This window comes from Phaseolus vulgaris, chromosome 3 (assembly GCF_051622355.1).
Source record: "Phaseolus vulgaris cultivar YP4 chromosome 3, ASM5162235v1, whole genome shotgun sequence".
Lineage (NCBI taxonomy): Eukaryota > Viridiplantae > Streptophyta > Magnoliopsida > Fabales > Fabaceae > Phaseolus > Phaseolus vulgaris.
The window spans coordinates 51523160-51595248 of record NC_143500.1 but is presented as its reverse complement, the minus strand read 5'-3'; the positions used below and the strand labels follow the sequence as shown (position 1 = coordinate 51595248).

At 31.3% G+C, this 72089-nt stretch overlaps 7 protein-coding genes and 1 pseudogene across 8 annotated transcripts; 6 read left to right on the top strand and 2 right to left on the bottom strand.

The window, feature by feature from the left end:
- Window positions 1-2223: 2223 nt before the first annotated feature.
- Window positions 2224-2975, top strand: LOC150028905 (chaperone protein dnaJ 11, chloroplastic pseudogene; annotated as a pseudogene). Its single transcript, XR_016519555.1, has one exon. The product of XR_016519555.1 is annotated as a chaperone protein dnaJ 11, chloroplastic pseudogene (transcript).
- A 3158-nt stretch (window positions 2976-6133) lies between these two features.
- On the top strand, window positions 6134-8438 carry LOC137808455 (small ribosomal subunit protein eS4z). Its single transcript, XM_068609575.2, has 5 exons — window positions 6134-6270; window positions 6778-6855; window positions 6935-7115; window positions 7420-7517; window positions 7760-8438. The coding sequence occupies exons 1-5, from the start codon at window positions 6268-6270 to the stop codon at window positions 8192-8194; spliced, it is 795 nt and encodes a 264-aa protein (XP_068465676.1). The 5' UTR covers window positions 6134-6267; the 3' UTR covers window positions 8195-8438.
- Window positions 8439-19442: 11004 nt separating this feature from the next.
- LOC137808451 (uncharacterized) lies at window positions 19443-22109 on the top strand. Its single transcript, XM_068609571.2, has one exon. The coding sequence runs from the start codon at window positions 19960-19962 to the stop codon at window positions 21961-21963; it is 2004 nt and encodes a 667-aa protein (XP_068465672.1). The 5' UTR covers window positions 19443-19959; the 3' UTR covers window positions 21964-22109.
- Window positions 22110-29653: 7544 nt separating this feature from the next.
- Window positions 29654-31075, top strand: LOC137808450 (large ribosomal subunit protein uL2x). Its single transcript, XM_068609570.2, has 2 exons — window positions 29654-30149; window positions 30572-31075. Exons 1-2 carry the CDS (start codon window positions 29710-29712, stop codon window positions 30912-30914), a joined length of 783 nt encoding a protein of 260 aa, XP_068465671.1. The 5' UTR covers window positions 29654-29709; the 3' UTR covers window positions 30915-31075.
- A 1307-nt stretch (window positions 31076-32382) lies between these two features.
- MSRA5 (Peptide methionine sulfoxide reductase family protein) lies at window positions 32383-36928 on the top strand. The gene is made up of 4 exons (XM_068609569.2): window positions 32383-32920; window positions 34395-34507; window positions 34606-34750; window positions 36247-36928. Exons 1-4 carry the CDS (start codon window positions 32591-32593, stop codon window positions 36442-36444), a joined length of 786 nt encoding a protein of 261 aa, XP_068465670.1. The 5' UTR covers window positions 32383-32590; the 3' UTR covers window positions 36445-36928.
- Window positions 36929-41122: 4194 nt separating this feature from the next.
- On the bottom strand, window positions 41123-44409 carry PIN1AT (peptidylprolyl cis/trans isomerase, NIMA-interacting 1). Its single transcript, XM_068609574.2, has 2 exons — window positions 44025-44409; window positions 41123-41499 (listed from the first exon to the last, which is right to left on the bottom strand). The coding sequence occupies exons 1-2, from the start codon at window positions 44266-44268 to the stop codon at window positions 41375-41377; spliced, it is 369 nt and encodes a 122-aa protein (XP_068465675.1). The 5' UTR covers window positions 44269-44409; the 3' UTR covers window positions 41123-41374.
- A 3384-nt stretch (window positions 44410-47793) lies between these two features.
- On the bottom strand, window positions 47794-55571 carry LOC137808452 (zinc finger CCCH domain-containing protein 6). The gene is made up of 4 exons (XM_068609572.1): window positions 55099-55571; window positions 49757-49966; window positions 49488-49612; window positions 47794-49400 (listed from the first exon to the last, which is right to left on the bottom strand). Exons 1-4 carry the CDS (start codon window positions 55156-55158, stop codon window positions 48086-48088), a joined length of 1710 nt encoding a protein of 569 aa, XP_068465673.1. The 5' UTR covers window positions 55159-55571; the 3' UTR covers window positions 47794-48085.
- A 4115-nt stretch (window positions 55572-59686) lies between these two features.
- LOC137808448 (uncharacterized) lies at window positions 59687-69478 on the top strand. Its single transcript, XM_068609567.2, has 11 exons — window positions 59687-59992; window positions 60251-61581; window positions 61671-61760; window positions 61843-62307; window positions 67737-67851; window positions 67949-68116; window positions 68222-68463; window positions 68586-68676; window positions 68769-68821; window positions 68907-68988; window positions 69075-69478. The coding sequence occupies exons 1-10, from the start codon at window positions 59827-59829 to the stop codon at window positions 68973-68975; spliced, it is 2790 nt and encodes a 929-aa protein (XP_068465668.1). The 5' UTR covers window positions 59687-59826; the 3' UTR covers window positions 68976-68988; window positions 69075-69478.
- The last annotated feature ends 2611 nt before the right edge of the window (window positions 69479-72089 follow it).

Below are 72089 nucleotides of genomic sequence, written 5' to 3'. Positions count from 1 at the left end.
TTTAAATTTTTTAAATATTTAAACTATTTATTTTGATGTAATAATTTATAATTTTTACATATATAATCCTAATTACATTAAGTAAGTTGTATTTTTTTAAAATAATCATTCAACAATATTTTCTATAATAATTTACAGCAACTTAATTAACTAAAATCTACAAAAACAACATCATAATTCACTATTCAAATAAATAAATTTGTAAACTTGCCCTTTATAACTTAATTTTTTTTTTTTAATTCTCTCTCAATCAACCATCGTCTCTCCATAAACTTCAATCAATCATCTTCACGAATTTACTTTAACATTTTCAATACAAACAAGTTTATCTTTACACATTCATTCTTTCTCACCTCCACAAATCTTGTTTCCAATCTAAACGCAAGTATTGCATATATCCTTCAAAAATTTGTAGAAGATGTACACAATTTTTTCAGGCTGCGTTTGGCAAAAGAAACAACGTATACCAGAAATTAGATGCAAAGGAAAAGCTATAATGAAAATTATTTTGGAACGTGTTTTAATAAGTGCGTTTCTGGCCACGTCTTGCCAAGAGACCAAATATGATTTATACCTAAATTAGCTGAAAAAAAGGATTACGATGAAATCATTTTGAAAGGATCTGTTTGGCCGTGGTTAGGTTTTAAAACCTAAGTTTTTTTAAATAACAAATTAAATGCTTATCTACCCTAGAAAATGATAAGAGTTTGAGTCGTGATCATTTAATATATGTATTCTTTTCAATAGTTTTATTATAAAAAGTGGAAATAGAGTAAAACAATGTGTATCTGCATTTTCTATTTTATTATTTATATATAACTATGTTTAATATTAAATTTAAATAAAAGAGAGTATATATATATATATATTATTTAATAAGATTTATTAAAATAAAATATTTCAATTAAATATGCAAATGAAAAATAATATTTTAATAGTTTTAGTGTCATTAATAATGTTACATCAAACAAATACGGATTGTTTCATCTTTCAGTAATCATCTATTTTTTTTACATTAAATAGTAAATGAGAATAAATAAACACTCTTCCATAGCTTCCTCCTCTTGGGTCTTCTTTATCCTTAATGACTTCTACACCTTCATATTTAAAAACTCCGAAAACAAAACAAAAACATGTAAATAAGCTTAATAAAACATTTATCTTTTTTAGTTTTAAAGGCTTAAAAAATGATTTTTGAAGACAATAAAAAAGTAGTGAATGGTTAATGTTTATAAAACAATCATTTTAGTGCTCTTGGTAAGAAAAAAAAACATTTGAGTCTTTGATAAAAATAAATAAATAAAAAGGATTTAGGGAGAAAATAACGAAGAAATAAGCAACAAACGTCATGTGAATATCTTATTATAATTGTAGTGTTTTATGAAAGAAATAGAAACTGAAAAATTTACTCATTTGAGAGTGAAAGAAAAGAGTGAGTGATGGGAAGTGGAAAAGAGAGTCCGTTGAACGAAAAGTCATTTGTCTTAACTCAACCAATAACCAAACTTCATACGTTTGTATATAAAATTACGTACAACATTTTATATACAAAAACGCAATGCATGTAAAGAAGATGGAACAATTGGAACAAAACCAGAAAAAAAAATTAAGACGAGAGTAAGTAAGTATCTACAAAAAAAGAGAAAAGAAAAAAAGTGAAAATGGGTGTGTCTCCAAGAGAAAAGAGTAAAAGACTTAAGGGAAGAGACTGATTTTTAGATACATTAATATTGTAACTGATTACTCCCAATGAAAAGAGAGAGAAGTGAGAAGTTTTTGATAAATTAAAAATGAGAAGTTTTTTTTTATAGAAAGACTTATGTGAAGTTGTTAAGAAAGTTATATTATATATAATTAAAAAAATAGAGTATTTTTTTTAAAAATAACATAAATATAGAAGATAACAATAAAATGACAAAAAATCTCTTATTATATATTTTTAATATAATAAAATAAAATATTAATATAAGAATAAAATGAAAAAAGTAAATACGTACATAAAAGAATAGTTAGTAGGAGAATCTTCTTCATATATAAATATATAAATATAGAACATGAGATATTATTTTATATTAATAGTTTACTTATATTTATTATTATTATTATTATTTAAATATAATAACTTATTATTAAAAACAATTGTGAAGTAGATATATACTTGAAAAAGTGGGTCATGAAAGCATATTTGTCCTAAAAGTTTGTCCATTCATCCATTTTTTAGCTAATGAAGAGAGGTTTTAAAATGGAGTGAGTGAGCCCTTTGAGGCAATACACATTATCATCTTATTCTGTTTATATAAAAAATCAGTTCCTCCTCAAAATTCAAAACCCTCAACTTTTAAATTACAAACCCTATCACACAATTCATAACATGATCACAGCACCTTTTTCCACACCCACTGCTACTTTCTCCCCTCAAAGCGTCTCCTCACGGCAGCGCCACATCAAATTCCGCTCAACTGTATCCTTTGCCACCGCCACCTCCATCGATGTTCTGAGCCCTCAAAGCATGGCTTCCTGCACCACGCTTTACGAGGTTCTTGGAGTCCGTCCCGCCGCGTCGGAAGGAGAAATCAAAGCGGCGTACCGGCAACTGGTGAGGGTCTGTCACCCGGACGTGGCTCCGGTGGGGCAAAAGGAATCCTCTGCGGGCAAGTTCATGAAGATCCATAATGCGTATCGCACGCTTTTGAACCCCGAGAAGCGTGCCAAGTACGATAGAAGCTTGTTTCCACGTGGGCGAGTGGTCTCAACGGCGGCGTCTAGGGTTTCCAGCTACGGTGGTCGGAGATGGGAAATTGATCAGTGTTGGTAGAGATTGAGAACACGATAACTTCTTCTTCGTTAAAAATATTAGTTTATTATAGATATTATCGTAACTCAATTATCTCATATTTGTATATTAAATCACCTTCAGTGTATGTGACTATTAAGTATATAGTAAAGAGAGTAATTGAATTTTTTAAAAGGAAAAAGTTAAAATTATGCATTTAATTTGTTAGAAATAGCTTTTCTATATTTTATTTAAATATAGATAAAATCATACCAGAGTATAAATTAAGACAAGAAGAGAATACAAAAATGAAAAACACTATAACTCTTATTATCATGTTATTGTAAGAGTTATCATTATTATTTCCAAAGTCATTATTAATTGGTTATAAAAGGAGAAACATTCTTATTATTATTATTGTTGCTTTTTTAATGTTATTTATTATTAAATATTGTAATTAAAAAATATAAAAAATATTTTATCAATTTATTAAATATCTGAGAGATGTTTTCAATAAAATATTTATAAAAAAGTTATACGTGACTACACAATTCTTAATTCATTTTAGTAAGAGTTTGTTAGGATTAACCTCTAGTAAAACTAGTAAGACACAATAGACGATATTTTTAACCCCTCTTAAATTTCCACGGTTTCTTAATAAATTGCATGCAAAGTATTTTTTTTTTAATTTTAACATTAATATCTCTTAAAGAAAACTATTACCTGGATTTTTTTTACAAAACAACACACTTAGATGGTACACGTTATCATACATTTGTTTACAAATCACAAGTTCATCTTGTTTACAAAATGAGATTTTTCATTGTATATCATAATCTCCAATCTGATGTTCTCTCATCTTGTGTCTTAAATTATTTTTCAAATTTGATTTTTATTTTTCTACATTTTACACGACTTAGATCATTTTTATAACTATTGTATTGTTTGTTTTTGGGAACAAATTATTCTCTGATGCATTTTCGTTCTAAATTGTAATAATTATCGTTTAAAAAACTACCATGTATTTTGCGGGTTTGGTGACTCGAGTCTCTTGTTCGTCTCTTGTTTCGTTTTCTTTACTTTGTGTATTCTTAGACCTCAACACTTTATCTTGTTGGATTTATTCATTTATTTTTGGATTTTTACACTCGGAGAAACTTTATATTTATGTTTTGCTTTATTTTTTGATGATTTGTTTTTTATAGTTTGTAGAGCATGTTTGGAACACAAATAGTCTCAAAGACTGAGCAAATTTATTGAAAAATCAGTAACTTGATTTGACAATCCTTATAGTTATGTAAAACTTTTGATGTGATGGGTTTAAAAATAAATATACATTAAGTTTGGAATTAAATGATATAAAAAATATTAAAATAATAATATTGAGAGTTGCAATGTGATTGTATACAAAATGTGGATTGTCAATGTATCATTACCCTAATCTCAATTATCTCATACTAGCACGGTACCCGTGCACATGAAATTTCTTAAAAAATATCAATTATAATATTAACAAATAAAATAAAAAATAACAATGCAACACAATACTATTTTTTTTAAAGAATATTTGTAATTAATTGAAAATAAAAGTAAAAATTAAATGTAAAAATAATAATCACATTTAATAATATAAATTAGACTATTTTAATGTAGTTGACAAATTTTAAGTGTTTACCACGTGACAATATTCATTGTAAAAGCAAACTGAAAAAAAAAACATAATTATATTTATAGAGAAGTAAGTACCAAAATATAGATGTGTACATGAAACAACATTACTTTAAAGCACTATATTATTGAATCAATAAAATTTAAAATAAGCAACATGGGATCATTCGAAACAAAACATTATTAACGAATTTAAAAACTAATACATAAAGATATTAACAAAAACTTGCAATAAGTCACAAAATATAAGAGAGAAAAATCAATATAAGTGACAAAACATGTTAGAGTCGACAAAATAACAAATAATTTAGGATTTGTGTTTTTTACGATTTTGAATAATTTACATTTTTTATTTTATTTTATATCTTTATTAGCACATTATATAATTTAGAATTTGTATTTATTATGAATTTGTATAATTTATGATTTTTTTTATTTCAGATATTTTATTTGAGTATAACATTAAATAATTAAAGCTTTCTATTTGTGTAGAATTTTGAACCATTTAAAAATTGTATTTACTTCATATTTTTATTTAAGTATGACATTAAATAATTTATGATTTGTATTTATTTAATTTTTTTAATAATTTATAAATTTTATTTATTTAAATTTTTTATTTAATTAGAAAATTATAATTTATGATTTGTATTTATTTCAGATTTTGAATAATGTAGGAATTTTACTTATTTAAATTTTTTTATTCTAGTACATTAAATAAATTTAAGATTTGTATTTAGGTTTAATGAACATTTTGGTCTCAACGTTTTAAAAAAAAATGCAAATTCATTCCAGTTATTTAATTTTGTTTTATTTTGTATGATCCTAAAGTTTTATAAACAATTGACTACAAATTTTATTTTATTAAATTGTGTTATTGTAATAGATTTACTTCAACGTTTCCTCTGCATATTAAATTTAAATTATATGTGTTGTAATCAAATTGAATTATATTAAAATATTTCTGGGATCAAATATATATATTTTTTTTAAAGTGGATATGAGATTACATATTTCTAAAATGTAAATTAAATTTATAAAACTTTATAAATTTAAACATTTCTCTCCTTTACAAACGGGGAAACGAAATAAATGCATACATATATTTAAAAATAGATTATAATCTAATTATGATGACTAATTAGGTATTAATAAATTTAATTTTGTGTATGAACTTAAATATTTTAAAGATGAAAATTTTCACAAGTTTCTGTTCATTGTTCATGTTAATAATCTTTAAATACAGGAAAATCATAGTTAAAAAATATTTATTTTTAGAAAATAGTTTTATAAAATTTAATTACTCTGGAGTGTCCATTTTATTTTTTAAATATTTATTGTTATTTATAATTTCATATTTTTACCAATTTTTATTTATATGATTTTCTAAAAATTCATATATTTTAGAAGGAAATAAAGAAAATAACCAATATAATATAAGTACAGATCAACTTAAATATAATTTATTTTTTAACTTCAAAAATTGCTTTTCAGAATTATAATTTTAAATATTTTTTGAAAAGTGTTTAAACAAAAAGGATATTTGTGGAAAAAATGTTATAAAAAAGGAGGCAAATCAATAAAACTAGAAATAAAAAATAACAGATACGAAAATTTAAAGAGCTGGGCCAAGATGGGTAATTTGGGCCTGAGTTTTGGGCCTTTGTAAGTTGGTCCGGTGGAGTTGTCTCAGGGACCAAAAAATATAAAGAGAAATGAATGCATGAATTGCGATTAGGGTTTTAAAGAGACGCAACTCCTCTGCTCTGTTTCTTCAGTTCGGTGGTGCCGTAGCAGGGAGCTTCAGCGTATCTCTCAATTCCAGAATGGTTCGTTTTTCTTCTAACCTATCATTCTACTTTAGGGTTTTCATGTCTTTTGAATCTCGTTTTCATAATGGTTTTGATCTTAGTCCTTTTGGCATTTTACTTTATCTCTCTAATTTTCTTGAAATGGCTTGCTTTACTCTATTTTCTGTTGCATCTGAACTTATCGTTTTGTTCTTTGCGACAAGAGTGCTGTTATTTGTTTACAATTCAGATCCGTTTTTGAAATCATGGTGTTGGCATTCGATTAGAAATTGCTTCAAGCCTTTGAAGAGTTTAATGGGGTTTATCTAGGTTTCGCTTTGTATATGAAAGTGGAAGAATGTTGCGATTTGAATGTGATCTGTTCTGTGTGTGTTATATGTAAAGATAACTTCGAGGCGGATGAATCAGTATATTGTGGCCCGGGGTTTTATTTGTTTAACGTAGACTTGATGATGAAGTATTGTGTTTTTTTTTTTAAATTGATTTCTTGTTTGAGCTTTGGATTTGAATGCATGACTGTGACAGGCTAGAGGATTGAAGAAGCATTTGAAGAGGCTCAATGCCCCAAAGCATTGGATGCTTGACAAACTGGGTGGTGCATTTGTAAGTGAAAATTTCATCGTCTTTTGATCAGTTTTCAACGGAGAATTTCAGAGTCTGATGTGTGTTTTTCCGTGTTTAGGCTCCCAAGCCCTCATCTGGACCACACAAATCTAGGGAATGCCTACCACTGATTCTCATTTTGCGAAACCGGCTGAAGTATGCCCTGACATACCGTGAAGTCATTTCTATTCTGATGCAACGACATGTCCTCGTTGATGGCAAAGTCAGGACAGACAAGACATATCCTTCTGGTTTTATGGGTATGTATTAAGAATTACTTTTGGTGTGTTTGCTGAGTTGGGATTGTATGATATGCTATGATAATTCGTTGCTATCATTATTATTATTTGCTTCATGAGTTTTAGTCTTTATTTTTGGTGTGTTTGCTGAGTGGGGTATCATATGCTATGATTATTCGTTTTTATCATTATTATTATTTGCTTCGTGAGTTTTTGATGTATTTCCCTTTTTATGATGAAATGCAACTCCCGGCTAAACCTAGAATATAGAAGAGATTTTCTGCTCAATGTAATACTTTTTTGAATTATATTTATATCTTTACAGATGTTGTATCCATCCCTAAAACAAATGAGAACTTCCGCCTGCTGTATGACACTAAAGGCAGATTCCGTCTTCACTCAGTCAGGGACGAAGAAGCTAAGGTACTTTTGCTTGATTACGCGGAATAACTTTCGTTCTTAACTACTTTATGAGATTACACTACTCTACTATTATACAATAACAGACGTGGATTCATCGTGTTAAGTTCTTGTTTATATACTATTAACCTGGTGCAGAATGTTCACTCCACCGATCTAGGTTGTTTAGTTTTTTGAATTTTGCAGCTGCGACCTAGTTTTCACTTTAGTAATTATGTCCACTTGTTTTCCTTGTATGATGGCAGTTCAAGCTTTGCAAGGTTCGGTCAGTGCAGTTTGGGCAAAAGGGCATCCCATACCTGAACACCTATGACGGGCGCACTATCCGCTACCCAGACCCTCTCATCAAGGCTAATGACACCATCAAGTTGGACTTGGAGGAAAACAAGATTGTTGAGTTCATCAAATTTGATGTTGGGAATGTAGTCATGGTGACAGGTGGAAGGAATAGAGGGCGTGTTGGAGTGATCAAGAGCAGAGATAAGAACAAGGGAAGTTTTGAGACTATCCATGTCCAAGATGCTACTGGGCACGAATTTGCAACTCGTTTGGGCAATGTGTTTACCATCGGCAAGGGAACAAAACCTTGGGTATCTCTTCCCAAGGGTAAAGGTATCAAGCTTTCCATCATCGAGGAAGCTAGGAAGAGGATTTCCGCCCAACAATCTACTGCTGCTTAAATCATCATTAGGATATCAATAGACTTTTGAGTGCTTTTAGTTTTCATGCGATGCTTTTTGCTTCTAATTTTTATTATCTGGAGATTTTATCCGTTGAATTTTGTCTCTTCAATGCACTATAGAACTTTTATTGCTGCTGCTATATAGTCATGAAGGAATCCTTCCATTCCATAGTTTTTTTTAATGTTGTTTTAGCTGGAACAAGTCTCTTAAGCAAGTCCACTCAATGCATCTTTTTAAGAAACTACTCTTGCTTCTATTTCAGATTGTTTTTCCCTTCTAAAACGTTCTTTCGTAATAATTCAAACTGTGCGAGAGATAGTAGAGATTGATTTACTCTACTCTCGCGAAGGTATAAATAATTACACAACAAAAGTATACAAAATTCCTCTTAATCTAAGCCTTTTATTGAATTTTAAATTAATTAATTAACAATAATTAAGTGTATTATGTTTCTCTTTCATAAAATGAATAACATTTTGAGGTGATGTGTAAAGAGATATTATATGTTTTTCTCAATTCATGCTAAATGATATTCGTGCCTCTTCTAGTTTTCAAATTAACATCTGACTTTCTATTTTTAATAACATAATATATAAATCCTTTTATAATATTTAAAGTAAACATTCTGTTTCTTATAATTTTAATAAATTGATATTCACTTTCGTTATTTTATTTAAAAACTTATATTAACCAAATTTTAAAAAAATAAGATTTTAAAGTTTTAAAATATATTTTTTGGTTAAAGAACTAAACATTAATTTTTATAGATGAAATAAGAGTAGTGAGTGTGATGACTTAAAAATAGGTTTAGCCAATATATCAAGAAAAGTACCAAGGTTCATAAAACAGTTGTTTAGACGTTAAATTTCCATTAGTCCATGTTTAGAAATGTATATCTTATTTATCGTTATCATTCATATGAGAAAGAATACTGAGATCTATACTTGAAGTAGGCTTGAATACAAGAATTATAGGATAATTTGCACTTTGAACGTTTTTTAGAGTTTTATTACAATATTTTCAATTCCTGTTGATTTGTGAACCAATACACAAAATTGATAGGATTTCTAAGGTTTGGATTCACTGTGGTTATGGTATGATTGTGTTTTATTTTAGTTCTTAAATAACCCAAACTAGAGAATTCATCTAAAAAATTAAAATTTACTTTTAGTTCTTATTGTCATATGATATTTGTAATAGTGATACACCTACTTATGTATCTCGGATAGTTTTTTCATTAAATTTGAACTCAATTTGACATTAGGTCCATAGACAAATGCTTGAACCCAAATTGTTCATTACAAATGCAAGAAATCAGGCCACTTCAAACCAAAGTGTCCTGAGAAAGAGAAGAATAAAGACAAACAAAGATGTTTATTTGGCTTTGAGAAGGATGTCAATAAACATGGAAAACCTTGATGAATTAGAATCTAAAATAGAAGAAGCAAAGGAAGTTGAAAAATCTTTGTCTTATGTGCAATATATTATCTGATCCCTCATTGGAGGAATTTGATGAAGATGTAGATTTAATAGATCTTTATTTTATCACTGAAGCATATAATGAAATTTTATCTAGTTACTCTATTCTCTCCCAAGCTTATAAAAGCTCCAAAAAGATAAGTAAAGTTTTTGTCAAAACAAATCAAGTCTTTGAACAATAAGTCCACATTCTCATACAAGATCTTTCGCATAAACATGTTAATCTATCAGATGATTATAAATAATTAAACAGAGAACATCAAAACTTGAAACTAAGTTGTGACTGACAATCTACTCTTTAAAAATGAAACTTTGAGAAAAGACATATTCACAACTATAAAAGAAGACAATATACTTAATCTTCTAATAAAACCATCATGTAAATCTTATGACAAGCATGATTTAAGATTTGAGGAAGAACAATCTTCAAAGGTGAAAAACACGCAACATTTCTACTTGTTAAATGAGAAGTTGTTAAGCTCTTGATAATTATCAAGAAAGGATCCAAAGTCTATTTGGGTATCTAAAGATAAAATAATTTTTTTTGATTATTTACTTCACAACAAGAAGAAAAATATGTCATGATACTTGGAGAGTAGGTGTTAATGATACATGGTGAAATACAAATTTATATTTTGAGACTTTAAGAATAAAACCAGTAAAGAAGTCAAATTTAAAGAAATAAAAAAGGAATGATAATAATAATAGGAGTTGAATAAATAAGTATGGTTCATTCCTTATATATATTTATTTTAATTAGTATATGATAAAAAATATAATATTCTTATCAGAAGTTAATTATGTGATAGTAGATACAATGTTTTCTCTAATAAAGACCTATTTGTAATAGAAAATGATGACACAACAATAATATTTTCTACTAAAAACAAAGTAAGTTGTACAAAATAGATTTTAGTAAACTACCATATCAAAATTTATCTTTCTTTTCTTTGTATCTTTTAAAACAAAGATCGATGGTATGATATAGGAAGTGTGTGATTATTCTAGCTTGATGTTATTCTTAAAACTACAAAAACTCAATCTCGTGATAGGGTTACACATGTGAGGCATGTACAACTTACTAATATTTTAAAAGATTATATTTTTTAAAAGATTATATTTTAAAATATGATATTTTCTACCAAATATCATATATTTATTTTTTGCATGTTTGAGTTAATTAAACTTTCTAATATATAATATCCATAATTACTTATATTTTTTAATAAAAAATTAAAAAATATAATAAAAATAATTGTGTTAAATTGAAATAAATTTATTAAATATATTAAAATTTATGAAAATAATATTTATTATTATATATATTTGTTATTTTATATAATTATATATGTTTTGTTGAAATTATAATTTTATTTTATTATTTTCATTATTTATAATTACATGTTGTTATTAATAGTATAATTAGATGTTTTTTAAATTGTGAAATAAATTTATCTAATATTTAATTTGTATATTATATATTATATATATAATTATGTTTTGAAAATACATGTACAAATATATTTGGATAAAATACAATAAGAATAGGTGGAATCAATAATGTCAATTGTGAAAAAAATAATAAAAATGTTCTCACCTTCTCCCTCATCCACTTCCTTACTCTCAAAATCAGTGAAACAAACACAATAAACATCCTATGGCCACTCCTTCCTCATTGATGAAAACAAACACAAATGTGTAAGGAGAACAAAAATATTTTTTTTTATATATTTTTAACTAAAAGAGTCACAATCTTGAAAGATGAAAGAATGAAAATGTTCTCAATTGAAAATTGTTAATTTTAATCAATAGATACTCAAACCCAAAATTTGTTCCTTCACCATTTTCACTTTAAAAAGAAATTGAAGTCAAAGATAATTTTCATGAATAATTTTGTTAGATAAAAATGGGTATTTTTATTTTGCTTTTCTTAACCTGCCATCAAAATTTGCTCAATTTTGCTCAAAATTCAAAGACGACCCTTTTCTCTGTTGGAGATCCCACATGGATTAGAGATTAAGACATTTCATTGTATATAAGTAGGTGTAAACCTCATCTCATAAACCGATTTGATAATGTTGAGTTAGACATAAAGTTTACTTCTTAATATTCTCTCTTTCTCATCTTCTAATAGTTTTTTTATCAAACAAGTTATTTTGTTTCAACTTATTCTATAAAAAAATTATTCAAAATTGATTAATAAAACTATTTTTAACAACTAAATTAAATACGCAATAAATAATCCTCTTGTTATATTTTCTTTAAACAAAATTTATAAGAATTAAATCAAGATTAAATGAAGTTCGAATTCATCTTCAAAATTTATTAAGGTAAAGACTCATTATGAATAATAGAAATAAATAAAAATTTATAAGATATTAATTATTATGATTACTTGCATATTTATTATCCTGCTCACTAGAAGAGTTAAGAAATAAATACAATATAATGAAAGTCGTCTCAACTTTGTAAAAAAGGAAAAATACTATTACGAAAAAAATTATATAAAAAAAAGTTGAACGAACTATTTCGGCAAAGAAAAAATTTCAGACTTTTATGAATTTGAAATTAAAAATGTTTGGTTCTCAATATTGTATTTATATTTTAAAGACAACATCAACAAATTATGTTTTTTTAAAGTGTCTTTTATCCACGTTTTCCTTCAATATTGTTATCATGTGATAAATTTCAATTAGCTTTTTTTCGAGTTAAAAAAACAAAAACAGTTTAAAAATTTAGTTACTTACACAATGACTGATTTTTACATTCAACATAATTAATTGTCGCAATTTTTTTTCAAGATTTAAAATGAAAATTTCAAAATTTGAATATTAAAAATTATTTATTGTACATTGCTGGATTACACGGACCAAAACGTTAAAATCACGTAAAAATATGGCTCAAGTGAATAATTATAAACTTTTATTTTCTACACATGTTGTCTTTGCAACTTCATGTTCACGGCTACATATTATTAGTTTATTTGTTTGTATAAGGGGTTTCAATTTCCTTTCGAAGTGTGTAAATTTATATATGAAATCACTTTCATCACGTTTGGGTATCACAAACACATAACAAATAAAATAATAGATTAATTGTGCTATTTTATTGAGTTTAATATTTTGAGTACCATAAAAGTACCATGAAAGAGTTGAATGTGCATCACTAAAGTTTTGAACAAATTATTTGGAGTCCTCAAATCATAATGGTTTTGTAGAAGAAAAAGGTGAGAATGGGTGTGAAATTGTGCACATGAAACATGACAATGACAACTTACTTTTCCATGATAGTGTTTTCATGGATAGTCCAAAAGGGTGAAGCTTCCACGAATGAAGATTGTACCAACAAAAGTTAGAAAAAAAAAGGATTAGATTGGTTTGTTTGCATTGTTGGTGCCACAAAGTTGGTCTCATATTGACCCTTTGTCTGAGGTACATAGATTTTGCTGTACTAGATAAGTTGTGTACACACTTGTACAGTGCTTCACATCTACACGTCAATTAATGGTTTTGGAGACAATGATGTCAATTTAATTTAGTGTTCTTTGTCTAATAAGGACATTGTAGGACATAAATGCTTCAACTAAGATGTATCATACCATCAAATAGTGAATGTGATAAACAAATCAACATATCTCCCAATATGAAATTGTTCGTTTACAAATCCAAGAAGAGAAAACACAACATTTTTATTCTCAAAGAAAAATTGAAAGCAATTTGCACACGGTAATAACTCAAATGATCTTAACAGAATTCATGTTTCACAAAATTCGTGTTTCAAATTCAAAGCAAACATTTGAAAGATTGACTTTTTGTTATTTTTGAGGATCAGGGGTCAGAAATATGAAGATAAAAGATAATGCACAATTTAACATTAACCAATTTGAGGATTAAGGGTCAACTTAAAAGAGAGATATGAAGAGATTGAAGGAGCATAACAAAAGGCAAGTCAAGCAACAAAGTCATATTAGTAATCTTGCTCAGAATACAAAAGAGCTGTAGTGAGTGTCTAATCTAGCTATTAGAGTGTCTAGTCTATCGAGTTAAGTGTTGAACCATTGTAATTCTTTACATTGTGAAGTTATACCCGTATGAACTTTTTTGTGTTCTATTTGAAAGTGCTTTATTGTTCTTTGAAGAGTTCTTAATCTTTGGGGGAAGTTTTGTAACCTGAAGAGGTGTTAATACTCAATGTAACTTGGAGAAATAAAAATACTTGTTGAACCTGGAGAGGTGAAAATACTTATTGAATATGGAGAGGTGGTGATACTTGTTATAACCAGTTGGTTAGTGGGAGATATCTTAAGCAATTGCTTAAAAAGACTAGACATAGTCTGAGTTTGGGTGAAATATGATAAATCTTTTGTGTTGATATCTATTTACTTTTACTATTATTTTAATTTTCACTATTCGACGATTTACTAGACAATCTTACTAAACAATCTATTAGACGATCTTATTATATGTTTTTGTTAGATGGTCTAATAGACAAACTGATTATCTAACGCGAAAAAAGAGTTTAAAGACTTCGTTCAACCCCTCCCTTCTAGAGCCAATTGCACCTACATCAACAACATACAATGAAAGCTAAAAACTCTCAAAAAATCTTGAGAATCTTCATCTCCAGACATCATTATCAAAACATCTTCACTTGGGTCTTCTCTTCAATTCCAATTGTTTACACTATGGAATTGTCTTTTTCGATCTGATTTTAAACTTCCTATAATAAAAAAATCTACCAACCCGCAATTGTACTTATGACCCCTTAAACATTTTAAGGTTCTTCATGTCGAACTTGTATGTGTTGGTCTTGTTCTTTATTAGGAACCTATTTGTTCTTGTTTTTATTTTGTTGATTTTCATGTGTTGCTCACCTTTCTTTGCATTTTCGTTTTGAACAAAGTGAACAAGAGAACTCCCATCAAATACTCCCATCAAAATATTTAATTGGACATCGGTACATCAAATACTCCTATAAAAATGCTGACAAGTATTAGACGAGTTGTGAATTTTTGGATGATACTCCCATCAAAATGATGAGAGTTATAAGACGAGTTGTAAATTTTTAGATGGTGATTTTTTTATGATAGTATTCAAGTATCGAATATAAATCCACTAACCAAAAACTCTTTAATGCTTTAGTTAATAAAATTACAAAATAACATTAATATGATAATCAAGTTACTTTCTTTCTAATATGTTTGTATTTATAAATTTTTGAGTAAGAAAAAACTTTTTTTTTATTTGTGCTCTTTGTACTTTATTTAACTAATCACACACTAAATCTTGATTTAGGAAAAGCTTAATTTTTAACGTGAAAGAGACTTTATGTGTCGTGTTGTTATTGGAATCCCAACTCATATTGGACCCAAAGAATCTCACTTCCCATTTCCACTTTTCTTCACTAACCCTAAATCAACGTCCACGCCAAATTTCATGCTTCTAACATAATTCTTACTTTTTTTTTTTTTTTTTTTTTTTTATCATCACACACTAAATCTTAAATTTTAAACCCTAAATTCTAAACATATATCACATGTGCATTGATTGGTTTGTTGCAGTCAATAATAAAATCACAAAAACAAATTCACCATAAAACATATAGACAAAATATGATATTTAAGAAAATAATAATATGTTTAAATAGTTATTTTATTTTATTTTTCTTTTGTTTTACACACTTTAATAATAATAGGAAATAATTAGTATAAAAATAACGTTTTGACAAAAAAAAAATCACTCATTTTGTATCAAATTGAATTGAAAATAAGTTATTAGTTTTCTTTCATGGATTAAACATATGCAGAAAGAAAGAGTAACATGAAAAAACTATTTTTTCATTACAAGAAAATTATTAAATAAAAACCAATTTTATAGACAAAAATAATTAGTTGCTATAATGACTAAATTATATACTATTTTATATACTAAAAAAATTATTGATTTCTAAATTATTTTTTATTATTGATAAATAGTTTTTAAATTGATATCTAGTTAGCTACCAAGATTTTAACTACCAATTATTTAAATTCTAAGTTTGGTAACAAAAATCTTGATAAATAATTAAATACCAATTTAAAAATTATTTAAAAACTAATAATTTTTGTAGTCTTTAAAATAGTTTTTAATTTAGTCACTATAGCCGCTAATTATTTTTTGTCTATAAATTAATTGTTTTGGAATGATTTTTTTTTAATGTTTTTAATTCATGTGTAACGTAGATTTTTTGAGTGGTAAATTATATCATTAAATGAATGATTATTTATATTATTTTTTATTGGGATCATTAATATTTTATAACTGTTTCATCACTTATATTGAGTTATATCTTATAATAATGTATACGAATTTTTGTATTAGTGATTAAAAAAAGAAGTTTTTGGTTTCCTAGAATGAAGACTAGGTATACGTTATAGTGAAAAAAAAGTACTTTTTGGTGATAATAAATCTCTTTAACCTAACTTGCTCCATGATTTTCACGTTGTTAAATGCATTTATTTTTCTCACGTTGACGAATTAAAAGTGTGATGCACTTTTGTACAAACAATTCATTTAAGCTAAAAGTTTCGATCGATAACTATCCAATGTGCTTCTTCGAAACGGACTTAAATGTATTTTTATTCCATACATTTTTATTTTAAATTTTCAAAGTATTGACTTTACTTTTTATATATTTTTTAAATATTTTTTTTAAATTAGTATGACGTGATACATATCTAAATATATTATTATGTCTACAATCATGACAATCATCTAAAGTTACATATAACTTCAACACTTTTTTTTTTTCTGAATTTAAATATAAAAGAATTTTGTTAATTAGTGGAAAAAATACATTAAACCAATTCAGTTCTATTTAGTGTCGTTATTACTTAAAATACATTAAAATTATTCAAATGAAAATATCATCTTCAATAGATATAATCAAGGGTAATTTAAAAAAAATATATTTTATATCAAATTAAAAGTTAAATACTTATTTAATACCTATTAATGTAAAATTATATATGTTAAAGATTATATATAAGAATATTTTATAGCATATAGAAATGCAAAATTTTACTGTTGACAAAGAAAGAACAAAAAATAAGAGAATAAACACAGAAATTAAAAAGTCTTTTTTATTTCAAACTTTCTTAGCTTCTTATAAGAGATTTGCGAAGAAAGTTTTAAATATATATATATATATAATTAACTATTTATAATTTATTTTTTTTATTCTTTTCTATTTTAAACTCAAATATTTTTTATTCAAAATAAAATTACATAATTAAATATAATATAATAAACAAATAAAAACATTAAATGTTAAATATATTTATGTTATAAAAATATATAATAATTAATATTTAATAATTAATAGTTATTATAAAATTATAATTATAAATAATAATAATAAATAAAAATTTTATGATAAAAAATAAATATATATAATAATTATATTAATTATAAAAATAAAGATAAAATCAATAATGCTATTTAATATAAAAATAAGTTTTTATTAATTTTTTTTATCAAATTTTATATTATTTTTTATTTTTTCAAAGTTAGTTCTGATATATTACCAAAAGTAATATTTCAAAATCAAAGAAAATAATATTTTAATTAAAAATAATTATAATTTATATATAAATTAATCAAATTATATTTTTAATAATTTTTAAATATAAGGGTCATTTTGTAAACTTATATTTTATCAATTAAAAAAAATATAATTTTAATTTATTCGTCACATTACTTCCAAACTTTCATAAACTTTCCCTACACTTTTTATTTTATTTAGCTTAATCCAAACAACCTCACTTTCTTCACACTTTCTCTACAAATCATCTTAAATCCACTCCCTAATCCAAATAAAACATTAGAGTCTATTCTAGTGAGAGTGTGTTGTGCTATTTCGGTACCAGGAGTATGTGTTGGATATCCCACATTAATTACAGATAATAATACTTAATAATAAATAATCGATACAAATTTTATTTTATAAGTCAATTTTTAAAGTTGAGTTAAATTTTAAGTATATTTTTAATAAGATATATATTTTTTTATATTTAGTTGAAAGCTATTTTTAAAATTTAAAATTAGTACATGTACAATTTTATATAAAAAAAAACTAAATTTATGAACGATGATTGATACATGTTATGTTAGTGGCTGAGAATATCCACGTGTAAGGCATAACATATATGAAAAATAATTGCAAAATGAAAAAAGTGGACCAAATTAATGTCTATGTCATCCATCATAGGAATCATAGAAGTGTCTTATGGCACCAATTTATAAGTTTGTGGTATTGAATGCATTATTCTAAAATTGATCGAATCTTTTTCACTTATTTTCCACAAAGCAAGTTGCGTAGCCTGCAAAGGATTCTTTTATAATATGTGGAATCTTTGACATAGAAAATTACTTCTGAAAACAATTTCTCCAACAAAACAAGTGGTTTTGAATAATATTTTTTTTTTTGCTTGTAGAATCTTGTTTTGATAATTTTCAAACTCACCTTACAAGTGGTTTTGATAATCCATCAAAATAAAGAATTTGAGGTTTATTTTTCATATCTTTATTATATTTCAAAATGTGTATAATTAACATAAAAACAACAACAAAGTGTCCTTTGATTAATTTAAAAGGAACAAATATCAATGAAAAATAAACTTAAGGCAACGTAAATTTTATTTGTTTTAATTAATGTAAAGATAAAAAAAGTAAGATGAATGTTTTATCCTAATACAAGAATAAACATAATTGTTTTTGGGTTATATCAATTTTCTACATTGTTTAAAATTAAAAACACATATTCAATTTCATTATCATCATCTTCTAGGATGCTCATAATTGTCAAAGTTAGATGTTTAATATACAACTTGAGTTTCTTTTTTTTAGAGGTAGAACCACCAACCCTCATCAATGAATTCATCAAATCATTTTATATCTTCGAATGTATCTTAGTGTCCCTTCTCTCCTCTTTCAATTGGAGTTAAGGCGCAAAAGCTTTATTTTTTCTTAATAAATTAAATATATATGTCCAAAGGAAAATTTTCTTACTATGGGTAATAATAAGTGAAAGGCTTCCAACATATAGATTTTAAAAACAACCTTTTCAATAATAATAATAAGATGAAGATGAGTGATGAAAAAATTGAGTGTTAGAACCAAATCAAAGTACACACTTGCTAATGAAAAAATAGGATTTTAGGCATGTAAAAAAAAAATGAATTACGAGGGAAGATGAATAGAATTTAATACCAAACCAAGAAAGAACAAGTATAATTGGTATGAAATAAACTTTTTTTTTTAACAAATTGAATGATAAGATAAAATGGTACATAATAAGATAAACATAGTAGCTCAATTTACAATAAACAATGTATTTGACTTTACTCAAACCTTTACACTTGTATTTGAATTAGTCATAATTATGCTTGTAGTTACTACTAACGAACACATCAAACTCTCTTAAATGGAGATGAAAAGTGTATTTTTTTTTAAACTATGGTGATTGAGAAAGAAATATATGTTAAACAATGTTTAGTTTCCAAAGTATGGAGTTGACACAATGTTTTCAGATTTATAAAAAGTCTACATGATTTAAAACAAGCACTTCATGATCTATCAAGTTTTCAATCAAAGCACACATACATTTTATTACCAAAGAAAAAGTTTAAACACGAAAACAGAATTTCCAATTAATTGTTAATACTCAACTAACTCAATCCAAATGCTTTTAATAACATGGTCACACATTTATTTGTGAATCTATGGTGACCCAACATTATACAGCTCGGACCACTCTCTTTTTCATGCAAATTAATACCTTTCAAATCTCAAAACCTACCATTATTATATCTGTTTAAGATGTTTGTCTCTTCTAATTTGATTACTGAAGGTAAAAAAAAAAAGGGTTGATTATTCCTAAAGAGTTGAGATAAGCTATTATTAGAGTAGAGAGGGGAAAGAAAGCGCGTTGGATGTTGTAAGACCCGTCCACAGAAGCACTTTGACACAAATAAAAAGTTCCAAAATTTGTAGAAATCATGCCCTGAAGCCCGGCATAAAGAACATGGTCATCACTTCAAACATACACATATTTCACTCACAGACAATAGCCAGATCATAAGACACCCCATTCTCTTGGCACCTTTCAACAACTTCTCCGTTTTCCCTCTCCATCAAACCCCAGATTCCTGTTTCAACCCCTTTTTCGCTCATCACTCGTTCCTTCAATAAAGGCTCAAACTTTTGCAACTGGGGTTTTGGATCGGAGCGTTAAAGAAGAGAACCATGTCAGACATAGTGAAGCAACTGTTGGCAAAGCCGATCCAATTGGCTGACCAAGTCACCAAGGCGGCGGAAGAGGCCAGTTCCTCTTTCAAGCAAGAGTGCTTAGAACTCAAATCCAAGACAGAGAAACTCGCGGGGCTTCTTCGACAAGCAGCGCGTGCGAGCTCCGACCTGTACGAGCGTCCCACGCGGCGTATAATCGCCGACACCGAACTCGTGCTCGACAAGGCCCTGTCTTTGGTCCTGAAATGCCGCGCCAACGGCCTCATGAAGCGCGTGTTCAGCATCATTCCGACGGCGGCGTTTCGCAAGATGTCGTCCCAGCTCGAGAATTCCATCGGGGACGTGTCGTGGCTCCTCCGGGTTTCGGCTCCGGCGGAGGATCGCGGTGACGAGTATCTCGGCCTCCCTCCGATCGCCGCGAACGAGCCCATTTTGGGCCTCATTTGGGAGCAGGTGGCGACCCTCCACACGGGGTCTCTTGACGACCGATCTGACGCAGCCGCCTCGCTCGTGTCGCTGGCACGTGACAACGACCGGTACGGGAAGTTGATAATCGAGGAAGGTGGGGTTGGACCTTTGTTGAAGCTGATAAAGGAGGGTAAAAAAGAGGGTCAAGAGAACGCCGCCAGGGCTATTGGGCTTCTGGGTCGTGACCCTGAGAGCGTGGAGCTTATGATCCTTGCCGGGGTGTGCTCTGTGTTCGCCAAAGTCCTGAAAGAAGGTCCCATGAAAGTTCAAGCTGTGGTTGCCTGGGCCGTGTCTGAGTTGGCAGCTAAGTACCCAAAATGTCAAGATCTTTTTGCTCAGCATAATATCGTTCGCTTGCTTGTAAGTCATCTTGCTTTTGAAACCGTTCAGGAGCATAGTAAATACGCAATTGTTAGCAACAAACCCACATCAATCCATGCTGTTGTGATGGCTAGTAATAATTCTAATGGCAATACTTTGAAAAAGGAGAGTGAATATGAGGACAAGCTTATGCAAAGTCGCATGCAGCATCCCTTAGGTGATAAGTCCACAAATCAGATGCTTAAAGTGGTCACAAGTACCATGGCAATGCATGCTGCCAACAAGCAGCAGCAACAGTTAAGTCAAGACAATGAAGGGACACAGAACTCACAGGGTGCTCCGCCAAAGGCCAATGGGAATAGTAATGGCAAGCAGAGCCATCAGTCCCACCAGCAAAGCTATACCTACTCTGGAATTAACATGAAGGGAAGGGAACTGGAGGACCCTGAGAATAAGGCTTACATGAAAGCAATGGCAGCAAGAGCCCTCCGGCAGCTCGCCAAGGGCAACGTAGCCATTTGTCGGAGCATCACTGAATCGAGGGCTCTGTTGTGCTTTTCCATTCTTCTTGAGAAAGGGTCTGAAGATGTGAAGTACAATTCTGCCTTGGCAGTGAAGGAGATAACGGCAGTGGCAGAAAAAGACGCAGAATTGAGAAGATCAGCTTTCAAACCCAACTCTCCCGCTTGCAAGGCAGTTGTTGATCAAGTGCTTAAGATCATTGAGAAGGAAGATACAAAACTCCTGATTCCTTGCATAAAGGCTATAGGGAATTTGGCAAGGACATTCCGGGCAACGGAGACAAGGATAATTGGTCCCTTGGTCCGGCTTCTTGACGAAAGAGGGGCAGAGGTGTCAAGGGAAGCAGCAATCTCTCTCACAAAATTTGCCTGCACGGAAAACTACCTCTGCCTTGATCACTCCAAGGCAATTATAAGTGCTGGTGGTGCAAAGCACTTGGTCCAGCTTGTGTATTTTGGAGAACAGACAGTTCAGATTTCAGCACTAGTTCTGCTCTCCTACATTGCATTGCATGTGCCAGACAGTGAGGAACTTGCTAAGGCCGAGGTTCTTGGAGTGCTTGAATGGGCTTCCAAGCAACCTAACGTGACGCAGGATGAAACTATCGATGCTTTGTTGCAGGAATCCAAAGGTAGGCTGGAGCTTTATCAGTCTAGAGGTTCAAGAGGATTCCAAAAATTACATCAATAGGAACAATTAGTAATTCATTGGTGTGGTTGTGAGGTTTGTCAATCATTCGTGTCTAATCCATTGTTCTTGTGAGTGTATATACAATCAAATGCCTTATCCAATTGTTCAGATTTGTTTTCAACTATAAAGAGAATTGTTTGCCTAAACCATTTGTTCTAACTTTCCTTTCTACCTCTCAAGTTGACCCTCTCATAGAAATTGTAACCAATGAAAACAGTTATAAAGTTATACTTTGTAATCGTGCCTTCGTAAACACTCTACTGTTGCTCTTTTCTAATGGGAAAGTAAAATGTACAGCTGAACTGTTTTCCTGAGTTATTCAGCTACAATGGGTTGTAGTAGTAGCAAATTTTTGTTTTCCACAATGGCCATTAGACGTTAATTTTCATAACGAAGGACCTATTAGTCTAATTAAAGCACTGAGGTTGATACATGCATGTTCTAAAGATGTTCCATTTTCCAACTGTCAAGGAACTTATATAGATTTTAGATGCACAAAACACAGTGGCCGGATGCGTAGTTAATTCCAAAGCTTTCAGGGCAACCAATCGAAGTTGATAATTTCCCAAACCTTCAATTGCCAAAGCAATCTGTATAATTTCATCAGAGAAAGTTCAAAGAAAATAATAATGATTGGGGGCAGATGAACCCTCTGACACGATGATATTCGCCACTGAATTTTAGTGGCATGGGGGCCAATAGTAGATTATGATAATTTTTGGCATGCATATATTCATTTCAACTGGCCATATTATATTGTTTGTATACAAGTATCACATGTAGGCCATTTCATCATGGTGGATAAATTGCTATCATCTAGAAAAAGTGTTGCTAGTACCTCAAACAACGAGGAATCAGGGCAAAATACAGTAAAAGGAATGGCCATAATGATCTTGAAAAGATTCTATATTATCAATTAAGAAGCTCACTACTTAGGCATACGGAAAAACAGCTAAGAAAGTGACATGGTTTATTTTATGACAAGGAAATCTGTTAAGATATCAAAGGGAAGCAATACACTTTAATATCAAACAAGTGAAATCAGAGCCCGTTAATTATACAGAAAAAAGTCATCAAGCCAGAATTGGTGTCTTAACAACAGCATCCCATGAGAAATTGAAAGGTTTTATATTTCTTTTCTCATCTGTAATACTGACAATAATGATATTTTTACTTTCTAACTATCTTCTTCGTCAAGTCGGTTATCATTTTATTATAATTATCTTTCTTCTCCTCTATTATCATTCTTCACAATAGAAACTATTGTCCAATCTGACAACAGAAAAAACCCTCGTCACAGTGGGTAGTTCGGCTAAGTGCATCAATCTGTACCCTACACTACTCTTTCAAAACCAACATTTAGGAATGCTGAGGGCAGAGTTACAACTAATTCATACTCCTATTACCACACCACGCACAGTTTGGCCACTGGTGTATTCTTCACTTTCAACCAATAATGATAGAAAATTAAAAAGTAAGTAGGCAATTTGTCTTCAAAAGTATTCATTTGTGTCAATTTAGATTAGAAGTATGCAATTTCTGAATTTGTTTGTTAACTAGTAATAAATATTTGCAGTAAAGTTAAACTAACTTATCACAAATATAATGATTTAAAAGACTAAATTTTCAAAGACGACTAATTGAAGAATGAAATTCTATACAAACTATAATTTTAGAAGTATTAGGAAAATTGGTTAAAGTTCGAAAAGTTTCTTCAGGGTCGGATCGGATTTGTAACTATCTGTGTAATTAGTTTTTTGGGTGATCTTTGTGCATTGTGAGGATATCAGAGAAGAGAAAGAGATTTTGTATGATGAAACATACAAAACATATTGTATTAGAATAAGAGAGGGAGAAAGAATATATAGAAATAGAGTTTAGGGTTAATAGAAGATTGTTTTCCAATAATTAATTATTCACTTCAAGAATTCTCTACTCTATAAGTCAAGAATTTAATGGTGATCCTAAAGACACTTAAATTTTTAGCTTAATGTGAAATAGACTTTTAACTATAACAAAATCAAATCAATGAGAGACCACTACTTATTTATTCAAAGTTAATCTTTCTATTATCGAACACCACGCTCATTGCTCATCCTAATTCCTCCTAGTGATTGCCTACATGCATCACATTCATTTCCTTGCGTTCACGCAATGTTGATTAGAAACAGGATCACAAAAACACGGGAGAAACAACAATGAAAACAAAATCAAAAACCGAAATCAAAATCATATATTCTGATTTACAAATGAGAAGTTATTAAGGAATATATCACTAATTATTGATATTATTAATTATTATATAACTTAATTAGTTATTAAAGAAATTGTATATAAATTATTATATGATATATTTAGTTGATTAAATAGACATGATTATGTTTTATATTCCTTTTCTAAAGTTACAATTTTGTTTTAGTATATATATATACTACACTCCAAATTCATTCTATTTGAAACCAATATATTTATTCTGGTCATGGTATCGTAGCATGACCTTAGTGCTCTTGTTATCAAAATTTTCATGTATTCTAAAAACACCAATACTGCCATGGTAGACGATTCGAATGGTTTTGGATCAGATATCAAAACCACTGATCCCCCACTCCCGTTCTATATTCATCATTCAAATCAACCAGACCATCTCTTGATTCATATCAAACTAAATGACATCAACTATCAATCCACGAAAAACATGACAAAATCTCAGGAAGTATATCATTCAACTTCTTCTAGTGCAGTACAAAGATTCATCGTGGAGCACATCCAAAAATTGGCTCAAGCAATCAATGCATTAAATCAAAACAATTTTGGTAATGTTGACGCATACGCAAATTTCACAGGTTTGATTCCATTAACTCTTGTGTCGATTAATTCTAGTAGCGCAAGTTCTTGGATTTTGGATATCGATGCCATGAATCACATTGTTTCCCACATGTCTCTTTTAACTAAACCCAAATCTTCCATACAAGTGTCAATTTACCGAATTGTGCTACAACACAAGTCACACACACGGCCACCGTTATTTTTAATGTCAAACTCACACTTAAAAATGTCCTACGTGTCCCATCTTTTAACTTGAACTTGGTTTTAGCTAACAAACTCACAAAAGGCCTAAATTGTTGCATTTTATTCTTTCCTGAATTTTGTATTTTGCAGGACTTGGTTTCGAGAAGATGATTGACTTGGGTAGACAGTGTGGTGGTCTATACTACATGCATCCATCAAAGAATAAATCGACTATTTTCCATGTCTCTCAGTCGTCCAACTTATGGCATTTACGCTTGAGACATCCCTCTTTTTCTCGTTTTTAAGTAATGTGACATTTACTCCTTGATCATCCTAAAGAACTAGGAAATAGTTGTACAATTTTTCCAAAGGCTAAGTAGACACTCATGCCTTTTTCCAAAAGCTCAATAACCACAAAATTTCTTTTTTCACTTTTACATTGTGATGTCTGGGGTCCTCCTCATAAATTCCTACACACATTGGTTTGCGTTACTTTCTTACTATTGATGATTTTTCTCGTTGCACATGGATTGTTCTCATGCATCATAAATCAGAGACAATTTTTATTAACTAATTTCATACAATTCGTACGACCTAATTTTTTGCTCCGGCCAGTCTGTTAAGACCCATCCGTCACAGGGAATTATTAGATGAATTTTAGCATCATTCAGTTATCAAGTTCAACATGTTCTATGCTACTTTTATTAAATGTTGGGCTTGTGTCAGCCATACATATTATTTCCATAAAAGCTTATTAGTATTCCCAAGTCAAAGTTGAAGGAAACTTAAAAGCTCGGTCAACCATTATCGATTACATAGGCCTCATATTACTGCTTCAACCAAACTATTCCATTCTACTTGGCAACGACTATGTCGCCTATCTCAATGCTCGACAAAATTGCAAATTACATCAAGGCTCAGTCAGCCATTTCAAACCATCACCACAAAAGTTAAAGCTTTAAATTGAACAAGGCAATTGTTAAAGTGTTTTATGCTCACATCCTGGCCCAAGTTGATATGAATAAATTTACAAATGTTGAAATTACAAGGGTTCAAAGACCTCCAATAAGGAGGGTTCAACTTTTCAACGTTCATGAACATTGCTATTTATAGACAATCCAGAGGAAAGAGAAATAAGTGTGCGTTACTTAGCACCGTTGGATCATTCTTAATCCAAAGGCTCACCATACTCGATAATTGAAACAACACAAATTGCCAGCCGTTAGATCAAACAGTGCTCATCGAACGACATTTTGAGAAAAGGAATGTCACATCTCTGACAAACATTAAATGTGCTCAACAATCACATCTCGTCTCGGGGCACCCAACGGTCACATCTCAACTCCTCAGAAATTAATAATTTTCTCGAGCTTGAAGGGCAAGTGTATTGGTCAGTACCGGACAAGTCAATCTCGACCTCGGTGACCAACTAATCGTGTCAAAGAACATCTCAAGGTAGTTAATAAATGGAAGCAACAACAATTACCAAAGTATTTAATAGGTCATAATCACATCTCAGATTATGCGAGAACTATCTCTGAGAAATCAGCTAAATACTGATTAACTGAAAGATATTAAATATATTCTTTAGATATACCAACATATCTTCCTATAAGTCAGTGATCACGATATACATCAGTGCGCAACTGATATTCAACCCATTACAACTTGGACCCATGACCAACATTATAAATAAACCTTTCACAGAGGTGTAAGGTACACTTTATCAGTTTCCAAATATACATTTTTTACACAGAGTACTTGATTCTTGAAGTACCTTTTTTCATATTAACCTCGACCAAACACCAGCTTTGTGAGGCCTCAACATTATTAAATTTTTTTTTCTCAACATTGTTCCTTGTGAAGGTTTGCACTTAGAAAAGGTCCAATTGTCTTCTCTTCCATGTAATTTGCTAACTATCATAATTGAGAAGCAGTAATATACTAAATATAAAATAAGATAATAATAATAATGATTTAATATGACAACAAAAGTGATTACAATTATAACAATCATAGAAGTAATAATTTTTCACCAATCTCATTTTCATTAACAACAAAAAAAAAGGTCTCTTCTCTGTCCTTATTGAACTTGAAGTTGCCACATCAAGGCAATGCTCGTACCCTAAATATTTGTTTTACCTTGCATATACTGAAGAAAAAAAAAATCTGCCAAAACACATGAAAAAGCAAACAAACAAATCAATGTTACGTTAATAATTATTTTTCCCAAATTAAAGGGGGTGAAGATGAGAGAATATAGTAGAATGAGAAAAAGATGAATAAAAGTGAAACCTGCTCATGGAGGATTCAAGCAAGCGAGGTCAGAATTGACCTGGATACTTCTTCCGCCTCCAGTTGCTCTTCCAACAATTAAATAATCAAAATTATATAGGCCTTCTTTTGTGCTTCTTTTATACTCTTGTGAGAGAGCATTGAGAAAGAGTGGAGGCTGATGAAAAGGCGGAATGGATGTAGTGAACGTGGGACGGTTACTCTAAATTTTTATAATAGTTGGTTATATGCCCGCTCTCATTACTTGATTAATCTTTTGCTTTCGCCCCTCCAAGAAGTTGAGAAACTCCATTTGCTTTTGACACCATTCCTATCACACAACCTTAAATAATGAATACGCAGTAATAACCCAATTTCTTCAAAACACATAAAATTCATGATGGTGAAAACCCAATTAGAAAAATGAAAATTGATATAGTAGAAGTAAGATCGGAACGGAAAAACTCCGTTTGTTCATGAAGCGGTGAAGAAAGGAATTTGAAAGAGGGTGCTTTTTCTTGTGGGTAGATAAGTCCTCAATATGCATTTTGTAAGAAAAAAAAATATTTAGAAGTGAAATAAATAAATAAGAACTTGGAAATAAATACAACATTCACATTTAATTTAAACGACACATAAAAGAAAACATAGAAGCATAACAAATGAATTTTCGATGAGTGATGTTGGTGGGTGTTTCAAATTTAAGAGAATAAGTCGTCGGAGGTTCCTCGATTAGCCAACAAAATGAATGAATCCTCATTTTTTTTCCTTGTATGCAGGGTTTAAAAACAAAGAAACCACAATGTTAGCCAAAGATTCACAACTAAATCACAAAACAGGGGAACAAAGATTCACAACTAAATCACAAAATATAATTAACTCTAACATTAGAGAAAGAAAGGATCCAGGAACCGGGACGAAATGCAGAGGTGAAGACGATTAAAAATTGAAGTAAATCCTTAATTTACAATTTGTTTCAATTAAGAGTAAAGAGAGAGAAACAAATTCAGACAAATCAAAAGTTGGAAGTAACCGCTTACGTTTGGTCATTACTTACTCACGTCTCCTAATATCTTTCTTCTCAAACACTCCCTCCCTTTAAGCAACCGCTCCTCTCTTTATTCCAAATATTTTTAAAAAGAAGAAAATGATGCAATACCCAAAATAATGAAATAAAATTAAATATTAATCTAAGGATAAAATAGAAAAAATTTAAGAGCAGTTAAAGAGGGGAACAAATTTATATGTAGGTATAGATGATTAAAAATATAAAAATAATTGTTATCATAGTTATTAAAATATATTTTTTATTAAAATTTATAAAAAATATTATTATAAAAATAATTATAAAGTAAATAATTTTAATAATTTTGTCATGGGTAAATTTTATTATAAATAGTTAATTCAAGTTAAAAAACAATTAAAAATAATAAAATAAAATAATGATAAAATACATTAATAACGAATTATTTATACAAAACTCAGTTACAGAATAGTTATAAAAAAATCCTTATAAATATATAATATATAAATTTATATTAAATAAGTTTTATTCTTGTTACTATGAAATTGAAAGAATATTTTTAATTTAAATAAATTTATCTTATATATACTTTTATGATAATTTTAATAATATAAAAACATTTATGTAATTTTATTGATATATTATTTTTTGATAGCTCTTATAAAGAAATGGTTTTCACATTAGAACTTTAAACAAAATGTATTCTAAAAATATTTATCAAACATGTCTTATTCTTTTATATTCCTATGAAGACAGACCTGAAGTTAATGACTCTTTCTTCCTACACCTCCATACCTTCTTGGCATACTAAATATGAAAATACCATTTTATCCTCTTTTTTTCCATCCCTTAAATTTAAAATAATAAACCTATGGATTATGTAATCCGGATATATTTCGGATTACATAATCCGGAAGTCAATTTTATATTTAGAAAAAACTTTCAGATTATGTAATCCGGAAGCTAATAACACATATGAAAAAAAGACTTTCGGATTACATAATTCGAAAGCTAATCTTATGTATAGAAAAGACTTCCGGATTATGTAATCTGGAAGTTAATCACAAAAGACTTCTGGATTACATAATCCGGAAGCTAATTCTGAATCTAGAAAAAGACTTCTGGATTATGTAATCCGAAATATTGAAAAGGATATTTTTGGAATATGAAATTTTTTTGAGGGTGGCACAAGAAGGTATGGAGGTGCAGGAAGAAGCAGCCGAAGTTAATATATGAAATAGCAAACAAAAAAAATTATCAATGGAATTTAGTCATTAATTCCTACGTTATTTTCTTCAAGAAGTCTTATGGGTTTGGGCCGGTCCAAATTGACCTAAGCCCAGGAAGAGAAAACTTGGTATAGTCTAATGTAAGCCTCCGTTAACCTAGAATTCTCATTTCCATCTGAGAGGTAGGTTATCGAAGTTTGCAGAGCTGTAATGGGACGTGTGATCCGTGCGCAGCGTAAGGGTGCGGGCTCAGTCTTCAAGTCCCACACTCACCACCGCAAGGGTCCGGCTCGCTTCCGCAGTCTCGACTTTGGGGAGCGGAACGGCTACCTCAAGGGTGTCGTCACCGACGTCATCCACGACCCTGGCCGCGGTGCCCCACTTGCTAAGGTTACTTTCCGTCATCCCTTCAGATACAAGAAGCAAAATGAGCTCTTCGTTGCCGCCGAAGGCCTTTATACTGGTCAGTTCATCTACTGCGGCAAGAAGGCCACTCTCGTAGTTGGTAATGTTTTGCCCATTCGCTCTATCCCTGAAGGAGCTGTTATATGCAATGTTGAGCACCATGTCGGTGACCGTGGTGTCTTCGCTAGGGCTTCTGGCGACTATGCCATCGTTATCAGTCACAACCCTGATAATGACACATCTAGGTCTGTATCCACGTTTTTGTTGTTCTGTGATAATTACATATTTTTAGTTGCTCAACGTAATTTATAATTTACAGTTTCAGTATTTGGGTAGAATTGTTTAGGATTTTACAAGTGATCGTAGCATTTTAATCTGTCTTTGCAATTATTGAAATTGTAATTCTGGAGGGCTTACCACAATGTTTAATTCATTGTTGAGGAATGTTGGGAATTTGGGTGAATTGGATTACGAGTTTTAATTGATATGCTAGGTGCAATTCGATTGTTGTGGGCGAGCACGTCTCATTACAGTGCACATCATAATATACAATTTAGTGACGAGAATGGTTTAGGGTTTTGGTGAATTGATTTAAGGGTTTGTGGATTGTTATTGAAATGGTGGGGCATTTGAGTGTTGTTTAACTGTGGTTCCTGCTTTGATACAGGATTAAGCTTCCATCTGGTGCGAAGAAGATTGTCCCCAGTGACTGCAGGGCCATGATTGGGCAAGTTGCAGGTGGTGGAAGAACTGAGAAGCCTCTTCTTAAGGCTGGAAATGCTTACCACAAGTTTAGAGTGAAGAGGAATTGCTGGCCCAAGGTGCGTGGTGTTGCTATGAATCCTGTTGAGCATCCTCACGGAGGAGGTAACCACCAGCACATTGGTCACGCCAGTACTGTCAGGCGTGATGCTCCTCCTGGACAGAAGGTTGGTCTCATTGCTGCTAGGAGGACTGGTCGTCTTAGAGGACAAGCTGCTGCAACTGCTTCCAAGGCTGATAAGGTTTAAGGAGAGAGTGTTGTTAGGATTGGTATATTATTTCATTTCGTGTTTTCCATTTTTGTTTTTCTTACTAGATTGTTATGTTAATCTGTTTATCCTCTGTTTTGAGAACCATTTTCTCCCCAGAACATGGAGTTTTTAATAGACGGTCATTTATATCTTTTTAAGTTACATGTCCTACCTATTGCTGAATGATGGCACTGTTATTGTTATGGTGACATTGGTGATTTGTTTTTGGATTCTTTGTAGCTTTTCGGAGTTGCAGTGGTTAATAACTAATACTTCAAGTTCTTTTTTATTCTCTTTGATTAACTCGTTCGTATAACTTAACCGTGATATAAATTTACATTATTTTTAATAGAATCCAATATATAATCATAAAAGATTGAACACAGCGTAAAAGCTCTAGCAATTCTGTATGAGTTTTGATTTTGATTGAAAAGTATATTACCAAACACATTATTTTACATTGTTTATTGTATAAATTCACTCAGGCGGCGTTGATGATTATTAAATACCTTTGTGGAGGTGTTTTTGTGTCTTTGCATTTTGAATGACAGTATTACTAAATTAGTGTATTTAACGTTTTGTCTAGATGAGAGTGCAACAAATAGTTATTATCATCATTTGTGACTGGCAATCTTTGGATGATGAAATATCTGGCTTCTTTTGGATCCAGCTATTAAGGCTTTTTCATGATGTAGGTTGTGTATAGATTGAAGAGATGATTGATGATAAAATTTTACCACTTCAATTGTACACGGATTCTGCAACACAATAGCAAATTTCATGAATGAGACATGTATCTCTCTTAGTGAAAGATAAAATCAGTATTTATTTTCTAATAGTAATTAATTTTGTGGCATCCTTCTTGTTCTACCTTTGGTGGTAAGGAAGGAAATGAAAGAAAATGTGGGACAGAGATATGAATAAAGTGAAAAAATACGATGAACAAAACGTGAAGAAGGAAAACTTGTCCCTTTAAAAAATAATAAATAAATTAGAATCAAATAACTATATAATTATTATAATTACGTAATTATAAAGTTACTGATACATTTGTTATGGAATAAGACTATCACTTTCTTCAATAACTTTTTTTCTCATTCAAAATATCTACTTAAATATATCGATCTCGATTTTATTTGGCAAATTTTTATTAATACACAATTTTTCAGTCTTAAACTAACGTGACGAAACTTAAATTTAAATATCCGATCTATAATTACCATTTTTTTCTTTCAGTTTTTGTCATATAAATCATCTCACATTTTTTCAATTTCTCTTTCCTTCCTTTTAATTTATTTTTTATAAAAAAAGCACTCATAAAAGTAAATAAACTTAGATAAAGAAGATTAATACTCTCTCATACTGTGTTTTATAAACGTCGAGAAAACTAACGGTGATCTGATAAAAAGAAGAATATTAATAATGATTTAACTTTTAAAAATATATCGCACGTAATAATGTAGGTAAATTTAAATACGAAAATTATTCCCTGTGTGTGTGAAACGCCACAGTCCTCCATCGCATTGGTGTCGTATGATAGAGAGAAATGAACAAAACGACATACAGGTGGAAGGTGGGAGGCGCGTAGGGGCATTTTGTGAGGTTCACCTCCCTAAAACGACAACCAAAACTCGTTCCCAGAGACAAAACGCAACACCTGGGCGAGTGGGAAAATGGCAGTTCCAGAGAGGAACCATAACCGTTTTTATCATCTTCATCATCATCATCAACATCAAGTTTTCTCAGTGTTAATCGTTCTATTCCTCATCCACGTGGACAATGCTCTCTGCATCAGATTTCCCGATCGGGTCGCCCCACCCGCCCTCCACCAATCCGACCAACAGCGCTTGCAGGTGGCTGTCTTCGCCCTCGGGAGCTTCTGGCGATCCGAAGCCGTCTTCGGCTGCTTGCCCGGCGTTGTTCACACTACCGTTGGCTACGCCGGCGGATCCAAGTCCAACCCCGAATACCGAAGCTTGGGTGACCATGCGGAATGCGTCAAGGTTCCAAGTTTCTCTAATTTCCCACTCAATTGCCTCTTATTCTTACTAAAAGATAAAATGAACTTACTATCACTAATTGGTTGAAATTGTGACGTCCGTATTCGTGACAAACTGTGAAGTGTTCAAATTTAATAGGTTCATTTTTTAATCAATTGTTTATAGGATGAATCTCATTTTAATTACTAGAGCTTGGAATGGATGAGTAACTGTGATGTCGGTTTGAAATGACTATGTTAATCGTTCTTGTTGAAACTACTCTGATGATATTAGAGTTCAGTTCATTTCCCCGAGTAAAGTTTCTCTATATTGATGTTTGGAATTGGGATTATTGCATTTCATCAAATGATTGGTGAATGAGATTTGTCCAACCAGCAATTAGACTGTGGTGTTTGCTTATTGTTACAACCTTACCCACATTTTCTATGTATTTCCTAGTAGCAGTTCAGGGAATAAGTTTTCTGGCTCGCCATTGTCTTCTTTTCAATAGACGTGTTTTCAGTGGAAACAAGAACATTCTATTCGTCTAGACATTGTTGTGGTGTTGCCCACCTTGCTGAGTTTTATGTCCTTTAGTGATACAGAGTGCTTTAGACTCAAGAAAAGTAAAAGTTTAAAACAATAAAATCATCTCGATATTTTGGTCAACTTTTGAATTTGGCGCTGGTTGACTTATTCCAAACACCCAACCATCTCATAATGATGCCCGGTTGTTAGGATTGGTAAGTAGTTGTTCTGTGTTTTTTTAATTTTTGCCCCTGGTGTATTGCAGTATGTTTCTTGTTCCTAGATTGTCATCGTAACTGAGTTACCTTGCTAGAGTTGAAAACATGAAACATCTAAAGAATCCAACAAAATCCAATAACAGCTCAAGGCTTCTATTTCCAAAGAAATGCTATGTCCTCACATGTGGCAAAGGTTGCATAAAGAGTGCTAATGGTTAGTATGTGTCAAACCAATGTACCAATAACTGAGTGAAATTTTGCGTTCTTTTATGTCTGTAAACTCCAAAGCCCATAGGCGGACTAATGTCTTCCATCACTTTGTTTGATCTGTATATATATCCTTATTATTCTATAAATCATGAAATTGTCAAGCTATGGAGGAACTCGTGAACATTTGACTTTAAGTTGTGGATGGCAGGGACTGTGATATGTGTTGAATAATTTGGAGTCATATGTCCATTGTTCATGAAAGAAAAACTTTTATTTGTGGATCTGGCAAAGAGAGTATTATTGCATGCTTTATCATGTCATGGTTGTCTTGATTCTTGAATCCGTGAAGACTAGTATATATTGATAATATTTTGTAATATTGAACAAATAAGAGAATTTTTTTTATTTTTTGTGAAGAAACTAAATTCATCAATCCATGCTACATCTTAATATTCAGATATAACTGCTTGAATTTATTATTATGAGTTGATGTTGGTCGATCTTAATTAAATTAGCCATCATGGGTTGCTATTACAATGCAGGTTGAGTATGATCCACAGCAGAATAGTTTTAGGGATCTACTGGATGTCTTTTGGTCTAACCATGATCCTAGGCAAGTGTATGGCCAAGGTCCTGATGTGGGTAAACAATACAGGTAGGAGGAGTACTATCGCAACCACCACTTTTGAGATCCTCCCCATATTCAGCCTCACGCTTAGTGTTATGTACTGAACAATGCCTGTATTCTGGCAGATCTATTATTTTTGTCAATGGAACTGAAGAATCAAGAATGGCTTCTGTCAGCAAAGAGCAGGAACAAACCAGGTCAAGAAGCAGCATCGTGACTACTCAAATTCTACAACTTGGAACATTTTACCCTGCAGAGCCTGATCACCAGGTTTCGTTTCCAAAATCGTTTTGATGTTTGACAACACTAATTTGAGTGAATGGTAGTAAAAATCAAATTACGTCTTTTTAAGTTTGTTTGGGAAATAATGTTTGTCTGACTGATATGATTCATGGTCTAATACTTCTAATTTTTTTAAGACGTGGAACCAAAAAGTTTTAATTTTGACAAACTTGGATGACTCAGCAGATCATGAACAAGCTTAGGAGACAAAACAACAGGGCAAAATTCAAATGACTGTATTTCACAATAGTAGAGGCCCCGAGACTCATGTATTCTTCCAATTATCTAAGTCATACCATGTTCCTGAATGACAAAAGAATCATCATTAGATGTTATTGAGCAATTAAAGGATTGTCAAATTTTACTCAAAGTGATTAGTTTGAAAGGATAGTTAAGGATAAATAAAACAGAACTTAGATTATATGAGGGATAAAGAGAAACTTAACCAAAGTTTTGGGAAGCAATTCTATTCCTATATCTGCCAAGGTAATTAGGCAGGTAATTAGGTGAGGAAATTTAAGGGGTGACATGGAAGAAATTAAAGAAGCATTACCAACTATGTGATCAGAAGCACCTGAAGATCATGATAACCTTGACCTAAGAACCAAAGTTCCACAAAGGAAGCCCATGATAGAAAATTGTTGTCCTTTAGTTTCTTTGTTGTAATAGTGGGAGTTTGAGAGATAGACAATATGTGGAAGCCGTTTTGTGAAAAGGGAGAAGAAAGCACTTTTTTTTTCAGACGAAGGCTAGATTTACTCCTTTTTAGTAGAGGCAAAATGGAGGTGAGGCTAGATAAGGAACTAGACTGCACCAACAAACATTTCTGGGCAGATGCAATGATGTTCCAACAACCGAATGGCTGTGTGTGGCTTCACATATCAAACCGGGCACCTGAAGAAGGGGGCGCATGAGGGAGTGTGGCTGTGATTCTGGCCGCATGACTAGTTGGGTTAGGTTGTGCTCATCGAGGCACACAAGACCCTAATCTCATTGGTGATATCCTGATAGCAGACGGAACAGATGGTGGTGAATGGAAGAGACAGCAGGATTGTACCTTCTCTGATGTCAACTTTGAGATTTTAGAGAGCCTGCGAGTTTCTTGCCACTCATTGGTCTATATTGTGTTTGTATTAAAAAAAAGGTAGTGTACAAGAGAAAGAAGAAAAGGGAATAGGGGGCAACCACCCTTCTAGATAAATAAAAAAACCAGCTTTATAAAAGCCTTAACGACAAATAAAAGGATTGTTTTATCGTCTGTACATTGCAATAGTTATTTATTTGTTGGAGTTGTTATTCTGGGAAAAAAATACTACTGGAAATTGCCAGGATACCTGTTTGAAAGGGCATTGAATGGAAGTTGTTCACATTTCAATGGTCATACATGCATAGTCTTGGATTGATGTTACATTGGATGAAACATTAGACAATTTTCTGTAACAGGTGAAAACTAAAATATTGCCTGTTTTGTTCTTAATATGCAGAAATTTGAACTCAAGCAAAATACCATTCTTCTTCAATTAATTGGCAACCTTCCTGCCGAGGAGCTTGAGAGGTCTAGCCTGGCAACGAAATTGAATGGATATGTAGCAGAGCTTTGCCCTCCTAATATCCAAAAGCGTATTGATGCCAAGATCAATGATATTATCAAAAGGGGTTGGCCAATTTTGAGGGAGTTGTAGTTGGCCTCGTGGGAAGTTGCTCAGATTGTCAACGTTTCATTATTCACCTAACTCGCTCGCTTCAGTATTACCTATAGGTTTGTTCAATAGCTTGTATCAGTTGCAGGGCTAGACGTAAAAAATATAGTGCTTGCTGATTAAACCACTGTGTTTTGATTATTGTACGTGTAAAGTCTTTACTCTCCCTCATCTTTAAAAAGAACTTTGTATTTTTTGTTCTCTTTTATTATGAGGACAAGAGAGAAACTAGTAAATTTCAGCTTGGTATCAGTCAAGGGGAAGAGTAACTGATTATGTTGGTGCCTATTTTAGAATCTTATCATTTTTCATAAGCTCCTACATTGTTTAATGGGCTTCTCAGTGAAAATCATAATATTCTTGGAAAAAATATTTTTTGAATTCTTCCCTATATTTGTTGTAATCAAGTAATTATTATGTATGCACTAATAAATCTGTCCACAGGTTTGGATGGTTGCTTTATTTATTTAGTTGTGTTGCCACTACTATTTGTTCTTCTCCCTTGTGGTGCATAGGAGGGGGAGGGATTTTTAGGACTTTCACTGAAGTATATAGTTAAATTATCTTTGAATGTACACTTCAAAATGTGTTTTACATTATTTCATTTTTTTTTTGTATTCTAAACAATGTGGTTGATGGAAGGAAATTTCTCTACAAGCATGAGCTAATTTTAGAAAATATTTTTTCTTCCGGAAATGTTTATAAAGGAATTTCCTAACAATTCTTTTAATGTTTAAATTTTTGTAATTTTATTTTCACGTCTAACCCAAGTTTTTCTACGTTCTTTAAACCAACACATATCTTTTTGAGCAAGAATATCCTGTAGGATTTTTCTTATATGCCAATTCATTATTATCAATATAATCCAATTTCTAATAATCCCAATTCATTATTATTAGTATAATGCAATTTCATATGAATACCTTTTACGTGAACCTCCAGAATAAGTTAATTTATTCCAGTTTAACTAGTGAATAAGTCAAACTATTCCGGTTTGCCTAGTTAATTGATTATATAAATGAATAAAATGTAAACTTTAAAAAATTAATACTATGTTTTGTAATTTTTGTTTTATGTCTATAGAATTTTTTTATCAATGCCACTAATCTTTTTAGTAATAATTCTTATATTTAATATTTTTGTATTCGGCGGTGAAATATTTTATTTAAATAATAAAATTAAAAATCAATAAATTAAATTTTCTTATCAAAACAAAATATTTAAAAGATTCAAAATCTTAAAATGAAAACAATTAAACTATTTTTTTTTCTCACCATATAACTATTAATGTTAATTACTCATTTCTTTTAGTTAAATAAGCAAACTCAAGCCATAAAGTAAACACACACTAAACATTTGTCAATCAAACTCCCATATTCAAGTTGTGACTTCAGCACAAGCATGGGAAAAGACAAATCCTCTAATCACGTATCCAACCTCTTACAAACATGAATCTCATAACCTTAGTTCCTAGGTCCACCACTCTACGTGAACCAACCATTTGCCCAACAAAGAAAATGGTTCAAGTTCCCAAACATCGTTAGTATTTAGCACTTATTCACAAAATATGAAACTGTATATGTTTTCTGTCAAAAAAGTCCAACGTCTTTACATTTAAGCATGCTTTATAGAAGGTAGTTTTTCAATTTTTTCCCAACTAAACTAACTGTCTAATTATCAGTTATTTAACAGCAATAGAGTTTTAATTTATTACAATACATCCTATTAGTTAAAATTCTTAAAGGAAATCAATCCTTACTTGTGTCTTACTTCAATGAACTTGATACTCTTTAAAGGAAGGCTTGGTTTGTGTCTGTTTGTTGATTCTCAAAATTAAGTTTAAACTTATATTTGCTTATTTGATCTTTTAAGAATTGAAGCTTTAATTTTATATGTTTGTTCTTTCCATATGCAATTCGATGCTCTTTCATCATAGTCTCAAGCCAAGTTGATTCACATGCTGATGTAGCTAGGGTGTTTTTTCTGTCTCCTCTATCTTAACACCAATCTGAGTTACTATAATCATGAACCTCTTCTTCTGCATTCTTCTCATTTGAGGATAGAAAACTCTCAAATCTAAAGTACCCTTTAAGTACCTTAGAATTCTCTTTGTTGCTTGAAAATGAGAAGTCTGAGGTTCCTTATAAACATGTTTGTCAACCCTACATTGTATGCAATGTATGATCTGGTATTCCATAGATACCTTAGTGATGCATGAATGAACATCCCTTTGCTTGTCTTAATAAATTCAATGCCTATGAATATGATAACTCTCCTAAATTTGTCATTTCAAATTCTTGCATGATGTTTTTTTAAACTTAATTATATCATTCAGGTTACTTTTCGTTATCAAAAGATAATATACAGAGAGATAAATATCAATAAATTGTTTTTATGATTTCTAATACAAATGCCTTGCTGAATAGTGCATTTACTGAATTTCTGTTGAATAAATAAAGTCATCAATCTCAAATTCCAAGCTCTTAGAACTTATTTATGATCACGTAGAGCCTTCTTTAATTTATGTACTTTTTCTTCTTGTCCACTTACTACATATCTTGGTGGTTGTGTGGTATAAACATCCTCTAGCAGAGGACCATCAAGGAATATTGACAGTGCTTTGCTGCTACTAGAGTAAAAACTACATTATAATCTTGACCACACTTCTGTAAAATCCTCTTTTAAGAAGCCTAACCTTATATAGACCACTCCAATTGGCATCATTTTAGTGTGAAAAACCCATTTTATATGAAGTTTCTTATTTCCATTTCCTAAGTCTTGTTTTTTTAATGGACTTCTATAATTTATGTAGTGAATACTTTGAGATGTTTCTTCTTGACCAATGGTTTTGATTCAACAAGAAAGGCAAAAGGCAGTGCACTAATTCTCCCTCTACATTGAATGATGTATCAAAGTAAACTTCGTAGTCTTTAAATGATTTGAGACCTTTTTGTTGGTGGTCAAGTGATTCAGTAATGTACTGAATATCACTTAGATCCTCAAAGATGCATAAGAATATTTTTGTAAAATATTATATTAGATCGATCCATCTTTCTGATTCATCAATAAAAACTTCTCTATTGATGTGAACTTTCTTACTTTTAGGATTGTACAACTACAACTATAAGCAAATGTTGGATGACAACCAATGAGAATCATTATTTTTCCCATGTCATTAATGTGAAAATAATTCAAAACACAAGAAGAAATGATGAATTTTGCAAGTCCTCATATGATGAATGTGAAGAGACAAAATATATACTTGATTGACGCATTATCAAGGAGTTTTTTTTAAAAGTTTAGTGAGATAAGAAATGTACACAATTTTAATTGACAAACGAACGGTCTAAATTTTTTTTCAAAACTTGTTTTCACAAATATCTTCTTCTAAGATTAGTTAGATTTAAATAATATGTAATACAAAAATATTAAAAAAAGAAAATATTTAGTCTAAATATTTTTATACTAATTCTTCCGTAAAAAAAACTATAAGAAATATCACACAATTTTAATTGACAAACGAAACTCTCTAAAAATCTTTTCAAAACTTGTTTTCACAAATATCTTCTAAGATTAGTTAGATTTAAATAATATGCAATACAAAAATATTAAAGAGAGAAAAGATTTAGTCTAAATATTTTTATACTAGTTCGTCTGAAAAAAAAAACTATATCTAATTCTCAATAAACTAATTAAATTTCATTAAGCAGACTAATATTGCAAGAATACAAACGAGTATGATTTGGAATGTAATCACTTTTCACTAAAAACACAAATATTATTTAAACAACAACCACTATTGACTAAAACTCTTAAGTAGTATTTGGACCGCATGTACTCCTAATTAAAACACTAAGTATTATATTTTTGACTAATTTACCAAGTATTGTTTAAAATATAGTCATACTTGACTATAATCGAAAGGTTTACAAAGAAAGTAATTTAAAAAATTATTAGATTGGTAACTAAAAGAGGGATATGTCTTGCAAGATTTGGTTCACTCTCTTGTTGTTTCTCACAACTACAAAGTTCACAACTACAAAGGTTAAGGGACCTCTTGAACTTGATCTAACAATCAAGCTTCTTTTTAAGTTGACTCACACTTGGCTATACTTCTTGAGGGGTATATACAATTAATTTCTTTGTAGGAATTATGTAAAATGGATTAAGTACCTAAACCAAAGAATTGAATTTTTCTTTTTCACTTCTAGACTCCATGCCACTCCTTGAGCTCCTCAAATCTAGGGGACCAGTGTATAGAATGGACCAAGTACACTGGACTAAAAACATGAATATTCTTTTGTACCTTTAGGCTCTTCATCGCTCCTTAAGTTCCTTAAGCTTAAGGGGTCAGTGTAGAAACGAATTAAATAACCCTTAGTTAACCAAGAATTGAACTCTAATCCTCCTAAGTCAAAAGCTTAAAAAGTATTAGCAAACTCAAACTCTACTGATATTACTTTTCTTGCATAAGCACTTTAAAAGAAAAGAGAAAAAAAAATAGTTTAAAACCTTTTTATAAAAAACAAATACATAAACTATTTTTTGACTTATAATATTAATTTAACATTTACTTTTCACTAATAAGCGCATTGCTAATTGTTTACCAAACACACATTCTTTCCAACAAACAAATAGCTTACAGTTGAAATATAAGAATTTTGGGGAAGGGAGGAGTATTATCAAAATTATGATATCAAACTGTAGGGTCTCATATGTTTCAGCCACATTCACATGTCATTCAAACTTCTAAATGTCATTAAAAATTACAAGCATAACACACGATTTTAATTGTCATGAAAGCAATATATGATCCAATCTAAAACCTGATATATTTATATCAGCAGATCTTGACCTCAACAAGAATCCTGGATATCTTCTACAGATGTTAAAAGGAGATAACTCCGTGTAATCATTTCGTCCTCTTAATAATGTGGACTCCACTGTCGGTATCCACAATGTCACTAAGTTCACCAACTTTAAGAGCAAGGGTTGCATCTTCAAAAGGCTTCTGCATCTGCCCACGACCAAAAGGACCTGCACCCACGAAAGTTATTTCAGTTTAATTGCTAAAATAAGGGATGAAAAATGTATGCTTGTGTGTCACTTAACATATGCATATCATGACTGAAAGTAGATCCCCAATCCATTATGACGAAGGATGAGTTTGGTTTTGGTTGTGCATCTAAAGCTTTACTTACGTTTTTTTGCAAGATTAACATCAAAATTTACAAAAAACTAGTGAGCAACTGTTAGTTACTTCAAAAGTGAGTGACACGTCCACTGCTAAGTACACTCAACAAGTAAAAATGAATTAACTTACAAGTTTGTTGTTAGAAGGAACTGCATTCATGAAGACACTACCTTCACAACCACACAATAGATCATACCAGACAGTTACAAAGATTGAAAGATTCGTTGTTTTAAAAGATTGAGCATAGTAGCCCTTTAAATGACATTCAAGCAACTATTTGATCCGTTTACAGTAAGGCTGGCAGATGCCGATTGCCATAGAAACATCAAGAGGGCAACAAATATATACCATCACCATCAAATCAAAAGCTTTTTTTTCGATACTGACTTGGAACTTATAAAGTGCTTCTCAGTTCTCAAACAAGTAGCAGCCTTTTTCAGGTCTTCCAATTTATATTAAACACAATGACATGAAATGAGTACTATTTTAGATACTGTTTGTGGTACTGAGGAACTAAAATATATGGTTTTGGATACAAAACAATTAAGTTTTTATAGTTTTATTTTGGTAAAATGATAACAAAAACTCAAGGGATACTTTGGAAACATCTGGGATTAATGAACACCAGAAGATGAAACCAAATTACTTTGAAAACTGGTAGAAGTCGCATCAACTTCATACTTGATGCAAGAACAGGTATCTTCTTTTTAGTCTCTCGCATGCTTCTTTGGTGACAATCTTGTTCGAGGTACAATCGAACACTAAAAGTAGATATCTAAACTCGATTTGCTACATCGTAGAAAACTAATTCCCCATGGCAACACATATATAATCTAATACACGTGATAAGAATCTGGTACATTAAAATAATATGGAGGAAATTCCACATAAAAAGATGAAAGAAAACACAAACGTGATGTTTATGTAAAAGCTCACGAAAGTGTGGAAGATGACATAAAAAGTGAGCATTGGTGAAATATGGGAATTCTTATGATACACAATAAGAAATGTTAATGAAAGTTCAGATGATGTTCTCTTAATAAGAAACACAAGAGAAACAAGTGGCATCAGCAGATTTGGTGCCACTAATTGGGGCAGGCATGTAAAGTGAGATAGTAAAAGAGCATACACAGCTAGTTTGAATAATACATAATGCATGTAAACCTACCCAACTTCTGACATTTAATGAAAACTTTTATTATACGGATTACCAGAGTAAAACTCAAATTCTGATTTAGAAATACGGCCAAAACACCTATGTGGGACTACATCTAAGTTTTTCTCATATAATTAAGCTCATAAATCTTGTTCTGTTTTGTTACATTGCAATAAACTAACAAGAAGTCCTCGAATAACTAAACACAGCTCCATACGTCAAGCTACCTGAGCAATACTTGGGACTATGAAGCCTGGACACCTACTACGACATGGGATACAAGACGACCAAGAATATGGGAACAAGACAAAATTTTAAAATTTAAGATATGAAAAGTTATGGATGCGTCAACAAAAATTTATGAAATATTTTATATAGATTCAGAATATTGGCAAAGAAAGAGACAATTATTCTTTCTCAATAATTGATAACTATAATGATCACAATTTACAAAAAAGATATTTGTGATCAAAACAAAAACATGATAAGTCATGGGTAATAAAAACATATTTTGTAGACCTCAAAACAGCCTCAAATGCACAAGCATTGTTGCTAAATAACTATTTAATTCTTATAATATCACTATCCTCGCCTTCATTACCATCATCCGGGGAACGCATAGCTTCTAAGTTTGATTAATCAAGAGAGAATTCTACCAATTCAAGAAGCTCAACATCATTATCACATGAATATATCTCCACTAAAGTCCCACAAACCTTGCCTCTCCTTTTTTATAGAATACATATCTTTCACCTTTTCTAGACATAAATATTCAATCTTTTTAAAATCAATTTTGATCCTCTTCAAAACAATGAAAGAAGAAGTATGTACTCTAATTCCACACCTAGCATGAAGAACAATATAAATGCTCAAGAAGCTTTAAGGATAGTATTTCGGAAAATATTCCGGAGTATCAAAGCCATAAAGTCACTTCAAGACAAGTTGATTGTGATCCTGCACTGAGATTTAATAGTAACCAATCTTACGATTCACACTGCACAATTGACCCAAAATTCGGATCACCACTACCGACACCTCAGAAGCATAAATTTTAACTACTAACACGATTTTCAATTATCAAAAATGGTCATCAGAATACTGAACGCTCAAAAACATACACAATAAATCCAAATGCACTTTAATCTTTTTATCCTTATTTAAAAATATTATTATTATTATTATTATTATGGAAATAGTTATCTCAGAACTGACCGAGATCGCCACCCCGCTTGGAGGAGTTGCAATCGGAGAAGCGAGATGCGACGTCCTCGAAGGTTGCCTTGCCCGAAACGATGTCATCGCGAAGGGCCTTGAGCTGAGAAACGGCAGCTTCTCTTGTGGTGCTCTTGATTATGCGTCCTTCTGGATCCTTCCACGACGCCTTCCTTCTAGAACCTTCGTGCTTTATCAGTATGTGCGAAGCCCTAATCTCACCGCCAACTTTTGACGACGACATCTTCACCTTCTTCTTCCGGTTCTCCTTCTCCGATCGATCCGCCGCCGAGGTGGACGCCTTCTTCCTCTTCCGATCCGACTCAATCTTCGCCGCTCCGGTCACCCTAACTCCCGAGACAGAACCAAACTATGCGAAACTGAACGCTTTACGCTTCACGCTCCGGTATTTATAGAGTGGTCCTAAAACAAGGGTCACTCGTGTTTGTGGATATCTGAGACGTCCGTTTGAGATCCATCGTGCGGGTCAGATTCATTATCGCTTCTTTGTTGATCAAAAACCAATACCCTAACACTGTTTGCGCCGCGTGTCTTCATCTTATTGGTCTTTGCTACTGTTTAATGGTGATTATGCTCTTTTTCTCAGTGGGCATGAATACAAGTAAGTGCAATGGGCAATTCCAACGTCATCTACAACTATTCCCATCTATTTGTACTCACAAATCAATTGTGAAGTGCAGAGCAGTTTCCTCCTGTTATTTTATTTATTTATTTTGCAACAAAAAAACAAAACTTATTTATTATTCTATATATTATATATTATATATTATAACATTTATGACTGTACTTGTTTAAATAAAAAATAATATCTTAACATACTAGTTATATTTCTAGATCATTCATTATGCTGGTGGTAATCACTTAAAATCTTGTTGCTATTAAATAAGTGTTTGTTAGAAATAGTTAGTTACAAAAATAAGTTTCTATGAAATGTGTAAATATGCAAATGTATACCTTTTTTTTATATATGAAGTAAATATAATTTTGTTTAGTTTTATTCAGTTTTCTTTTTTCTTAACAATTGTTCTTCTATGCTAATAATTAGCATTATGAGCTTTTGTTTTGAAAAGAATGATTCATTTTAAAGAATGAAAAAAATGATATTAATATAAAATTTACTATTTTTTTCCTTATTTTTAATGGGAGGAACTATGATAAATGATGTGTTTAATAGAAGGATATTTCTTATTTTAAAGATGTGACTTGTATTATCTATTATGAAAGGAGAGAATGAATTCATTAGATCCACAGGGTACAGGGTGAATTGATTTTAATATATTTTTTTTAAAAAAAAACCTTAATTAAGATTGATTCAAAAATTGGATGCATTAAGAAATAAAATAAAGTGTAAAAAAAGTTATATTGGTTCAGTTCAATCAATCCTACATGAATTTCAATTATTCAACTTTAAAATTGTTGATTCCACTAACTTTCACAGAGTTATAAGTTATACAAAGAATCAATTCATCAACAAAATCAAGAAAATATTGATAAAAAAAATATTAACTCTTATCAACTCTAACAATCTAATAAATGTATAACTTATCACCAATTACAACAAAAACAATGAAATAATATAATATCAAATAAATATGTTACCATTTACACAACAAAAACAGTCACAAGATTAACACCACTACAAAATCTTATTTCAAATCCTTATAGCACAAAATTGAGTATAAGAAAATGATTAGAATTCTTAAAAAAAAAAAACTTTTTGAATACTTGATCATTCTTATTTGAAAGAGATTCAAGTGCTGTATTTATAAATTTGAAAATCACTCCCATCTTACACAGTTAACCAATTATGTTAAATATTGATCAATTATTCTTTGCAAATCGACTAAAGATGATTTGTATTCTAATTGATTACAATATGTGCTAATTGATTAATTTAACTCTAATATTTAATTTTAAAACTCATTTAATAAATTATGTAATCAATTATTATACTAAGAATTATGAAAACACAAAAATTGGTTGAATGGTTTAATTGATTATTGATGAAATAATTGATTATCAAAAGTCATTAATCAATTAAATACAAATTTATTTAATTTATTTTTTTCTAAAAATCTTTTTAAAATATTTTTTCTCTTTTTAAAAACATTTTTAATTTATTTTAAATTTGTTGTGTGTTGGTATTATTAATAGTTTTTTTGAAAGACTCACATAATAATTAAAAAAAAAAATAGACACAGCTAAAGCATCTTCATCTTCATTCTTCATATCAACACACCATTTATTGGAGATAATCTTCAGGTCTAACATTATCAAGACTGAAAATAGCAATGTTTAATATTAAGAGATATAATTAGTAATTAAAATTTGCAAAGACCAATAACATGGAATCATAATTCTTTTAGGGAAGAAGATTTTATTTTATAATTTGATCTTAGATTATTTTGTAATTCATAACTCAATATATTAGGATTTTTTTACTTATGCCGCTTACTTTTTACTTAAAAATGTTATTGTTTTATTCATCTTGTATTTTACAAAGAAAAACATATTATTCTATTGATTTTGTATCATACAATGCATAAATGATTCAATTTATAATTCGTAAAATAGCCCTTTTAGTATTTGAAAGCTATTGAATCAATTATATTTATTTCCAAAATATAAAAAAAAATAAAAAATTGTAAGCTACTTTTGACAGTCACGTTAATTTATAATTAAATAGTATTTAGTCTAGGATAAATGTTTATTTTGATTTTATATAACTAAAATTTAAAATACTTTTTTAAATTATAAATAAACAACATTGAAACCAAATCTAATTAATATCAGTTATATGAATTATTGTAAAAAGTGAATGAAACTCAAATTTTCTATTATACTAAAAACTACTCTTGTTTGTTTTCATTTCCTTTTTTATTTTCGAAATTCATAAAAATGAAACATTTATCATTTTATATATACCCTATTTACTCATTCCAACCAATTAATATTCAATAGCTTCTAACACTTTATTTTCAATAAAATTATAAAAAAAAATCACAGGTAGAAGTTTGATTGAACTCAACCACCACCTTGAGTTAACCATATCAAACTAAAAATGTATATTTAATTCGGATTCAAAATTTAAAGGCATATTTATTTGCATCCATTCAAAGTTTATGCAAGAAGGCATATTATAATAACTTTGAAAGAATTATGTTAAAAAACAAAAAATATAGTCAGTATAATTTATATGAACATCTTTTATTATATAATAATTTTTTTTAACTTGTTTTTCACTTTCTTTCACTTAATCTAGAAAAAAAAATTCACCCCTTCCTTTGTTTTCATCACACTATCCAAATAAATAAAATAGTATGGTGGACTCTGGTTAATCCAATAAGTCAAATCTAATTCATTTCATTTATATCTTAAATTATTTGGTGGACTTAACTATGAGTGATTAACAACTTGTCATGTATTCAAACAGCCTAAAATCAACCATATATTTAAACAGGCCAAACTTACTTAATATGGTCCTTGAATCAACTACCATATTCGTAAAAATAATGTGCTACGTGGAGCATTTTTCAAAAGCATTATCATTGATTATATCACTCATGCACATGCTTCATTATTTGGTCATTATCTTATTTTATCTTTCTCATGAGTTAAAATCTTGGTATTATTTTATTGTGTCTTTCATGATTTCTTATTATGCAGTGAATTAATTATTTATGGCTAGGTGACATCCGCCAAAGAACTCCACGGATGGCCACAACTTCACTGTGACTGCACAAATCTCTCCAACCTGCAAAATCGAAAATACCATTTTGACCAAAACACTAATTTCGACAATAAAACCCCTTCAAAGAACCATAAAACCCTCCACCTAATTGTTTGAAAGTTCCTGCAGGCCCAAAATTTAAGTAAAATGGCCACCAAAACACTCCCAGAAAACTTCGTAAACTAATCAAATCAATGTCCCACTTTTTACTCTCTCCCCCTCTCTGTATGTGCAAGTTCTTTACGGTTAAACAAAAGAAGCCTTATCATTTTTACCGTTAAAATATGCCGCTTAAGATTTAGTTCTAAAACTAAGGTCCTGATTTCAATCTTTTTGCACTCTGTGACCCTAAGATGTTACCAGCTCCCCACTGAGCTGAAACATCATGCTGATAGGGGCAATTGAAACCATTTCGGCACCCTTTTGAGCTTTTAAAGTATATGCATGGTTTCTGGATTTTGTGTTTCACTTCTCCTTCTTTAAAGTTATGTACCGGTTTCATATCTTGAAGGTTACTATGACGAATACCTATGTGTGGGTCCTGCATATCTTGCTTATCTGCACCATGTTGCCTGATGAGGTTTTTATAGTAGTTGGCATCCTTTACAGCAAATGCTGATGAACCTGTGCTTAGTTTATAAGGCAATGTACTAGCAGTGGATTGCACCGGATTCACAACAGCATGCAAGTTCCTCGTAAGAGATGGCAATGGACCAGTGCTTAAAGTGCTTAATTCACCAGAACATACGGACGCCACTGCGGCGGCTCGCTTTGGCCCAGATGCCAGAGCTGTATCTTGTTGATACTGAGTATTTAAAACAGGGGAAATCCCACTTGACACATGGTGAATTTGATTGCTAGCAGACCTGGGTATATGAGATGCAGGTGTATTTGTGAGCAATGAAACTGAGGGTGTTACTCGCTTACCAGATACAGGCCTAGACATTGGAACTGATGCAGTAACAGGATTATCATGAGCCGAAGACAACAGTGAAACTGATGGAATTGCAGGCACTGATAGAGTGGCTGGCTTGTCAGGTGTAGGACTCAATGCTGCAACTGATGAATTTGCAGTTTTCACCCCAAAAGGCAATGAACCTACTGCACTTGTATGTGTAGCCCCAGAAGCTTTCACATCAGCAGATGTAGACAACAGAACTGGAATGGCAGGCTTTACACCAGGAGTGGTATCCACAGTACTTGAGGAAGCACTTATGGTGGTAGCTGCAGTTCTATGTTCATTAATCAACTTGTCGAGTATTTTTGGATCATTAAATATTTTAACCAGTAAATCCATATCAATCGGGGACCCTTGCTCAGAACTCCTCATAATGGTTGCAACAACCGAAGCTGCCAAATCAGCTTCCAAACCAAAAGATACTCCACCCAAGGGGATCCCTGTACAGGGATCTGAGGAATCAGTATAAAAGGAGTTAGAGGGTGAACGAATGGAAGTTTCAGCAGATATATACTGCAGAGGGTTATCCAAGGGGAAAGGGTTCCCAGCTACTGCCACTTCAGGTAAAATATCCATAGATTCTTCCTCTTCAATGGGAATGATAGGGATGAGGGGAGTTACGTCATCATCATAATCTTCCTCTTCTACGTCCAAAGAGACAGAAGGGCTAAACACCCAATCGCAACTCAACAATGTTAGTACGGAATAAAAAGAAGTACCACAAAAATTTGTACACTAAGGTGAGACATTTTACCAAGGAGGAATGGCTGAAAGACGGGGATAAACAGCTTCAAGCACCCTATTTTCTCTCAGTTTCTGATTCTCTTTCTCCCTACTTTCTTCACCCGCTACAACACACCATTTAGGACTGACAACAAACTGTAATATAAAAATAAAGAAATTGATATAGTAATTGAAGAATGATAACAAACCAGTTGGAGATAATGGCTTAAAAAACAATAAATATTTAACAAGGTTAGTCACTTGCAAAAGGAGATTCTAAATAACATGCGACAAAATTACCGGCAGAGGGCATTCCCATTTTATCGGGGAAATGCTGGAGAAATCAACCTTTGTTTGTTTTAGGAAATGACTGCTTTCAAACCCAGGGGGCAAATCACTAGGATCAATTATAGTGGAATTTGAATTTAGCATCGATGTCTTTACTTGAAGATGATCTTGAGAATGTTGGCCTACTTTTGAGGGGAAATCGTCAGACAAAAACAATTTTACCTGTTCGGCCACAATTATTAATGTTACAAAAGAGGGGTTGATGTGAAGTTATATCAGTACATAATTAAAAAACACTATAAATAAGCAATCACAAAAATACTGATATGTTGGAGCCTCATGAGAAGAATACATCTACAAATCGAAGATAACAAATTCACTAATAACAACATCATACAGTTTAAAAAGAATAGATTATGAGAACTACAAAATCCCATTCAAAGCACAAAATAAAGAATAATATCAGCTGTTGCAACCAGTTAGGTAAGCAGTTAGTTACTGAGAGATCAAAATGAAAATAGACTCTAATCAATCCACTGTCACCCGCTTCCTGAAAAGTTTCGGTTTTAGGTCATTAATCAAACCAGAAGCCAAATTTACATTTCAAACAAATAAGAATACTTAAATTCCAGTAATGAGTTCTATTTATCTCACTTCTATCTGAGAATTGATTAATAAACTGCGATGAGAACAATTTTTCAAGGCTAGGACACATTAAAACGTATTCTTTAGCTGAAAAGAATTCAATACAACCAGTAATAAAACAGAAATATCCAATCTAGTCCTATTCAATGCAAACGTCAAAAAATAGAAGAACAGAACAAAATAACCAAATTCTTCCAATTCCAATGTTGAAATCAACCACAAATCTAACCAAACCAAATCAAACTTACAAACATATAATTACTAATGTTTTATGAAAGTACAATAATATCCATACTAATATATCTATTTTCTTATCCTTACTGAGACCCGAGCATAAAGTTTCACAAAGGGATAAAAAAAATAGAAAATTATATATACACAATGTATTATGTATTATACAGACACACATGTATGCGCTGAAACTTAAAGTTGCATAACCAAGTCAGCAAGTCAAAGTGTCAATTACTGAATTACACAATAAAGGAAACCATCAAATCAAAAACAAGTTTAAGCCTCTGGGGCTTAAAGACTAAGAACAGCTACTAAACATTAAAATCATTCAATTATCATCAACATCATCATCTTAAACCCTCTAGGGCTGGCCGTGAACCCATCATGGCTGAGCAGAAAACACGCAATTTTGTGTTTACCAACTGAGTCTCCCCTGTTTCAGTGGTATTTTTGCCCTTTGACTAAAAAAACTAAGCAGCAGGAAATCTGCTTTTGAGTGCAATTTCAGCCACTATTCTGGGGCAACAGCCTCTACTTACCAAGCATGATGCAATGACATCTTAAAAGAAAGGGTGTCTACTCCCCATCTTCACAGTTGTGGGCAATTAAGTAAATAACAAAAGCCTTATTCTACTAAGTGAGATTGGTTACATGAATCACCCTATATCTTCGGATAATTTGACTGTAATAGTATTTCCAACCAAAGACAGAATGTCATTTTACTGTTTCAAGTAGGAAAAGTGCCCACACTCCTTATCTCAACAATTGTGTCAGATTTAATAATAGGCAGTAAACAACAAAAGCCATACTGAACTAGATGAGGATGGCTACATGAATCACACAATGTCATTGGACAACTTGATTTGGTGAGATTTCCAACCAAGGAGGAAATGTCATTTCTGTCTCACATGGACACAACTTCTATAAATTTAGTCCCTTAGTAATTAAATTTATAGATGCAATCCGTACTATAATCAATGCACACCTACACTTTGTTTAGAGTAAAGAAGGATTGACATGATAAAAAATGGATTGCAAAGGAAAATAACAATCAAAGGGATTTTTTCCATGGGCCCACCAAAATTAATTTCCATCAAACCAAAACTTGTTGCACTCTTATATAAATTTTGATCTCTGTAATCCCCGAAGCACCCAATTCCTCAACTGTGAAAAATTAAAACACTCCACCATCAGCCACTAATTCAGTCACTACCACCTCACCAGCTACTCACAGGACCACACCACTTTTAGTCAAAGGGGAACAAACCAGTCTGAATCACAGCTCACACTCATTACTTCTCTGGTTTAACAGTAAAATACCAATTTAAATCTGTTCATTCACATGTTGAATCTAATAAGTGGCTTAGACCAATAATACTGCCAATTCTCAGTCCATCTATTTGAAACAACCAGTCCGAACCAGTTTATAAAACACTAACACTAGCTTCAACACTTTGACATGGCTAATGTAAAAATTATAAATCACACTACACATTAAAAGTTAAATCTACATAACATAGAACATACAACAAACAAGATTAGTATACTCACCTTCCTATGAAGGTGTCCTAGCAAATCTTTCAAACCATAAGGACACTACTAAAACACTTTGGTATATAGTTCGGACACTATCTATTCTTATTATCATTCTTGTTATACAATTTTGTTAGGACAAATGATATACAAGACAGGTGTAATGTTTGTTATGGCTTCTGAAATTAGCATTACTTAGTAAGACAATTTTTTTGGTTTGTGACCATGACAAGATTGCATCTGTTTCTAGTAATACAACATCAAAATTCATGGTTCAATATTTGGTCAAACTACAATAAATTGTATGATATCTTAATTTAATTACATGTCTTGAACATCACTAACAAATTTATTCCATTACCAACATGATATTTTACTTACTATATACTCTTTTGCAGCGGCGGATTATGAAATTCATCTAAAACAATTACTTCAATTACATCTGGGTAGTAAATTATTATGCACAGATTCGCCCAGATTCCCGCAGTCAAGATCTCACATATCAGTGAAAATATTTTTTATTGTTTTCTGTTTTCACTATTTTCTATACCAGAAAACAAAGTTATTTTTGGTAATTAAAAGTGAAAACAGAAACAAATAAATAAAAAGTTTTCTCAGACTAAACAAACTCTAGGTTCTACAAAAAATACTATACTTTCTGACTAAGTTAATTGTTTTAGAAAAAGTGGGTCAAGGAAGGGCTGAAGCACATCTTCTAAGGAGCCACTTTGTTCTTCATGAACTGCTGGACATGAGCAGTGTCAACAGTGTGGTCGTTGGGGCAACAACAGAGATCCACTGAGGAAATGACTGTGTATCACAGTATTAGCAGCAGAGCATGATGACAATGAGAATAATGATGGGGTTTAGGCTGTACAAATGCAGCCATTATGTTTGTGAATTCATATCAGGGACAAAGACAACATGCATGCATCTACCACTTTCTCAACATGCATAAAAGTTGAAAGCAGCAAATAGTGCCACTATATTAACAGCACAGAATGCTGCAGCAACCAACGGAGATTACACACAAGGTTTTGCAGTGTGCTCTTATGCTGCCATTTTACACCTCTATTTAAAATCATTTATCAGTTCTGTTTCAGAGCACTTATCAAGGCTAGTTGTTCTGTTTCATTGCACTTTTCATTATCATTTTCTTATTATTATCAGTTATTCCTTGACTGTTAACTATGTCTTTAAGCTATGATTTTTTTAGTACAGATAAATTTATCTTAAATCTTGAGTACTTTTCAAGTTTAAGGATAAGTCATTATATAAATTAATTGCACTTTCTTTATCTTTAGTGAAACATTTTTGGGGTGGTCAAGTGCCTCTACTTGCATTCCAAGATTTAACATTTGTCATCAATAAATTGTGACAAACTGAGATGAAATCCTAAGATATGGCTAGCAGTACAAAAAATATTAGTTGTAAACATCCATGCAAAGTTTGAATTAACAAAGTTTAAGGAAATGTTTACTTTGAGAAAATATTTTACTTCTTGTATTCACAATTAATTACAAATGCAAATTACATTACTTTTACTTTGTTTCTACTTTCAAATACTTCTATCAAAAACAATGTAGAGTCTTCTTTTTATGTTAAACAGCATATAAGCCTTTATTTGGTATTAAACAATTTATAAGTCTTTGCAAACAATAAACCTTTATTTGGTGTTAAACAATACGGCCATTTTCTAATACCTATGAAAATAAAATATGAAAGTGAAAAATCCTTTTATCAAACCAAACAAACCCTTGTTTACTAAGGAAATAGAAGTACTACACCCAAGGTTATCAAATAAAGGACAAAGACACTTCATGGATTTTAATCTGTATAAACATTTTAAAGTTTAGGATTATGTCACCAACTTCTGCAAGTTTCATATTAACTGCAACACTCATAAACTCTTTAATATATTGTCATCATCAACTCCCAAGTTGTAATGCACATTACATCTTCACCAACTAATAAAGTTTTATTTTGAAACATTAGTTTCTTATATTACAAGTATCAGTAAGATTTATTGTTTACTTTTGATTGAATTTTTTTTCCGTTTGCGAAATTTAACAATTTTCTGTAATCTAGCACTGATAAAGAACTTACACACTTAATGAATCTTGTAAAACGTAGTATTTAGATTGTAATTTTCTCCATTGAGTTATAAAGAGTATTCTTCCTTGTTCTTTTTCACATTTCCAGATTTTCTGCAGTCATGCGCTACTTAAGTACGCACACATTAAATTTTAAATAATGACATTTTAAAAATTTCCATTGTGAGGTTCTCTCAGTATTTCTTAATTACTCTTTTTCTTATTATTCTTGTTTTCACAATTTCGAATTTTCTGTAAACTAGCATTATTAAGCATTCATCCTCCATTCAAATTAATGAGATGTTTAAAACATATTTTAAAGATTTTCAAACTTTTCAATGGAAGATCTCATAGAGTATTCTTCCTTATTGTATTTCTTCTTATTATTTCCAAATTTTAATTGCGTATACACGCATTTAATTAATAAATAGTTCAGAACAAAATACCTAGATTATATTTTTTATCCATAAAACCTTTTTTTTCATTTTCTTCCTCTTCTCAGTATCATTATTATACATTTCTCTATTATTGTTAATCTCGTAAATTCCTTATCGTTAGTAAGATTACTATCATTTTCATTATTATTGTTTTAATAATAATTTAATAATAAATATATTGATTATTATTATTATTATCGACAGCAGTGACCCCTGTTTCTTGATAGCAGCCTGTGCATAAAATGTCAGGAAACACCGCAGAAAACACAAAACTCAAACCAAATAGGGCGTAGGAACGACATCGCACAGCGACAGCAAAGGAGAAGAAGGATTTGAATAAACGACAAGAAATCACTACAAAAAAAATTGGCTAAAACAGAGAATCTTGGATAAAAAAATCGTCAAATGTATATACCTGACACAGGTTCCCTCCAGTAGCCCACGAAACCCGGTTGGATTTCCTTGCTCGCTTCATATTAAATCCAGAATCAAAGTAAAAAAACACTCAGATTCATAAGAGAAACGGTTAATATGAGAAAAGGCAAAATCAAAATCATTAACCAACAAATGCGTCGCGTTTCTACAACGAAATCTCGCGCGGCACAGAGAGAGAAGAGAGAGAGAGAGATTGGGAAGGGGAAACCCTAGAAGGGAAGAGTGGCGTTTTTGGGGGTGGCTGCTATCCTTATATAGAGTTTGACGGTGAGGGTGAGGGTGAACGGGGCGTGAGATTAGGAAAATCTAGGGAGAGGGTGATGGTGGCTTCTGTTGGCAGTGACAGCGCATAGATGCAACACTGACGAAACGATACCTTCAATTCAAGTTTGTGTGTGTGTGGTTGCGTGAGTTGGGTTGGGCCCAATGCATTTCAAACAAAACAGCGGTGCCAACAGTATACGACCAATGCGCATTTTAGCTCTTCTGCTTTTTTTTTCTAATATAAATTAAGCATTTGCTTTTGAAACCGACGTGTGTGATTAGAGTACATAATCTTAAATAAACAATATCAATTGCTTTACGTCTCTTTCTTCGTACCGTAAAAATCTCTCTTCGTTTATATAATAATAATATATATAGCTTTGTATACCTTTTTTCTTACATATTTTTTTTATTTATACTAACTAAAACATTTGTCGTATCCATATTTTTTTAATTTTAATTACAGAATAAATTCATTTTCTTGTTCGACGTATATGATGATAAAAATTTAACCTTACTATATAAAGAATGTTATATAAATTTTTCATTTTCTATATGTGTTTTGTGGTTTTCTACACGTGAATTTTGTATATGTGAATTTTCAGGATCATAGTAATAAGATACTAAAGTAATTTTATATGAAAAGAAATTAAAAAATAAAAACAAACATGTAAAATAAAAAAATGAGAGTAAGAATGTGCTCTGTCTTTCTTTCTCCACATTATCTTCTTTTTATTCCAAAACAAAAATCTATCTCATAAAAAAAATTATTTCTTAGATCTTAAAATAAGGAGTTAGTTTATTTAAAAAAAAATATCTCTTAACATTAATTTAAAAAAAAAATTAAGTAATTCATATAAAATGACAAAAATACTCTTTTTCGTAATTTTTAAATTTTAAAAAAAATAATGAGATGAGATATATTAATAATGATAAAATTGAAAAGAAATTGTGTACCCGAGAAATTCTGTTTGAAATCGTGAAAAGTCAAAGTTTATGGGTACTCAATTCAGGTGCATCTGATAATATTTTTGGTAATACTCATTTTCTTTCATTTCGTAGCGTAGTATATGTCGGTTGATTGACAATGAATCTATGGAACTTTATTTTTTTGCATCAGATCCCCTATATCATATTTTGCATCACCGTATTCTAAACATTTGCACAATTGTTTAGGTTATCTATACTTATCAAAATTGAAGAAAATAGTTCCAAACCTCATGAAACTTCAAATCCAAGAGTGAATAATGTCAATTAAGAAAACATGTTAAATATTCCTATTCCAAAATGAATTAAAACAAGATGTACTCGGTTTATAATTCATTTTGCAATATGGTCCAAGTAGAGTCACATCTTAGGATTTCAATATTTTGTTATGTTTTATCGATAAAAAAAATTCTTTGTACTTTGATTTATTTGATGAAATATCGATCTTAACTATTGTCTTTAAAATCTTTCCTTAATGCAACAAAAATTCAATTTAACCAAATGTATTTTAAGTCTAACTCAATCCCATAAAACCGACTCATGAGATTGAGGTTTGCACCCACTTATATACAATGAACTCATAATATATAGTTTCACACACAAATTGACAGTCTCAGCATGAGGAAGTGTGTTAGAGATCCCACATCGACTAGAGATTAAAGCCTTTCATAATATATAAGTGGGTGCAAACCTCACCTCATTGAACCAGTTTTATGGGATTAAGTTAGACTTAAAATTCACTTTGTAATATAGTATTAGAGTCATTTTGATCATATCCTAACGAGTATTTGTTAGTTTATCAGACCACCTGTTATCGGAGATTTTCTATTCTTTTAAGTTCACATGTCTATCTGTACTATCCTATTTCTCAAAGAACCTTTATTTCATGTCTCTCTCGTATCTTTGTGTGTGTGTTTTGTTTATGATATGTTTTATAGGTTGGACAAAATCTCTGCAAGAATTATCAAATGTGTTTTTTTGAACTATTCTTATATAAAAAAAAAAGTATTTATCTATCTTTTCACATTCAAAATCCATTCACTTCTTGAAGTTCCTCTCTTCCTCTAAATTTACCATAACCATTATCACATCTTTTGACCACTTATCAACGCAAAACACTTTTTGAAGTTTTTCACCACCATTTACCCATACTACAACATTCATAATTGTGAATCAAATTATTAAGGGTGTGTTTGGATTAGAGGGTGTGTGGGAGTGGAAAGTTGAGGGTGAGTGAAAGTGGAAGTGTGAAAAAAGTTGATGTTGTTTGGATTGGGGTATGTTAGAGTGGATATGTGAAGAAAGTTTATTGAAATTTGTGAGTGATGTGATAGTTGTAAGAATATTATAAATTATTTTGAATAGTAAAGTTTGTAAGATTACAATTTTACCCTTGTATATATAAAAAATAAAATAATGATTAATCCTATTTCATATTTTAGTTAATTATAATTTAAAATTAAAGTATAATTTTATTATTTAACATTTTATTAATTAAAATTTATTTTTTATTTAAGTTAATTTATTTACATAATTTTAATATTATATGTGAATTTTTAAATTATGTTATGTTATATATAGAAATATATAAAAAAATTAATTAAGTATTTTAGATGATTAATATTATTTATTATTATATAAATTTATTTTTATAAATAATTATATATATATATATTTTATTATTAATAAAATTATTAATATTTAATATAAATAAAATAAAATAAAAATAATAATAATAATAATAATTATTATTCTTTATTAAAATTATTTGATTTGCATTTATTATTATTATTTTATAAATTAATTTTAAATATTATTATTATTTTAATATTTATATTATTAGTATTAATAATACTTTACATTATTATTATTATTATTTATTTGGGTATACACAGTTTATTTAAAAAAATTAAATGATTTTAATTAGCTTTTGTGGGTAAAAATGTAATTTAGAGATGTCTAGCTGGCTTTCTCTTCTCCCCTTCAGCTTTCTCTTCATCAATGAGAAGCTCAAAAATTCATCAAACTTTCCTTTTCACTTCCCTTCTCCCTCCTCCATCACTGGAAGCAAACTTGAAACACCTCCTCATGCGGAACCAAACACAACCTAAGGGTTGACATATCAACAATTATATTTGAAATGAAAATGTGTACAGCAAATTTGTAAAATAAAAATGAGATGTGAACAATAAACCATAAAGCATTGTGTAATTTGTAAAATGAAAATGAGATGTGAACAATAAACTATAAAACATTGTGTAATTTGTAAAATGAAAATGAGATGTGAACAATAAACTATAAAAGATTGTGTAATTTTATTTTTATGTTGTTTTTTTTCTTAAATAAACTTCAATTGACACAAATCTTTAAATTAAAATCTTTAAAGATATTGTCATGTAAAATTACTTTGAGATGAATTTTGTATTTTCATTGATTTTTTTTTTTACATTATTGTACTCGTTGCTAAGTGTAATAAAGAAAAAAAGTACAATAATAAAATATTTTATAATACATATTTTTTTCCACATAATATATAATATGATTCATTTAAAATAACCAATGTATTTCAATTAACATTAATAATATATTTGAATATAACTTTAATTCACACAGTGATTCATTATAAAATAACAACACACTAAGTACTTGTTTGTGTACCTGGTGAACACACTAAGTAAAAATATTATTTTAAATATCTTTATTCACTAGTATAGAAATAATTAAAATGATTTAATATTTATTTTTCATAAATTTTGCATGTCCAAGATCACATTTTTTACCGAGTTATATAGTCTTGGTCATACTTGTCTTTATGATATTATTTTATTTGGTATAGTTTGTAACATATATTATTTTCAAACTCATACTAATATTCTACAAGTTTGAGATGAGTTACATCACTTGCATCTAAAATTTTATTTAACATGTCTATAACATATCACACCAAAATATTTAATATATCTATAATACATCACACCAAAATATTTAATATATCTATAATATATTATTATTATAATTAAAGTTATTTACAAGGGCAACAGTGTTGACTGTCTTCCTAATTTAGGAGTTAGGATATATCAAAATAATAGACATTATTTTCTTACCAAGAAGTTATAATAAAATATAATTAAAATTAATTTTAAAAATTAAACTTAACAAAAATACAGTCACAGAATCGCGATAATATTTATATTTTCCTAGTAATTGGCAAAAATACCAATATTAAAACTACCAAAAAGTAAAAGTAAATAGATATAAATCGTGTTAACAAATAAAAAAAATAAAACACTAAAATTACACTTAGACCGACCTATAACAAAAAGCAGCAAGATTATAGGAGAAAATCGTCATTTGGAAGCATTGGAAACAGGTGACTTCACTTCAGTTCTGGTTACGTAGGTTTAGTTCTCGTTCATTTGATCAACGACGATTGATTCATTATTGAATCTTTTCAACCATGAGAACACGAAATGCTGATCCCGCTTCTAAATCCGCAATCCCCAAGAAGACGCCACCACCGAGGAAATCCCCTGCGGCGAAGCGCACCGTCGCCACCAAAACCAGAAGTACAAAGAAGAAAGAGGTTTCACCCGCCCCCGATTCCAACACCGATCAACCTCCTCGTAAGCCCTTCCCCCTCTTCTGTTTCCGAAGCTTAGTTTGAGAGTATAGAAAAGCAAGACTTGCACTGAAATCATTTGTTCAGGGTTTCATGTTTGCTTCATCTATGTCGTAGTATTATTGGGGAATTCATGTTTTCTTTTGTGATTTTGCTGTATTTTCTATTTATTTATTTCATTTAGGGTTGTCCTTGTTTGAAACTGTTGATTATTTTTCAGTGCTATTTTTTTAACCTTATCTGTTGTTGAAATTTATGACAGTGGAACAGAAACCGGTAGCTAGTGGTAGCAGTACAAAAACTGTGAAAAGGAAGGCTCCAGGGAGACCTAGACTTAAAGCAATTGATACTCCGAATTTGGAAGAACAACGTGAGGCAGTAGCTGATGAAACTCCAATTGAAGACAAAACCGAGGCTGCAGAGAAAGTGAAAGATGTTGGAGTTGTTGATGCAGATAGTATCGAGGGTGAGAAAGAGGGGGAACAAGGTGTTGGGTTTTCTGAAGAGAAGTCGATGGAAGTGGATGAACCTGTTGTTGAAAAGGGAAATGACATGATGGGAGTTGAAGTAAATGCTTCACAGGATGTTTCTGTTTCTTTTCAGCGACTAGGGCGGCCCATTATGGACCTCAATATATCTGCAGATAATGAAGATTGTACTGGTGAAAAGGAGGGTGAGAAAGGAAAGGAAGTGTTCAAAAATCAAGAAGGGGACAAAGGAAAGGATAAGTTGAAAGAACAGGAAGTAGATGAAGGGAAGGAAGAGGTGAAAGTGCATGAAGGGGACAAAGGAAAGGAAGAGTTGAAAGAACTGGAAGGAGACAACGGAATGGGAGAGTTGAAAGAAGTCGATGGAGAGAAAGAAAAGGAAGAGATGAAAGAACTCGATGGAGAGAAAGAAAAGGAAGAGTTGAAAGAACTCGATGGAGTGAAAGGTAAGGAAGAGTTGAAAGAACATGAACCAGAGAAAGGTAAGGAGGAATTGATAGAATGTGAAGGAGAGAAAGGTAAAGAAGAGATGATAGAACAAGTAGGACATAAAGGAAAGGTTGAATTGAAAGAACAGGAAGTAGACAAAGGAAAGTTGAAAGAGCAGGATCCAGAGAAAGCAGAGGAAGAGGAAACAAACCTTTTTGGACACGAAGAGAACACTGTTCCTCTTGGTCTAGAAGTGAAAGCCCAGATGCAAACAGAAGATGCTAATCCCATTAAAGATGGTGGTGAAGGACCAAAGAGTGGTGAAAAGTTAGATCTTCGAGAACAAGGGGGGAGGGTGGAGCTTTCTGAAGAGGATCCGGAGGAAGATCCAGAAGAACCTCTAGAAGAAATTGAGGCGTTGGAGCAGGAGCATAGGGAACTGGAGGCCATTGCAAATCAGCGAAAGATTAAAAAAGAGCATGAGATTTTTGTTGGTGGGTTGGATCGTGATGCTACAGAGGAAGATCTGAGAAAGGTTTTTCAGAGGATTGGGGAGATAGTTGAAGTCAGGTTGCATAAAAATTCTTCAACAAATAAAAACAAGGGCTATGCTTTTGTGAAGTTTGCTAATAAGGAGCATGCTAAGAAAGCTTTGTCTGAAATGAAGAACCCTGTTGTATGTTTCTATTACACCTGATTGTTTATTTCCTTGACTTTACAATATTTTCTTTCTTTTGCTATGTTTTTACCTCCCATTGTTTACAGATACATGGTAAACGGTGTGGCACTGCACCTAGCGAGGATAATGACACATTATTCTTGGGAAACATTTGCAATACTTGGACAAAAGAAGCTGTAAGTGTACGCATGTTTTTTTTTGGTTGCAAGTGTTTACTTCCCTGGCGTGTTAACTTATTTCTCAATATATGGGTGGCAGATCAAACAGAAGCTGAAGGACTATGGTATTGAAGGGGTTGAAAACATTACGCTTGTCCCAGATGTTCAACATGAGGGCTTGAGCCGGGGCTTTGCATTTGTAGAGTTCTCTTGTCATGCAGATGCCATGCTTGCATATAAGAGGCTTCAAAAGCCTGATGTTATCTTTGGCCACGCTGAACGAACTGCCAAGGTAGCCTTTGCTGAACCCATACGTGAACCTGACCCAGAGATAATGGCACAGGTGAAGTCTGTGTTTATTAATGGTCTCCCTCCACACTGGGACGAAGATCATGTGAGGGAGTTGTTTAAATCTTATGGTGAAATTGTGAGAATCGTGTTAGCACGGAATATGTCTACTGCTAAGAGGAAGGATTATGGATTTGTTGATTTTCTTACACATGAAGCTGCTGTAGCTTGTGTTGATGGTGTAAATAAGTCAGAAATGGGTGATGTGGCATCAAAGGTATTCACTCTTGTTTGTTACTTGACTCTGATTTTATGAGCGTACAAAATTATTCTCCATTTTTAGTGTCTTCCCTTCTGCCGGTTTTCAGAATGTTGGGAATATCAACTTCTACTGCATTATTTTTAAACTATAGTACCTCTCCCGTCTCATTTTTAAGCAAAAACCTAGAATTTTCTATTTAGTTATTTAATTGTTATCACCTTAAGAACATTTTTTTTGCAATTGTATGGATTTATCGATTTGGTGTAGTTTGAACTTATTAGTCATGCCATGTGCATTACTAAACTTAGTTACTCTATAATTATGGATTTATTGTGATGAAACTAGGATTGCATCATATTGTCTATTATTTTGATTGGTTATGGTGTTGAATGTTGAATTGATATGTATTATATCGGTTTTTTTCATATAATGTAGACCTGTAAAGTTCGGTTTACATAACTCCCATGAATCTATTTAGAGTTTTGAGTCTGATAACCTTGCCTACTCTTGTCGGAAAAAATCTGCATGATTCTGTTGTATCATTTGCCATGGTGTCTACTTGCGATGGTGGAAATAAAGGGGGATGAAGTGGTTGTGTATGTCCTTATAGTAAGGAAATGGGCCATACTGGCCATACTCAAGAAAACTATTTCTCTTTACATGGCTTCCTTGACAAGACAATTGATGCCTCCAATCTAAGTAGATTGAATCCACGTTTTCCAATGAAGGGTACCATGAATAGTTAAGGTTAAAATCTAGCAGCCAAACACAATCATCCACCTAGTCTGATTTGTCAACAACTTGCATTTCTCAAATCGTGAAAAGTCAATGTCTATGGATACTTGATTGAGGTGCCTCTGATCATAATTTTGGTAATAGTCATTTTCTTCCATTTCTTAGTGTAATTCTAAACTTCTGCACGATTGCTTGGGTTATCTATACTTATCAAAATTGAAGAAAATAGTTCTCAACCTCATGAAACTTCAAGTCCAAGAGTGAATCATGTCAATTAGGAAAACATGTTAAATATTCCTATTCCAGAAAGACCTAAAACAAGATGTAACCTTGTCTTTTCTATAATTCATTCTGCAATTTGGGGTCCAAGTAGAGTCAGATCTTAGGATTTCAATATTTTATTATGTTTTATCGATGAAATTTTTCGCTGTACTTGGATTTATTTAATGAAATATCGATCTGACTATTGTCTTTAGAATCTTTCCTTATTGCAACAAAAAATCAGTTTGGTCAAGTTATCAAAATTGAGGGATGATACTACTAAAGAATACTTTTCTTTTGGCTTTTCTATTCTTTTAAGTTCACATGATATTTTACATCATTCCACCTGATACACCTTAGCAAAATAGTATTACAAAAAGAAAAAATAGCACTTGGTTGAAATTGCTTGTACTTTGTTCCTTGGTACTAATATACCAGCTCATGGTGAGGTATTCTTACTATTTGCTTCCTTATAAATAGAATGCTCTCTTCCTTTCGTAACAATCACATTTCCTATACTATCCTATTTCTTGATGAACCTTTATTTCATGTTTGTCCTATGTCTTTGTGTGTGTTTGTGTTTTTTGTTATGATATGTTTCCTGGGTTGGACAAGATCTCTGCAAGAGTTATCAAATGTGTTTTTTTGGGCTATTCTTATCATAAAAAAAAAAGTATTAATGTTATTCTCCAGAAACTAAAAACCACTACAACTCTGTAAGTGTCATCTTTTTTGAGGAGATTCCTTTCTTTCTCTTCACTTCAAGATGCTAGTTTTGTTGTATCACAAGTCTTACTTGTTCCATTTGTTGAACCACAATCATCTCCCTTTTGTCATTCTAAATCCACTCACTTCTCGAAGTCCCTCTCCTCCTCTAAGTCTACCATAACCATCATCACCTCCTTTGATCACTTATCAATGCAAAACACGAGAGACTGTTGAGTTCTCTTCTTGAAGTTCTTCACCACCATTTACCCATACTACAACATCCATAATGTAGACCCTGATTGATCCATAACTTTTTGAAAACGTACTTGCTTTACTTGATAGCCTCATTCTATTAACAATTTTCTAAGTTGTCATCAATTATCTCTTTTTTTTACCTCCTTTGTCTCATCCATGTCCTCTATTTTGATCTCCACAAATGTACTTGAAGCACTTGAGCATCATGGATGGCAACAAGTTATGATTGATGAAATTAAAACTTTTGACCAGAACCAAACATGGGAGCTTGTTTCTCTTGCATCTAGAAATAAGACAGATGGATGTAGGTGAGTTTATGCTATCAAAGTTGGACCAAATAATCAAATTGATGACCTTCAAGCAAAACTAGTTGCCAACGTGTATACACACATATACAAAGTCTTGATTATTGTGATACATTTTAAGCAATCTCCACATGCTTGGTTGGTCAAATTCAATTAGATTGTATAACTTGTGTTGAAACATAGTGAAGTAGATCATTTGGTCTTTTGTTGTCATGTCTCTCTTGGGAAATGCATGTACTTAATAGTGTATGTTGATGATATAGTCATTATGGGGAATAGGGCCACAAAAGTTTCTATGCTAAAGAAACATTAATGAAATCACTCTCAGACCAAAGATATTAGATGTCTTAAATACTTTATGGGTATTGAAGTAACTCAATAGAAGGAAGGTATTATAATTTCTCATAGAAAAAATGCCTTAGATATCCTTAAAGAAACATGTATGATTGATTGTAGACCATGCATTCAAATAAGAAATTAATGACAGAGCATATTGAACCCTTCTTAGACCCAGAAAGATATATAAGATTTGTTGGAAACTTATTTGTCTCATTATTACTAGACATGACTAGTCTTTTGTAGTTGGAGTGGTTAGTCAATTTATGCAGGCTCCTTGTCTTGATCACTGGAATGAGGTCATTCACATCCTCAGATACCTTACAAAGACTCTAGGATAAGGACTGCTATATGAAGATATGAGAGATATCCAATTGACTGAATATTGGGATGTTGATTGGTTAGGATCTCCTATAGACATGTTCCTTCGAGGCAATATTGTTTCTTGGAAAAGCAAGAAACAAAATGTGGTTGTTCAATTTAGTCCCAAAGCTGAGTATAGAGTGATGAGACAACACTCTTTTATGAACTTGTGAGGATAAAACAATTCCATTAAGAGCTAATATTTTATGAAATTCAACAAATTAGCATGTATTGTGATAACTGGGAAGCTATTCATATTGCTTCCAGTCCTATACTTCATGAGAGAATCAACCATATAGAAATTGATTATCATTTTGTTCGAGAAGTTGTCTAAGAAAATTTGTAGGAAATTTGTCACCTCCAATGATTAGCTTGCATATATTTTGACTAAGCTCTTGAGACCTCAAATTCAATTTATATGTTCTAAGCTTATTACATACAATTTACATGCTCCAGCTCGACGGAAATATCAAAATTGTTAACTTATTTGAATGGGTTAGCTTGTTAGAATAGGTTAATTTGTTTCGTCCTGTCACCTATGTGTAGGTTGCTCATATCTTTTTGAGTATCTCTAATTCAAGGGTCTTCATAAATATATGAATCAGCTAAGAGATGATTTATCTCTTAAGCATTCTTTCTATTTTCACTCTCAAGTCTCATTAAATAGGTTTGTGAGCTAAATGAACCTTGTTCTCCTTTACATTTCCAAACTTCTTTAGAAGTGCCATCATTCCAAACCCATAGTTTTGCCATTGTCCTCATCTTAAGGTTTTCTCTCTCTCTTATCCAAATTCTACTGTAGTATGCCAAATTATGTTCTTTCTTTTGGATCTGTACACCTTCCATGTGAGCCTATCCCTTGCCCATAATTGAAAAGCTTATAAAAATCCAGGAAGCTTTGAAATATCTGTAGAATAGTGTGCTGTTGTGTTTGATACTTTTTGGATACGACACTTATTGGATATGCATTCGACACATGCCCAAAACTCCTGAGCTGTGTTCCAATTATTTTCTTTTTCAGCATACATACCTCCTCAACACATCTAAGACACTTTCTCGACACAACTTGAACATGAGTAAAGAATGTGAACTGACACCTATTTTCAACTAAATCTTCCTAGATACTATTATCTTAAAAAAAGAAGAAATTGAAAGAAATAACTTTTACTATAAATAATGCAAGATTTATCCTTTTTTTCCTTTCTCTATTAAGATATATGTTTCTTAACTAGAATTCTATTGTGAGGGTCGTTATTTACTCTAGGGAACCTGTAGCAGATTTGTTTTTACATTGTGAATTATATAAGTCTTAATTCTTGATTGATATTTTTTGTCATATTATATATACATGCATACATACACATATATGCAGTGTCGCCATGTCCTTTATTTTGGACATTAGCTATGCTCTGGTGCCTGTCATTGTTGTGTTGCAGTGGGTGCTTCATATATAAAATCAACTCTCCAATTTCTCATATTTGGGGTCAGAAGTTTCCCTTCTACATCTTTAATACACCTTAATATATTCTTGTTTTCTGTTTGCTGGTTTTGGCAAGGAAATAAATCTTACATTTTTCATTCTTTGTTCTTTTGTAAAACACTTCAAAAACTTTAGTGTGTTTCATTCACAACTTTTCTATTTTTATTTTCAATCATACCAATACCTTGCTCAAATTTTAGCATTTAAAGCACTGAACCAAACACATAAAATGATCTGCAGACAGATATGGCTGATATAACAACGGTTTGTAGATTGATAATAGAACAGGTATTGAAAACCATTTGAGTGTGTTGCTGGGTTCAAGAGTCATGACCCGATTGTCAGCTAAAAATTTGTGTAGACAAATTGTTGGGTCATGATTTATAGGATAAATTTATATTTTTGTAAAACACACTATGTTGAATTGATGGTTACAAATGTGCAGCTTGGTTTCTAATACAGATTTGTTTGGGCAACAAGCTTTCTAGGTCACTAGTAACAAACTGGGCCAATGAGGCAATATGAGGATTTCAACTGTGTTTTCTGTTGTTGACTGGTGCAATGAAAGGAAAAGTACAGCTAAAGGCTCTTTTGTTCTAGGAAATTTAGGGCAGATATTAATGTTAGAAAACAGATTTGTTGACTCTTGTGTGATACTTGCAATTATGTGAGTTTGAGCCTATTGGACCGAGCTACTCATCTACCAGGAAAAGATTAATAAGTTTTAAGAGCAAGTTAAACCCATTTTACTACCTAGAATTGTAAAATCATATGATTCTGTAAGTTAATTTGAGAGTTTGATGACAATGTTCATTGATCTCCTTCACTCCCTCTTCCCCCTCGCTGGCTCTCAAAGATTAATATTCATGACTATCAATATCATTATTTTGGGCTTAATTTCTATTCTACACCCATCTAACATTCTAATATTTTATTTTTCTTTTTATTTGGACTTGGTTTTGCATCTGGTGCAAATATTCAAATTTTGGCATGCTTTTCAGATAAAAGTGAGAGCTAGACTCTCAAACCCTCTGCCTAAAACACAGGCTGTCAAAGGTGGTATGTGTGGTGGGTTCCGAATTGGTCATGCTAGGAGTGCAGCCTTTTCAAGACCAGGTAATTTAGGTTTTTCTCTGACAATTAACTTGGAACCTAAATTATATTGTTGAGTCCAATATTAAATTTATCTAATCACAGTCCCTACCTACTACAGGGAGGGGGTTTGGACGAGGAAGACAGCCCTTCAATAACAGGGGAAATTTCAACAGGGATAGGAGTTTCTATCACAGTGGACACAATCAAATTGGAAGAATGGGTTTTCGGGATGACTTTGATTTTAATATGCATCCGGATTTCCGTCAGAGGCAATTTGGTCCACAAGGTTACTTGTAGAGAGACGTGCTATAATTTTAGTTCAGATTTATTTTTGCATGCATTGGCATGAAGGTTTTTGAATGATTTTATATTTTACTATATTGTAAAGCAGGAGCTGTGAGGGGTGGACATTATGTTGGTAGCCGAGGTGCTTCATTTGCTGGACCATCTAGACCTTATCACGATAGAGCATGGTATGGTATGCCTGATGGAGGCCCTAGTGAGCCTATTCCTCCAAGGAGGACCTACTCCCCTGGTGGACAATTTGACATGCCTTTTGTGGGAAGACATTTTGATGATCCATATCTATACGATGACAACATGCATGGAATGAAACGTCCGTTTTATATGACTGTAAGAATTTATTTTTTTAATTTTGCTTATAAATGTGGTTGTATCTCTGTAGATTTTTTTGTTAATTCCATTCACAACTAAAAGATACTAACTAATTTGAATTTATTGTATTCCTGTTCAAGGACCCTGAACCTGATTACATGGGGCCTAATAGACTTCGTCCCCGATTGGATTATGCAGATCCTCCTATATTTCATGGAACTCATCACAATGGTCTAACCTTTACTCCCATTTTATTCTTAATCAATTGCTCATAATGTGGATTATATTCTTGTTGACTTTTTTCTTTTTAAATTCTTTTGTAGATTCTTTTGGGGCTGGCAGCAGACAGTACCCGCCGGACTATTATGGTTCCGATGTTAGTTAACATTGTCTAACCTATTTTTATTGTTCATATAATTAAATTGTAATATCAGTTACAAATTTTGCTTTTCTTGTTACAGTACGGTAGAGGTTCGTATTCATCTTATTATGGGGGTGATGGCTCACATGGACATGGATACTATTATTAGTGTGAATCATTTGGTAAGGATTATTTTGTAGAATTTTATATTCCGATTTGGTGCAGTGAATTCTCTTCTAATATTTTGTGGACCTTTATTCTTGTGTAGGTGGATCTGGAATTGTGGGACAGACATCTTCAAATATAAGCATGCTGCTTCAGCATGCAATTCTGAAGTTGCATATTTATTTTACACACTTCTCTTATTCCTCTTCCACCTGGTTTGTTTCTATATATCTATATCTATTTGGTCATAGGTGGTATAGACTAAATTGTTTAATGATTGTCGGGTAGGTTGTCTTTCTGGTCCTGGAGTAAGGTATTAATAAGATTATATGGAACGGGCTAGTTTTTCTTTAACAACTTAGGTATGATGAGATCAGGGACTTGTATTTGAGGATGCTTTGTTGAATGAACAATATAAATCTGACTCATCGAATATAACTTTGATGATCGGAAAGTTTAAAGGACTATTGGAAGTAAAAATACTTATCCATGATGGATTTATCTTTTTATCAAGTGATAGACAAGGTTTGGTATTTGAATATACATATTGAGGCTCTTGTGGTTCTTATGGACGACTTTGGAGAGTTTGCTACAGTTCACTTTCATTATTAGGAGCCAATATTGATCTGAACTGAAAGCTTTACCATTTTTGGAGTTCTTATGATTGGCTGGGATCCTTCAAATATTTATTGGTATCCATGCATAAGCAGCAGCCTTGTTATGGTGTACTTTATGCTTAATGAATTTACTGGAAGACTAGACTAGGGACTAAATACAGTGAAAGGCCGACTTTCATTTGGGATGATGTTTCATGGATAATGCTATGCTTATGGAGCAAATGATCTATATTATTGGTTTGATTCCTTATGATACTAAGTTATTACTAATTTGGGTTTCCTTGAGGAGATATCCACACTCAGTAATTGCTGAAACATATTGTGAATCATCAATCAAATGGAACATTTTTGTAGTGAAGATTACTAGGTTGCTTCTCTTTATATAGTGTTTTAGATTTTTTTATTGTAGTGTCATTAGGTGGGCGGTTTTTTGAAACGAATTGTGAAGCACCAATCATATGGAACTTTGGAAAAATGTTCATTTTGCAGTGAAGATTTCTAGGTTGTTTCTCTTTCTGTAGTTTTTAGAACTTTTATTGTAGTGAATAGGTGGTGGGTGCAAAATGATAGGAATGCTAATTTTTTTATGTAGCATGGACCAGTGCCTGTCTCTTGAATATTGAATGATTAAGTTATGAAATATCTAAACGTTCGAGCTGTACTAATTTGTTTAAAAATCACAAAACTCACCTAAAGCAGTTAAAAGTGTAATGTGTCATGCTTAACAGCTTAAAGGTTAGAACAAGACTTGGATTGAAGATAAGTAGAATGCTAGAAGATTTGGTAGTCGTGCATTCCATTTTTTACTAGGATTTTCTTTGGGTGTTTTCTATGTGTGACCTTACATTTCTGCTGTCTTGTCTTAGAAGTGTCGGTAGTGTTGTTTTCTTGTAGCTTATTAGTTTTTAACTGTCTTTTACACTCTAATCTATGGTGACAATTATGTATTTTGTTATCAAGTCTCTTGAATTGAGTATAAGGAACACATTGGTGTGCGTCTCTCATTTTTTGTTATCCTCTTGGCTTCACTTTATTGCATAAAGGGAAATGTTAACCTTCTCCCGACTAAGAGAAGGCTCAGGGATAATTCAGTCTTTTAGTAGGACAAAAGACTCCTTTTTTTGTCCTGTTCAACTTAATTCATACTTCCAAATAAAAAAGTATTAAAAATGAAATTTTATCGAGTACAAATAATTGGTTTATGCCTCGTTCATACAAAGATCTGAAAGTTCTTCAACTCCTTATTTAAATCTGTCTTGTTTCCTTAATGGTTTTCTTCCGAAAGTTAAGCAGCTAAGGCTTTTTTACATTCCAACATTATTAAAAGACTCAGGAAGATTCAATGCGAACAATTTTTAAGAAAATTTTAGTATGGATAATAAGATTATATAAAAAAATGTCTTTAAAGAATTTTTTTGGAGGAGTAAGAACATACACAACAGCTTCCACAGTAGAAGGAATTACCCATTTTGATAAGATAGATAACAAGATGAAAAAAAACTATGAAATTGAAGATATGTAATAATATTAGGAGAAATGTCATATAGAGAAAAAAAGATGATATCGAATTATGTTTTTCAGTTCATGCAGAATATATGTTTCTTGAAATTAAAAAGGAGAGATGAATGAGATATGATACAATCAATTTATATTAGTGTAATTACATTGACATGGCATATTTCCAGATCTCAAGCTAACAGCGAGAATTTCATTATGCTTTAATTTAACAATTACAGGTAATTAAACATCCTCTAGACTAAATGTTTTCTATAAGAGATAATCATATTTAGGAGTTATACTTCTATTTTGAATGTTTAATATAGTCGTATGTTCAGCATGGGTTTGAAATTTAAATAAATAATAACCACTACGAAGAACATTAGAAGATAGATTTTTTAATGATCCTAAAGAGCGTTAAGAGTATAGAAAGTGAAGAAAAAAACACTTTTAAATTTTATTTTGATTCATCACGAAAAAGTTCATCTACATATATATATTGAAGTGTATATTCTATCTCCCAAGATGAAATCAATAGAGTTTTTAAAATTAAAGAAGATATTATCCTCTTCTATTCTTTTCTACAAGACTCAAATTAGGAAATGTTTTTAACAAAAAAAATATTAGAGGAAGTATTTGGTCTCTTATATAAGAACTAATATATTTTTTTTCACTAAATTATTTTTATTGAAAATATCATCAATCAGATATTTTTCTTTCTTCAACAAGTAACTGATTGACTACATTGATTTTAAGTTTTTCAAACCTTGTATTTGAATTAAAATTAAAGGATAGTTTATTCTATAAAGAAATTTAAAAAATATGTTGTTTGAATAGAGGATTTAAAAAGAAATTAAAATGAGAAAAAAATATAAGAATATTTTGATTATTTAAAGTTAGAAAATTTAATTTTTACTCAAAATTCTTCATATTCTCTTTTCTCTTAAATCCATTGCATTTCTCTATCAATATCAATATGAATATCATTTGCTTGACTTTTTATT

Bases quoted from the DNA above. Each gene is read 5' to 3' on its own strand.
- LOC137808455 (XM_068609575.2), top strand. The intron at 6,856-6,934 runs GTAAGTGAAAAT...TTCCGTGTTTAG, and splicing joins ACAAACTGGGTGGTGCATTT to GCTCCCAAGCCCTCATCTGG. The intron at 7,518-7,759 runs GTACTTTTGCTT...GTATGATGGCAG, and splicing joins TCAGGGACGAAGAAGCTAAG to TTCAAGCTTTGCAAGGTTCG.
- LOC137808451 (XM_068609571.2), top strand. From the start codon at position 19,960: ATGTCAGACATAGTGAAGCAACTGTTGGCAAAGCCGATCCAATTGGCT.
- LOC137808450 (XM_068609570.2), top strand. From the start codon at position 29,710: ATGGGACGTGTGATCCGTGCGCAGCGTAAGGGTGCGGGCTCAGTCTTC. The intron at 30,150-30,571 runs GTCTGTATCCAC...GCTTTGATACAG, and splicing joins CCTGATAATGACACATCTAG to GATTAAGCTTCCATCTGGTG.
- MSRA5 (XM_068609569.2), top strand. From the start codon at position 32,591: ATGGCAGTTCCAGAGAGGAACCATAACCGTTTTTATCATCTTCATCAT. The intron at 34,508-34,605 runs GTAGGAGGAGTA...GTATTCTGGCAG, and splicing joins GATGTGGGTAAACAATACAG to ATCTATTATTTTTGTCAATG. The intron at 34,751-36,246 runs GTTTCGTTTCCA...CTTAATATGCAG, and splicing joins CTGCAGAGCCTGATCACCAG to AAATTTGAACTCAAGCAAAA.
- PIN1AT (XM_068609574.2), bottom strand. From the start codon at position 44,268: ATGTCGTCGTCAAAAGTTGGCGGTGAGATTAGGGCTTCGCACATACTG. The intron at 41,500-44,024 runs GTCAGTTCTGAG...TCGTGGGTGCAG, and splicing joins CAAGCGGGGTGGCGATCTCG to GTCCTTTTGGTCGTGGGCAG.
- LOC137808452 (XM_068609572.1), bottom strand. From the start codon at position 55,158: ATGAAGCGAGCAAGGAAATCCAACCGGGTTTCGTGGGCTACTGGAGGG. The intron at 49,613-49,756 runs GTAATTTTGTCG...TTTATATTACAG, and splicing joins AATGGGAATGCCCTCTGCCG to TTTGTTGTCAGTCCTAAATG. The intron at 49,401-49,487 runs GTAAAATGTCTC...TTGGGTGTTTAG, and splicing joins CTTTCAGCCATTCCTCCTTG to CCCTTCTGTCTCTTTGGACG.
- LOC137808448 (XM_068609567.2), top strand. From the start codon at position 59,827: ATGAGAACACGAAATGCTGATCCCGCTTCTAAATCCGCAATCCCCAAG. The intron at 59,993-60,250 runs GTAAGCCCTTCC...AATTTATGACAG, and splicing joins CAACACCGATCAACCTCCTC to TGGAACAGAAACCGGTAGCT. The intron at 68,464-68,585 runs GTAAGAATTTAT...TTCCTGTTCAAG, and splicing joins AACGTCCGTTTTATATGACT to GACCCTGAACCTGATTACAT.